This window comes from Bufo bufo, chromosome 2 (genome assembly GCF_905171765.1).
Source record: "Bufo bufo chromosome 2, aBufBuf1.1, whole genome shotgun sequence".
NCBI classification, from domain to species: Eukaryota; Metazoa; Chordata; class Amphibia; order Anura; family Bufonidae; genus Bufo; species Bufo bufo.
In genome coordinates, this window is record NC_053390.1 from 533,118,353 (window position 1) to 533,190,441 (window position 72,089).

Below are 72,089 nucleotides of genomic sequence, written 5' to 3' on the forward strand. Positions count from 1 at the left end.
ATTAACTGTCAATGGGGACAAAGGGGACAAAAAGTAACTGAACAGGACGGAATGCTCCAAAACGCATTCCGTTCCATTCTCATACCGGGGAGCAAACCGCAGCATGCTGCGGTTTGCTTTCCGTCCTGAGATGTGGAGCAAGACGGAACAGTCATGACCCACAATGCAAGTCAATGGGGACGGATCCGTTTTCTCTGACACAATCTGACACAATAGAAAACGGATCCGTCCTCCATTGACATTTAATGGTGTTTATGACGGATCAGTCTTGGGTATGTTAAAGATAATCCAACCGGATCCGTTGTATTATCAGTAATGGAAGTGTTTTTGCTGAACCCTGCTGGATCCAGCAAAATCACTGGTGTGAAAGTAGCCTAAATTATATTTAAATAAGGCATCTTTATTATAAGCTGCTTTTGAAGCTTGGAATCGGTCAATAGCATTAGTGCTCTGAGATTTATAATCTCCTATCCATTTTTTCATGTGTTTTATAAAGGGGTTTAGAATTGTGGTTGATGCTCATGGTGGAGATGGCAATGTGTAAGAGGGTTGAAAATGGCTGTGCAAGGGTTGAAAACGATGAAGTGCAAAAAAAGTATTAATTGCACTTAAAGGGGTTGTGTCGCAAAATATATTCTTCTTTTTTCAAACCAGCACCTGGATCGGAATATTTTTGTAATTGCAAGTAATTAAAAATGTAATATAGCCACAAAGCTATAAAATGTATCTGTATAGCGCCAGCCGCTGTTTATTCTTTTCATTGTTTTTTGTCCATCTTACTGAGCTGGTAGAACCTACTTAGTGTAAACCTTCAACTGCCACCACCCATATGTTCTGGTAGAAGCTTTTGCAGTTACAGGAGGAGAGCTGTAGCAGAAAGAACATGCTCCCTGAGCTGCTAGGCTGAATATAATCTAGCAGAGCAATTGAACCAGTGAATGTGGAGATCTCTCGACCCATGTGCAGTACAGGGCTGGTTCTAGCTTTGTTAGAAAAATATTGTCATGTACTATATAATGTCTGATTTTAATTTTTTACATCAATTATGGCATAACCAATTTAAGTTGGCCATATACAGTATGATAGGCCATATTGATGTACCTTTAAGCCCCTGTGAGATGCCAGTGAGGTATTGAGTAGTGCCCTGGGTATGGTGGCCATGTAAAAGATGTATACTGATAGTGGCAATGCCACAGGTAGCTGGTGATATTTAAGTCACATTCTATCAAGCAGGATGCGGATAGGTGCTGGATATATTTATAAATCACTGCGAAAGGTGCACCACAATGATATGCAACTGACAATACTTGCTAATCCCTCAGGTTGATGTTAAGAACTGAGACTTTAGCCAATGTATTCTTGTCAGGAAAATATCAGAGCCCTTTTGCACCACTGTCAAGGTATCTCAGTGTGGCATGGGTTCCTACCACTAGACTACCTACGGTGTGTAAACACGGTCTGAGAGGTGCTAAGATACAACTTACAGCCAAGCTCCCACATACCTCCATAGTGAAATCACTCAGGTAGTGGGAGAGATGATAAGGCTGTAAGCCCCACCTGAAGGCCTCGATGGTAAGAAGTGTCTTTTTGCTGATGACACAAAGATTTGTAACAGGGTTGATGTTCCTGAAGGGATACACCAAATGGAAAAGGATTTAGGAAAACTAGAGGAATGGTAAAAAATCTGGCAACTAAAATTGAATGTTGATAAGTGCAAGATAATGCACCTGGGGCGTAAAAACCCAAGACCAGAATATAAAATCAGTGATACAGTCCTAACCTCAGTATCTGAGGAAAGGGATTTAGGGGTCATTATTTCAGAAGACTTAAAGGTAGGCAGACAATGTCATAGAGCAGCAGGAAATGCTAGCAGAATGCTTGGGTGTATAGGGAGAGGCATTACCAGTAGAAAGAGGGAGGTGCTCTTGCCGCTCTACAGAGCACTAGTGAGACCTCATTTGGAGTATTGTGCGCAGTACTGGAGACCATATCTCCAGAAGTATATTGATACTTTGGAGTATAGGATATGCCCTCATTGTCCCATCGCTAGAATATGCCCCCATTGTCTGATAGGTGCGGGTCCCACCTCTGGGACCCGCACCTACAAGGAGAACGGAGTCGGGAAGAGTTGTGGCTGGCGCAGCTCCCCGCCTCTCCCAGGTGCAGCTCCCCGCCTCTCCCATTGAAGTGAATGGGAGCGCACCGTGCATTCGCAGCCACCTCTCCTATTTATTTCTATGGGGCCGATGGTAATAGCCGAGCCAGCGATCGGCTATTTTCGGCGGCTACATAGAAATTAATGGAGGGCGGCTGCGCATGCGCAGTGCGCCCTCCTCAAGTTTCTCCGCTCCGTTCTCCTTGTAGGTGCGGGTCCCAGAGGTAGGACCCGCACCTATCAGACAATGGGGGCATATCCTAGCGATATGCCCCCATTGTCTAAGATGGGACAACCCCTTTAACATGTATAGCTTGGAAGAAAGACGAGACAGAGGGGATATGATAGAAACTTTTAAATACATAAAGGGAATCAACAAGGTAAAAGAGGAGAGAATATTTAAAAGAAGAAAAACTGCTACAAGAGGACATAGTTTTAAATTAGAGGGGCAAAGGTTTAAAAGTAATATCAGGAAGTATTACTTTACTGAGAGAGTAGTGGATGCATGGATTAGCCTTCCTGCAGAAGTGGTAGCTGCAAATACAGTGAAGGAGTTTAAGCATGCATGGGATAGGCATAAGGCCATCCTTCATATAAGATAGGGCCAGGGGCTATCCATAGTATTCAGTATATTGGGCAGACTAGATGGGCCAAATAGTTCTTATCTGCCGACACATTCTATGTTTCTATGTTTCTATAACAGGTCATGTGACACAGGCTACCTGGTGCAACAGAATGCTACCAGCAGTACGCAATGGCACATTCTAAACATATCAAGAAAAATAACTTAAATAAAGTGGCCTAAATGGGAGGAAATGCTCAAAAACCCCAAACACTGTGGTGTGTTTATAACCGGGGGAGCAATTTCTCCGCATGTGATCTGCTGCATATATTTAGTAGGCAAACATCACTGTGAAAGTTGTAAAATGCACTGGATAACGTGAGATATTGTACTGTACATTTGTGACAGTAGTGGACGGCACAGGGTTCATGCATAGAGGGACTTCATGTTACTGAGCACATTCCTAGGGGTTAAAAATAGGGGTGCCTCTATTGACCATGAGGTCAGTAGCACACAGACAGTGTTCAGAGTGAGATAGCAAAAAGAAGCTGTGCTAATAGACATCACAGCTGCTGGGACCTAGAGAGTGCCAGCCACATACTGCATGGTAGTTTGTTAAGTAGTGGAAGTGAGTAGTGTTTGTCAACTGCCACACTACTGACACAGTGTGGTTCACTGTGACATGGGTTGCTGTTATTGCTCACTTTGGTTGCTCTGACGTACTGGCTACGGTGGATGCTGTGTAGGCTGCTTGCCATGAGCAATGTGTAGTTGAGGCAGCCTGTGTATGAACAGTTTTTTGTGCATGCATGCTGCCCTCTCTGTTGTCTTGGTTCTTGTGGGGTTAATGTCTTGGTCTAGGTGTGATTACTATGTGCTATATATTCCTGTTAGCTGTGGCTTGGAGGTCAGTCTGTCTCCAGTCTTGCTGGGTGCAGGTGCTATGCACCTGACCTGGGGATATTCCATCTGCCCTGTCTGTGTGGTCACCTAGTGAGACATCAAGGTCACTTTGTCTTGGTCTCTGCTTGTCCGGATCTGTGTCTGCCTGTCTTTGCAGCTCTGTCTGTGTCGTTCAGCATGGGGTCCAGCCATCTGCTTGTCTGCCTGTGTGGGCAGCTCTGTCTGTGACCGCCATGTGTCAATCCACATGGGGTCCAGACATCTGCTTGTCTGCCTGTGACTGCCATGCATCCATTTTGCATGGGGTCCAGACATCTGCTTGTCTGCCTAGTGCAGTTCTATGTTTGTGTGCAGCTCTGTCTGTTCGCCCATGGACTAACTCTGCATGGGCATCTGCTAGCCCTAGTCTATGCCTTTGGTGAGAGGGTTCCTGGGATTTCTGGAGGGAGGACATCTAGTCTATGTTTGCAGCCCTGTCTATGACCACCATGTGTCATTCCGCATGGGGTCCAGACATCTGCCTGTCTGTGCAGCTCTGCCTGTGACCTCCATGAATCCGTTCCGCATGGGGTCCAGGCATCTGCTTGTCTGCCTGTCGGTGCAACTCTGTCTGTGACCGCCATATGTCATTCTGCATGGGGTCCAGGCATCTGCTTCTCTGCCTGTCTATGCAGCTCTGTCTGTGACTGCCATGCAACCATTCCACATGGGGTCCAGGCATCTGCTTATCTGCCTATATGTGCAGCTCTGCCTTTGACTGCCATGCATCCATTCTGAATGGGGTCCAGGCATCTACTTGTGTTCTAGTTTTTCGTTTGTCTTGTCTGAACTGTGTCCTGTGTGGTTGTTTGGGTTCCAGTTTGTGTGCCTGGGTTCCAGTTCGTCCCGTGTCTGTCTGGACCGCTGGTGCTTGCACCAATGTCTGTCTCTGCAGGCAAGTGGCCAAGTGCACCGGGATCATCCTGGAGGTGTGACCAGTGAGCCCTCGGCTAAGTTCATCCCCACCATCAGGGGCTCTGTGAAGGACAGGGCTCATTGAGTCTCTGCCCTCTGGGTTTGGTCCCATGTCAAACTGGTGCACTTGGTCCAGTGGTATTACCTGCCACTAGTCCCCTACCTGCTGGTCCGATTTTATGCCATGTCTGTATCTCTGTGAATAAAGAATTCATGTTTATCTTTGCCTTGTCTGAATGCTTGCCTTGTGTTTGTTTGCCTGATACATGACCTAGGGGTCAGTAGGACCCTCGCTAGAACAAGACAACTACCTCATGGGCTAGATAGGGTTGAAGCTGCAGTAGCACCCGCAGCAGAGAAGGGTAGCCTGGAGCAGGGGAAGCTGAGTTGCACTCCGAGCACCCCCCTTCCCCCCTTAAGAATCATTCAACTTGTAGATAGCCAGGACATGAGGAACAAACCAGCCAGCATGCTGCAGAAAGAGAAACCTATGTATGGAGAATGGTATACAAGAGAGAGTGTGGGGGAGATTTATTAAAACTAGTGTAAAGGAAAACTGGCTCTGAAAAATGAAAGGTGAAATCTGATTGGTTGCTATGGGCAACTAAGCCAGTTTTACTTTACACCAGTTTTAATAAATCTCCCATTTTGTGTTTACCAAACCTGTTGCCTCTAACCAATCATGTGTCCTTAACCTCTTCAGGACACATGACGTACCGGTACGGCATGTTGTCCTGGTACTTAAGGACACATGACGTACTGGTACGTCATGTATAGTTCCGATCACCGCCGCCCGGCGGGCAGTGATCGGAACCCGGTGCCTGCTCAAATCATTGAGCAGGCACCTTGGCTAGATGCGCCGGGGGGTCCTGACCCACCCCCCCCCCCCCCCCCATGTCGGCGATCGCAGAAAACCGCAGGTCATTTCAGACCTGCAGTTTTCTGCGTTTCCGGGTTATTCGGGTCTCTGAGGACCTGATAACCCGGAACAGGATGGTGATCGGTGGTGTGAGTTTACCCCACCAATCACCATCCTGTGATCCTGAGAGGTGACGGTGACATCACCTCTCAGGATCGCCTCTGATTGGTAGGTGGGCGGGCCGGCGGGAGATTCAAATCATAGCAGCGCTCCTCTCCTCCTCCTTTTGTGTCCGGAGCCCGAGGAGAGAGGAGCACTGCCTGCAGGTGTAGATCTGAGCCAGCATCACCCCATCTGTGCTCCAGCACCCATCCTTGCCCCCAGGACCCGATCTGTGCCCCAGCACCCCCCATCTGATCAGCAGGTAATTAGGGAAAGTATAGGGAAAGGTTGGGCTAGGCAGGGATAATAAAGGGAAAGTTAGTGTGAAAAAAAGTTTTATTGCATCAGCACAGCTGTGTGACCCTAGACCCCCCAGGGGTGCTGCTGCTTGCCCCCCCCCCCAACTTTTTTGGGGCGCAGGCAGTTTTTTTTTTTTTTTGTGCGTACCCTGACTGTGGCCGGCACTCTTAGCGTCCGGCCACTGTTAGCGCATCACACACCCCACCGCTGATCAACTTCGGACGGTTGAATTTTTTTTTTACTTTTTTTAAACATTTTTTGCCCTTTTTTTATTTATTTTTTAGTTTTAGGGATATGTCCGCGAACACCCGTGCCCCCACACACACGCACACCAAATAAAGATTTACACGCACGCACATACACACGCAGACACACACTCTCGGCCGAGGAGGCATATGCCCAGCTTGCCTCCGAGTCCGAGAGTCCCAGTGAGAACGAGGATGACCCCACCTTCCTGTTGTCATCCGCGTCCTCCTCATCATCTAGCGATGATGATGAGCCCCCAAGGTGGCGGAGACGCCGCCAGGCGGAGCAAGGGGACCGCCATGTTAGGAACCCTGTGGCCAACCCTAGTACAAGCAGCTCCGGGGATCGTACTAGTTTTCCGGCCCGACAGTTAAATGCACCGGAGTCCCCTGCCGGTGAACTCGATTTGAGCCCGTGATTCCTGATTTTGTAGGCCAACCAGGAATCCAGATTTCCACAGTGGGCTTCACTGAATATGACTTTTTTAGTCATTTTTTCAGTGACCAACTGGTAAATCTAATGGTGGAGCAGACGAACCTGTACGCCCAACAGTTCGTTGCTCAACACCCGGGCTCCTTTTTGGCTAGGCCCGGTGGCTGGACGCCGGTCAGTGCAGCCGAGATGAGGACATTTTGGGGCCTCGTGCTGCATATGGGCCTAGTCAAGAAACCTAGTGTCAGGCATTACTGGAGTGGGGACGTCCTCTACCAGACCCCACATTACAGTACGGCCATGACACACTCCCGGTTTGAGGCCATCTGGAAATGCCTGCATTATTCAGATAATGCAGCATGTCCTTCCCCCCCCCCGGCCGGTCATCGATCACTTTGGGGCCAAATTTGTACAGGCCTAATTACCTGGAAGGGAGGTCGCGGTTGATGAGTCTCTCATTGCATTCAAGGGGAGACTCATTTTCCGCCAGTATGTTCCCTCAAAGCGGGCGAGGTATGGCGTGAAGCTGTACAAACTTTGTGAGAGTACCTCAGGGTACACTTATAAGTTTCGTGTGTACGAGGGGTGAGATTCCCGTATTCAACCCCCAGAATGTCCCCCCACTCTGGGTGTTAGCGGGAAACTTGTGTGGGACCTTATGCACCCACTGCTAGATAAGGGTTACGACCTTTACGTGGATAACTTTTATACTAGTATCCCCTTGTTCCAGTCCCTCGCCGCCAGATCCACGTCTGCTTGTGGGACCGTGCGGAAAAATCAACGCGGCCTCCCTGCCCACCCCCTCCAGGTACCTATCCCCAGGGGTAAGACCCGTGCCCTTACCACTGGAAACCTGTTGCTGGTCAGATATAAGGACAAGAGGGATTTCCTTGTACTGTCCACAATTAATGGTAACGGCATCACCCCTGTCCCTGTGCGAGGTACCGCGGCAACGGTCCTCAAGCACGATTGTATCGTCGACTACAATTGGTATATGGGAGGAGTTGATCTCTCTGATCAAGTCCTTAAGCCATATAACGCCATGCGCAAAACCCGGGCATGGTACAAAAAAGTTGCGGTCTACTTGGTGCAAGTTGCCATGTACAACTCTTTTGTGCTGTCCCGGAGCGCTGGCAACACAGGGATATTCCTTCAGTTCTATGAGGCAGTCCTCAAGGCCCTGATCTTTTCGGACCGGGAAAGAGCAGGCCGGAGTACCTCGGGAACTGGAGGCGCCCGTATCGTCCCTGGCCAACACTTTCCAGGTGTGGTCCCCAATACTGGAAAGAAGGGACGAACCCAAAAAAGGTGCAGAGTGTGTCACAGGAGGGGGATACGGACGGACACCACTACTCAATGTGACACGTGCCCCGATCATCCGGGCCTCTGCATTATTGGTTGCTTCAGGGAGTACCACACTTCCATGGAGTACAAAATTTATATCCCAATGTAGCCACTGACAATCGGATAAAAAAAAACTCACCGAATGAAGAGCCGTGTGCTAAGAAAAGACCAGGGTGGCGCTACCCCAACGCGCATTTCGGCGTACCCTGACGAAGGTACGCCGAAACGCGCTTTGGGGTAGCGCCACCCTGGTCTTTTCTTAGCACACGGCTCTTCATTCGGTGAGTCCCTGTCTCCGCTTGTTCCCCTCTGTTTTATTGTTATCACCATTACTCTTATTTTCCATTGCTCATTGGTCTACAGCATTACTTTTTGTTCTACTGTCTGCCTGCATACCAATGATTTATTTACAGAGGTGTTCATGCGGTTGACATGTGTCTCACCTGGTACTTTATTCTAGCAATATTCAGTACATGGTTTAGAGCATTGTCTCTGCATTGTTTTCCATGTCTCTTCATTATACATTGTACCATGCTTTGTTGATCCGTGTGCTTGTTCTTCCGGGGTGGCGTCTCTTTTTCTGTCCTCCGCTCCGACTTTTCATCATGTCCATGGCACCATTTATTTATTGGCTTTACTTATGTCATTTTTAATCATGCCTTAATAAACAATATATTTTTTGGTAACATGAGCTCCTTTTCCTTTTTTTCTGCCAGTTTACTCGGGAGCTTCTTACCGAGTCTTATTTCTATGTGTCCCACTCCCGGGGTTTACTATTTCAGTAAAAGGGTGGATATCATTCCCCTGCCCCTTCTTTTGGGACATTTTGGGTTATTTTTTGTTTCGTTATGTATTATAAAAGTAGAGAAATTGAAACTTGGAAATTTGCAATTTTTTACAAATTTTTGCTAAATTTGGTATTTTTTTATAAAAAAAAAAGTTGTTTTTTTTATTTCCTTTTACCAGCGTCATGAAGTACAATATGTGACGAAAAAACAATCTCAGAATGACTTGGATAAGTCAAAGCGTTTTAAAGTTATCACCACTTAAAGTGACACTGGTCAGATTTGCAAAAAATGGCCTGGTCCTTAAGGTGAAATAAGGCTGTGTCCCAAAGGGGTTAAAGAGAAACTGATATAACCATTAAAGTGGTTGTTTCACTTCAGCAAATGGCATTTATTATGTAGACCAAGTTAATGCAAGGCACTTACTATTTGTCACGGCGGACGGGGAACTCAGACACACAGATAAACCAACAACCAGGTTCTAGGCGAGAAGCAGGGGAAGGGTCACCTCCTAGCTAAACCCTGACCTCTCTCCCTGCACTGCACAGCCCACATTCAGACCTTGAAGGTAGGAATGATGTGTCCTCGTGCCTGGGCTAAAACACCCTAGATTCCCTGAGATGGTGAAAAGGGGAAAAGGAGCAGCCTGCTCGCACAGAACCTGGATGGGAAAGATGACACAAACACAACCTAGACAGCAATCAACAAAAACTGAAACCACACTTATCTTTTCTGAGCTGGAACAGACAATCTTCCTTCCTTGCTTCCAAGGCCAGAGTGATTTCTATAACCCGCTCAGAACACTGGACTAGAGTGATATTTAAACCAATGACCCCACCCAGTGCACGTGATGGGAGGCGGATCCAGCACGACTCCAAAACAAAACAAAAACTAAACACGTGCTGCTATTCAGGCCGACCTCCCCACATAGTCAGAGCAGGGCATGACAGTACCCCCCCTTCTACGGGTGACCTCCGGACACCCCGATTCCCAGAGGAACCAGTCCCAGAAAAGGTACCAAACTGAGGATGAAACCGTATGCACCAAAAAATGGCGACTTACCCGTGGACTCCTGCCTACGGTTATTCAAAGCAAATTCTGCTAGGGACAAGAATGAGGACCAGTCCTCCTGATTCTCAGCCACAAAGCACCTCAAGTAGGTCTCCAGGTTTTGATTAGTACGCTCTGTCTGTCCATTCGACTGCGGATGAAAAGCCGAAGAGAACGAAAGTTGAATGCCCAGCTGAGAACAGAACGCCCTCCAAAACCTGGAGACAAACTGCGTGCCCCTATCAGAGACCAAATCCGAAGGAATACCATGCAATTTCACAATATTATCCACAAAAATCTGCGCAAGAGTCTTGGCGTTAGGCAGACTAGTTAATGATATAAAGTGAGCCATTTTACTGAAACGGTCAACTACCACCAAAATTACTGTTCTCCCGGAGGAACTCGGCAGATCCGTAATAAAGTCCATAGACAAGTGCGTCCAAGGACGAGACGGAATTGACAATGGAAGAAGTGAACCAGCCGGTCGAGTATGAGCAACCTTTGACCGAGCACAGGTCTCACAAGCTGCCACGTAATCTTCAATGCTCTTTTGTAACCCTGGCCACCAGAACCTCTGAGACACCAGATCACAGGTGGACTTACCACCAGGATGTCCAGCAAGGACAGTATCGTGATGTTCCTTGAATACCTTGTATCGCAGGCCTTCAGGAACAAACAACCTTCCTGGGGGACAAGAACCAGGAGCCCCCTCCTGAGCTCCCAACACCTCCATCTCCAATTCGGGGTACAGAGCGGAGACCACCCAACCCATCAGCCAAAATCGGAGCAGGATCCTCTGAATCACATCCCCCAGGAAAGCTGTGAGACAAGGCATCCGCCTTGACGTTCTTAACCCCTGGGCGAAAGGTAACCACAAAATTGAACCTGGTAAAAAACAGTGACCATCTGGCCTGTCTAGGGTTCAGACGCTTGGCAGATTGCAAGTAAGCCAAATTCTTATGGGTGAGACGCCCCCTCCAACCAGCGACGCCATTCCTCAAAGGCCAACTTGATAGCCAGCAACTCTCTATCTGTAACGCACCTACTAGTTGATCAGTTAGGATCTCAACTGCGGAAGCAATGGACATGCACTATTATCCCACTGCCCTTGTTCTTGGCTGTGGGATTCGCGGTTACTCAGTATGTACCCCAGGCGTCTCTCTCAGTCTTGGGCGGAGAGTTTGGGTAACAAAATAATTTACCGCTATCCATCTATTTAGTATTACCGCTGGAGAGGAAGGTCTCCCAGTATTACAGGAGTCACAAGTTAGTATGAGCTTGTGCACAGTTCAGAGTTAGTATCTAGTATGCAATAGGTTCAGGGTTAGTATATAGCATGTCCTCAGTTTAGTATATTGTATGCCATAGGTTCAGGGTTAGTATATAGCATGTCCTCAGTTTAGTATATAGTATGCAGTAGGTTCAGAGCATGTCCACAGTTTAGTGTATAGTATGCAGTAGGTTCAGAACATGTCCACAGTTTAGTATATAGTATGCAGTAGGTTCAGAGTTAGTATAGCATGTCCACAGTTTAGTATATAGTATGCAGTAGGTTCAGAGCATGTCCACAGTTTAGTATATAGTATGCAGTAGGTTCAGAGTTAGTATAGCATGTCCACAGTTTAGTATATAGTATGCAGTAGGTTCAGAGCATGTCCACAGTTTAGTATATAGTATGCAGTAGGTTCAGAGTTGGTTTGGGAGTATCGTCTCACACCAGTCAGGAACCACCCCACTCAGAGTTCCAGGACGTTAATCAGAGCAGGTAACAGGCATATACTTGCGGTTAGTTGGTCCTGGCTAGGAAGCCAGCAGTGGGGAAGCCAGTGGCAAGAAGGTAGACAGTCCTTCACGCTGTTGTTAGGGATCCAGGTCTGGATATGTGGACAGAGTCCTCAGATGCAGTGGAGCTAGCAGGGTGCGCACTCCATTAGTGGAACACCCTGCTTAGCACCTGTCTTCTATTTAAGGACCGGACGGTAAGTGGGCGGAGTCACAGGATGGCCCAGCAGCCACTGCGTTCCACGCTGGAGCGCAAGCCAGCGTAACAACACAGGCGGTCGCTGCGTTCCACGCTGGAACGCAAGCCAGCGTATCATCGCAGACGGCCGGTGCGTTCCACGCTGGAGCGCAAGTCAGCGTATCGTCACAGGGAGCCGCTGTGATCCAGGCTGTACTGTTACAGTACCCCCCCCTTAAGGGACCCCTCCGGGGTACCCTACTAGGAGAGGGTCGGTTGGGAAATCTTCTATATTTAACCTGCTATGATATATACATATAGAAAATGCTTGGAATGTTTTTCAGACTTGCTGCAGATTTCACCAATTGTGCTTGACGTGTCTGCAACACCTTGAAAAAAAACTGCAACACAACTCAACTATTCCAGAACCGCACATGGTTGGTTTATAATTGCGGCAACTTGTCAACGGGTGTGTCAAACTTGAAGTCTGCAGGGAACAAGTCTGGAGCCCGTGGGTAGATGAGTCTGTAGGACTGTCGGATGGTGACATCAGCTACACCGGCTATGTCACCGATTTCTTTCTGTGTTCTCTTTTCAGCAGATGCTTATGAAGCCATGTAAATGGCAGCAGCTGCCACGGATATGGGACTTCTTCCAGGAAGTCCAGCTCCACAGCTTTGCGTGCAATGTAAGTAGCTGCCATCTGCACTTGTTTGGTGAGACCCAAGTTTGAACAGAACCTGGACATGAAGTCTCCCGTCGTAATCAAATCCACATTTGTTTCCAGCGCTTTCAAGATCAGCTTAAAACATCTGCCAATTTCTTTCTTGGAGATTCTTGAGACAGCGCAGATTTCTTTAAATGTCCGGGGTACACCTTCTTGTCTACAGGCAATATACAGACATGCAGAAGCTATGGCGTCGTTACTTCTACCCTTCAAGCTTTTCTGTTCATATACTTGTTTAAATAAATTATTTGTCCGATCAATAATATTACGGGGGAGGTTTATTCTGTCTGCCATAGTGGAAATTTCCTTAAACGCATTCATCATGGCTCTGTCCGAGCTGCTCATTGTCCTACGGTTCTGGTATTTATTATTCCCAAACTCATCAAAACTTGCTGCACCTGTTCCCTTTCCAATCATTGTACTCAGGTCTCCACCGCTTAGAAGAGGATTCTGGGTGTCTCCCACTCGAGATGGATCTTTGGTAGCTTTGTCATTGCTGAAAGTTCTCCATTCAGAGCCAACATCAATAACTCGATCACCGACAACTAATCCACATTCGGAGCAGATCATGTGCCCCGCTCTGTAATCTTCCACCAGAACAGCCTCCGGATGATTTGGACAGGTCACTCTCGGTTCCACTAATATGTAACGCACCTAGTTGATCAGTTAGGATCTCAACTGCGGAAGCAATGGACATGCACTATTATCCCACTGCCCTTGTTCTTGGCTGTGGGATTCGCGGTTACTCAGTATGTACCCCAGGCGTCTCTCTCAGTCTTGGGCGGAGAGTTTGGGGTAACAAAATCATTTACCGCTATCCATCTATTTAGTATTACCGCTGGAGAGGAAGGTCTCCCAGTATTACAGGAGTCACAAGTTAGTATGAGCTTGTGCACAGTTCAGAGTTAGTATCTAGTATGCAATAGGTTCAGGGTTAGTATATAGCATGTCCTCAGTTTAGTATATTGTATGCCATAGGTTCAGGGTTAGTATATAGCATGTCCTCAGTTTAGTATATAGTATGCAGTAGGTTCAGAGCATGTCCACAGTTTAGTATATAGTATGCAGTAGGTTCAGAACATGTCCACAGTTTAGTATATAGTATGCAGTAGGTTCAGAGTTAGTATAGCATGTCCACAGTTTAGTATATAGTATGCAGTAGGTTCAGAGCATGTCCACAGTTTAGTATATAGTATGCAGTAGGTTCAGAGTTAGTATAGCATGTCCACAGTTTAGTATATAGTATGCAGTAGTTTCAGAGCATGTCCACAGTTTAGTATATAGTATGCAGTAGGTTCAGAGTTGGTTTGGGAGTATCGTCTCACACCAGTCAGGAACCACCCCACTCAGAGTTCCAGGACATTAATCAGAGCAGGTAACAGGCATATACTTGCGGTTAGTTGGTCCTGGCTAGGAAGCCAGCAGTGGGGAAGCCAGTGGCAAGAAGGTAGACAGTCCTTCACGCTGTTGTTAGGGATCCAGGTCTGGATATGTGGACAGAGTCCTCAGATGCAGTGGAGCTAGCAGGGTGCGCACTCCATTAGTGGAACACCCTGCTTAGCACCTGTCTTCTATTTAAGGGCCGGACGGTAAGTGGGCGGAGTCACAGGACGGCCCAGCAGCCACTGCGTTCCACGCTGGAGCGCAAGCCAGCGTAACAACATAGGCGGTCGCTGCGTTCCACGCTGGAACGCAAGCCAGCGTATCATCGCAGACGGCCGGTGCGTTCCACGCTGGAGCGCAAGTCAGCGTATCGTCACAGGGAGCCGCTGTGATCCAGGCTGTACTGTTACACTATCTCCAACATCATAATTCCTCTCGGCGACCGAGAGCTTCTTGGAGAAAAAAGCACACGGGACCCATTTGCCAGGAGATGGACCCTGCGACAGCACCGCTCCAACCCCCACTTCAGATGCATCAACCTCCACTACGAATGGCTGAGACACATCAGGCTGCACCAGAATGGGAGCAGACGCAAAACGCTCCTTAATAGCCGAAAAGGCCTGCAATGCCTCATCCGACCAGACAGAGACGTCGGCACCCTTCTTAGTCATATCAGTGAGAGGTCTTACAATGGTAGAATAGTTCGAAATAAATTTTCTATAATAATTAGTAAACCCCAGGAACCTCATCAAAGCTTTTTGATTCTCTGGTCGGTCCCACTCCAGAACCGCCCGTCCCTTTTCGGGGTCCATACGAAAACCAGATTTAGAAAGCAGATATCCCAAGAACGGAAGCTCCTACACCGAAAACAAACATTTCTCCAATTTAGCATATAATTTATTCCCCCGAAGGATCGTCAAGACCTGTCTCACATGATCCTGATGGGTCTTCAGATCAGGAGAGTAAATTAAAAAGTCATCCAAATAAACCACCACGAATCTCCCCACCAAATGATGAAAAATGTCATTGACGAAACGCTGAAATACTGCTGGCGCGTTTGTCAACCCAAAAGGCATAACCAGATTCTCAAAATGACCCTCGTGCGTATTGAAGGCCGTTTTCCACTCATCCCCCTCCTTGATTCTGATCAGATTGTAGGCCCCTCTCAAATCCAACTTGGAGAACACCTTGGCTCCAACAATCTGATCAAAAAGGTCAGAGATCAAAGGCAGGGGATATGGATCCCGGACCGTAATACTGTAAAAATTCACAGAAATCCAAACACGGTCTCAGCGATCCATCCTTTTTTTTTACAAAGAACAAGCCTACTGCCACCAGAGACTTAGATGGCCTAATATGACCTTTTGCCAAACTCTCGGTGATATACCTTCGCATGACCTCTCTTTCGGGTTGAGAAAGGTTGTAAAGCCGAGACTTTGGCAACTTAGCCCCTGGGATGAGATTAACTGGACAATCATAGTCACGATGAGGGGGCAATTCCTGAGCCCCACCCTCCGAAAAGAAATCCGCAAAATCTGAGAGATACTGAGGTAAAGCCGTAGTGGACACACCAGCGATAGATGTGCCAAGACAATTATCCGAACAAAACTCACTGCAACAAATGATTTGTCTCGCTTGCCAATCTATACTTGGGTTATGTTTAGTCAACCATGGTAACCCCAAAACTATAGGAGCTGGCAAATCCTTCATGACAAAACAAGACATAATCTCAACATGTGAATCACCCAACCTTAAGTGAATACCATGGACAATGTGAGTAAGACTCCTTTGAGAAAGAGGGGAAGAATCAATTGCAAAAACCCGAATCTCTTTTTCTAAAGTGCAAGTACTTAGACCCAGATTTTGAAGAAAAAGAGAGTCAATTAGGTTTACCCCAGCACCACAGTCAAGGAATACTTCAACAAAAATCTTTCTTGACTCTAGCGCCACCACAGCTGGAAGGAGAAAACGGGAACTGCAGGGAGCTTGCATACCTGCCTGCTCAACAACACCATTCACGCCAAGAGTCAGGAAAGTTTTTTTTTTCTTTTTTTTTCTTTTTCTCTTTCACCTGCGGTTTAACAAAAGGACAAGCAAAAATAAAATGACCACTTTTCCCACAGTAGTAACACAATTTGTGCAATTTCCTAAAGTCTCTACTATCAGAACGGCAAGAAACCTGACCCAGCTGCATGCGTTCCTCCGCTACCCCAGAGATACCTATCACCCTGGGAAGCAGTAGAGACGAAACCACTCACAGAAGGGATCCCTTGCGCAGAGGGAGCCCTACACCTTTCTCTTATACGTCTATCTAACCATACTGCTAAAGACATTGCATTCTCCAAAGAATCTGGGTACTCATGAAAAGCAAGGACATCTTTCAATCTCTCAGATAACCCCTGACAAAACTGACTACGTAACGCGGGATCATTCTACTCTGATTCGGTAGCCCATCTCCTAAACTCAACACAGTAAGCCTCTGCAGTATGTTCACCCTTAAATAAATTACGTAATCTCGATTCCGCCATCGAGACCCGATCTGGGTCATCGTAGATTAATCCCAAGGCCTTAAAAAATTTCTCCACCGACCGGAGGGCCCGAGAACCGGGAGGCAGAGAAAAGGCCCAGGATTGCGCGTCCCCTTTAAGCAGAGAAATGATTATACCTATCCTCTGACTCTCATCACCTGACAACGATGGACGCAGCCGAAAATACAATTTGCAAGACTCTCTAAAACAGATAAAGTCATCCGTACCCCTTGCAAATCGATCAGGAAGAGCCATTTTTGGCTCCACACAAATTTGAACTGCACCTGATGCCAGAGCATTCTGACACCGTGTGACCGAACTACGCAGATCCGCAACCTCTATGGATAATTCCTTCATGCGGTCAACCAGTGCATCAATTGACGCCATCACAAAACCGCTGAGTAATGGCAGTCACAGTATGGCGGGTTATAATGCCACGGCGGACGGGGAACTCAGACACACAGATAAACCAACAACCAGGCTCTAGGCGAGAAGCAGGGGAAGGGTCACCTCCTAGCTAAACCCTGACCTCTCTCCCTGCACTGCTCAGCCCACATTCAGACCTTGAAGGTAGGAATGATGTGTCCTCGTGCCTGGACTAAAACATCCTAGATTCCCTGAGATGGTGAAAAGGGGAAAAGGAGCAGCCTGCTCGCACAGAACCTGGATGGGAAAGATGACACAAACACAACCTAGACAGCAATCAACAAAAACTGAAACCACACTTATCTTTTCTGAGCTGGAACAGACAACCTTCCTTCCTTGCTTCCAAGGCCAGACTGATTTCTATAACCCGCTCAGAACACTGGACTAGAGTGATATTTAAACCAATGACCCCACCCAGTGCACCTGATGGGAGGCGGATCCAGCACGACTCCAAATGAAAACAAAAACTAAACACGTGCTGCTATTCTGGCCGACCTCCGCACATAGTCAGAGCAAGGCATGACACTATTGTATTGTGTTTGTCAATATTGTCTAATTTCCTGGCTTCATTTGTTTTTCCATCACATTAGACACAGCTTATATCCAGGGGTTATGACTACCCTGCAATCCAGCAGTGGTGGCCGTGTTTACACACTATAGGAAATGCCGTCAGCCTCTCTGGGGGCCGGGACTGCGGGAGTGTGCTTAGGCTGGTGCTTTTTCCTATAGTGTGCAAGGCCACAGCTGCTGGATTGCAGGGTGGTCGTAACCTTGGAAATGAGCAGTGTATAATGTGATGGAAAAATGAATCTAGCCAGCAAAGGAAGCAAAATGGACAATCACAATACAATAATAAGTGCCTTGTGTTAACTTTCTCTACATGATAAATGCCATTTGCTAAAGTGGGACAACCCCTTTAACCACCTCAGCCCCCCTAGCTTAAACACCCTTAATGACCAGGCCACTTTTTACACTTCTGCACTACACTACTTTCACCGTTTATTGCTCGGTCATGCAACGTACCACCCAAATGAATTTTACCTCCTTTTCTTCTCACTAATAGAGCTTTAATTTGGTGGTATTTTATTGCTGCTGACATTTTTACTTTTTTTTGTTATTAATCAAAATTTAACAAAATTTTTGCAAAAAAATAACATTTTTCACTTTCAGTTGTAATTTTTTTTTAAAAAAACGACATCCATATATAAATTTTTCTCTAAATTTATTGTTCTACGTGTCTTTGATAAAAAAAAAAATGTTTGGGTAAAAAAAAAAATGGTTTGGGTAAAAATTATAGCGTTTACAAACTATGGTACAAAAATGGGAATTTCCGCTTTTGAAGCAGCTCTGACTTTCTGAGCACCTGTCATGTTTCCTGAGGTTCTACAATGCCCAGACAGTACAAAACATCCCACAAATGACACCATTTCGGAAAGTAGAGACCCTAAGGTATTCGCTGATGGGCATAGTGAGTTCATAGAACTTTTTATTTTTTGTCACAAGTTAGCGGAAAATGATGATTTTTTATTTTATTTTTTTTCCTTACAAAGTCTCATATTCCACTAACTTGTGACAAAAAATTAAAAATTCTAGGAACTCGCCATGCCCCTCACGGAATACCTTGGGGTGTCTTCTTTCCAATATGGGGTCACTTGTGGGGTAGTTATACTGCCCTGGCAATTTAGGGGCCCTAATGTGTGGGAAGTATTTTGGTGAGAGAAATATCTCGGCAAAAGACAACTTTTCCCATTTTTTTATACAAAGTTGGCATTTGACCGAGATATTTCTCTCACCCAGCATGGGTATATGTAAAATGACACCCCAAAACACATTGCCCAACTTCTCCTGAGTACGGCGATACCAGATGTGTGACACTTTTTTGCAGCCTAGGTGGGCAAAGGGGCCCACATTCCAAAGAGCACCTTTAGGATTTCACATGTCATTTTTTACTCATTTTGATTTCAAACTACTTACCACACATTAAGGCCCCTAGAATGCCAGGGCAGTATAACTACCCCACAAGTGACCCCATTTTGGAAAGAAGACACCCCAAGGTATTTCGTGATGGGCATAGTGAGTTCATGGAAGTTTTTATTTTTTGTCACAAGTTAGTGGAATATGAGACTTTGTAAGAAAAAAATAAAATAAAAAAAATCATCATTTTCCGCTAACTTGTGACAAAAAATAAAAAATTCTAGGAACTCGCCATGCCCCTCACGGAATACCTTGGGGTGTCTTCTTTCCAATATGGGGTCACTTGTGGGGTAGTTATACTGCCCTGGTAATTTAGGGGCCCTAATGTGTGGGAAGTATTTTGGTGAGAGAAATATCTCGGCAAAAGACAACTTTTCCCATTTTTTTATACAAAGTTGGCATTTGACCGAGATATTTCTCTCACCCAGCATGGGTATATGTAAAATGACACCCCAAAACACATTGCCCAACTTCTCCTGAGTACGGCGATACCAGATGTGTGACACTTTTTTGCAGCCTAGGTGGGCAAAGGGGCCCACATTCCAAAGAGCACCTTTAGGATTTCACATGTCATTTTTTACTCATTTTGATTTCAAACTACTTACCACACATTAAGGCCCCTAGAATGCCAGGGCAGTATAACTACCCCACAAGTGACCCCATTTTGGAAAGAAGACACCCCAAGGTATTTCGTGATGGGCATAGTGAGTTCATGGAAGTTTTTATTTTTTGTCACAAGTTAGTGGAATATGAGACTTTGTAAGAAAAAAATTAAATAAAAAAAATCATCATTTTCCGCTAACTTGTGACAAAAAATAAAAAATTCTAGGAACTCGCCATGCCCCTCACGGAATACCGTGGGGTGTCTTATTTCCAAAATGGGGTCTCTTGTGGTGTAGTTATACTGCCCTGGCAATTTAGGGGCCCTAATGTGTGGGAAGTATCTTGAAATCAAAATGTGTAAAAAATGACCTATGAAATCCTAAAGGTGCTCTTTGGAATGTGGGCCCCTTTGCCCACCTAGGCTGCAAAAAAGTGTCACACATCTGGTATCGCCATACTCAGGAGAAGTTGGGCAATGAGTTTTGGGGTGTCATTTTACATATACCCATGCTGGGTGAGATAAATATCTCGGCAAAAGACAACTTTTCCCATTTTTTTATACAAAGTTGGCATTTGACCGAGATATTTCTCTCACCTATCATGGGTATATGTAAAATGACACCCCAAAACACATTTCCCAACTTCTCCTGAGTACGGCGATACCACATGTGTGACACTTTTTTGCAGCCTAGGTGGGCAAAGGGGCCCACATTCCAAAGAGCACCTTTAGGATTTCACATGTCATTTTTTACACATTTTGATTTCAAACTACTTACCACACATTAGGGCCCCTAGAATGCCAGGGCAGTATAACTACCCCACAAGTGACCCCATTTTTGAAAGAAAACACCCCAAGGTATTTTGTGATGGGCATAGTGAGTTCATGGAAGTTTTTCTTTTTTGTCACAAGTTAGTGGAATATGAGACTTTGTAAGAAAAAAATAAAATAAAAAAAATTATCATTTTCCGCTAACTTGTGACAAAAAATAAAAAATTCTAGGAACTTGCCATGCCCCTCACGGAATACCTTGGGGTGTCTTCTTTCCAAAATAGGGTCACTTGTGGGGTAGTTATACTGCCCTGGAAATTTAGGGGCCCTAATGTGTGGGAAGTATTTTGAAATCAAAATGTGTAAAAAATGACCTGTGAAATCCTAAAAGTGCTCTTTGGAATGTGGGCCCCTTTGCCCACCTAGGCTGCAAAAAAGTGTCACACATCTTGTATCGCCGTACTCAGGAGAAGTTGGGCAATGTGTTTTGGGGTGTCATTTTACATATACCCATGCTGGGTGAGAGAAATATCTCGGCAAAAGACAACTTTTCCCATTTTTTTATACAAAGTTGGCATTTGACCAAGATATTTATCTCACCCAGCATGGGTATATGTAAAATGACACCCCAAAACACATTGCCCAACTTCTCCTGAGTACGGCAATACCACATGTGTGACACTTTTTTGCAGCCTAGATGCCCAAAGGGGCACAAATTCCTTTTATGAGGGCATTTTTAGACATTTGGATCCCAGACTTCTTCTCACGCTTTAGGGCCCCTAAAATTCCAGGGCAGTATAAATACCCCACATTGTGACCCCATTTTGGAAAGAAGACACCCCAAGGTATTCAATGAGGGGCATGGCGAGTTCATCGAAAAAAAAATTTTTGGCACAAGTTAGCGGAAATTAATTTTTTTTTTTTCTCAAAGTCTCCCTTTCCGCTAACTTGGGACAAAAATTTCAATCTTTCATGGACTCAATATGCCCCTCACGGAATACCTTGGGGTGTCTTCTTTCTGAAATGGGGTCACATGTGGGGTATTTATACTGCCCTGGCATTTTAGGGGCCCTAAAGCGTGAGAAGAAGTCTGGAATATAAATGTCTAAAAAATTTTGGATTCCGTGAGGGGTATGGTGAGTTCATGTGAGATTTTATTTTTTTACACAAGTTAGTGGAATATGAGACTTTGTAAGAAAAAAATAAATAAAAATTTCCGCTAACTTGGGCCAGAAAAATGTCTGAATGGAGCCTTACAGGGGGTGATCAATGACAGGGGGGTGATCAATGACAGGGGGGTGATCAGGGAGTCTATATGGGGTGATCACCCCCCTGTAAGGCTCCATTCAGATGTCCGTATGTGTTTTGCGGATCCGATCCATGTATCCGTGAATCCGTAAAAAACATACGGACGTCTGAATGGAGCCTTACAGGGGGGTGATCAATGACAGGGGGGTGATCAATGACAGGGGGGTGATCAGGGAGTCTATATGGGGTGATCACCCCCCTGTAAGGCTCCATTCAGATGTCCGTATGTGTTTTGCGGATCCGATCCATGTATCCGTGAATCCGTAAAAAACATACGGACGTCTGAATGGAGCCTTACAGGGGGGTGATCAATGACAGGGGGGTGATCAATGACAGGGGGGTGATCAGGGAGTATATATTGGGTGATCAACCCCCTGTAAGGCTCCATTCAGATGTCCGTATGTGTTTTGCGGATCCGATCCATGTATCCGTGGATCTGCAAAAAACATACGGACGTCTGAATGGAGCCTTACAGGGGGGTGATCAATGACAGGGGGGTGATCAGGGAGTCTATATGGGGTGATCACCCCCCTGTCATTGATCACCACCCGCCTGTAAGGCTCCATTCAGATGTCCGTATGTGTTTTGCGGATCCGATCCATGTATCCGTGGATCTGTAAAAAACATACGGACGTCTGAATGGAGCCTTACAGGGGGGTGATCAATGACAGGGGGGTGATCAATGACAGGGGGGTGATCAGGGAGTCTATATGGGGTGATCACCCCCCTGTCATTGATCACCCCCCTGTAAGGCTCCATTCAGACGTCCGTATGTGTTTTGCGGATCCTATCCATGTATCCGTGGATCTGTAAAAAACATACGGACGTCTGAATGGAGCCTTACAGGGGGGTGATCAATGACAGGGGGGTGATCAGGGAGTCTATATGGGGTGATCACCCCCCTGTCATTGATCACCCCCCTGTAAGGCTCCATTCAGATGTCCGTATGTGTTTCGCGGATCCGATCCATGTATCCGTGGATCCGTAAAAAACATACGGACGTCTGAATGGAGCCTTACAGGGGGGTGATCAATGACAGGGGGGTGATCAATGACAGGGGGTGATCAGGGAGTCTATATGGGGTGATCACCCCCCTGTCATTGATCACCCCCCTGTAAGGCTCCATTCAGATGTCCGTATGTGTTTCGCGGATCCGATCCATGTATCCGTGGATCCGTGAAAAACATACGGACGTCTGAATGGAGCCTTACAGGGGGTGATCAATGACAGGGGGGTGATCAATGACAGGGGGGTGATCAGGGAGTCTATATGGGGTGATCACCCCCCTGTCATTGATCACCCCCCTGTAAGGCTCCATTCAGACGTCCGTATGTGTTTTGAGGATCCGATCCATGTATCCGTGGATCCGTAAAAAACATACGGACGTCTGAATGGAGCCTTACAAGGGGGTGATCAATAACAGGGGGGTGATCAGGGAGTCTATATGGGGTGATCAGGGGTTAATAAGGGGTTAATAAGTGACAGGGGGGGTGTAGTGTAGTAGTGTTTGGTGCTACTTATTACTGAGCTGCCTGTGTCCTCTGGTGGTCGATCCAAGCAAAAGGGACCACCAGAGGACCAGGTAGCAGGTATATTAGACGCTGTTATCAAAACAGCGTCTAATATACCTGTTAGGGGTTAAAAAAATCACATCTCCAGCCGGCCAGCGAAAGATCGCTGCTGGCAGGCTGGAGATCCACTCGCTTACCTTCCGATCCTGTAAAGGCGCGCACCTGTGTGCGCGCGTTCACAGCAAATCTCGCGTCTCGCGAGATGACGCGTATATGTGTGACTGTGCCTGGAGCTGCCGCCTCCGGAACGCGATCCTGCGCTAGGCGGTCCGGAGGCGGTTAAGATTGTCTACTTGAGTTTGGCATTACACCCAACTTCCTTTGCCATCCTCATTCTGTCGAGTGTGCTTGATAGCAATGAAAATGATTATTGGTGTTTGTTTGTTTGTTGACCATGACAAGTGTTCTTCTTGCATACTGTACACACTTCAGTACAGGCATTACTACAGGCCACAGCATGTCTCCTTGTGGCTCCCAGATGCACACTTTGCACAAGTGTCTACAAAGAGTGAAGCATGTGCAATGAGCAGGACCATGGTACGGTTACACTGACGCCAAATTATGCAGTGGGTCAGGATATGAGTATATTAGTCCATAGTTTTGTTTGGGACGCCAATTGCAGCGTGTGCAGGGTACTGTTACAAGGCCCTCCAAGGTGTTATAACTCACGCCCCAGGTTAGGAATGCCAGAGTGGTGTAATTTCTCTTTATGGCAGTGGTAATTGTGTCAACGGTGTCTCCTACCTGGGTACGGCTGGACTCCTGGATCCTGGCTTACTTGCAATAAATTGAGTGTAGTGCTAGTAGGAGTAATAGAGGGATATTGCAGCAGAAATTGAGATTTAGACCTTTGGTAAAGTTCAAACTTGTCTTTAATGATTGTAAATTTCATCCAAGCAAGGTACAGCTTGCAGTCTTTGGTTCCAGCAGGTATTGGCAATGGTTGGCAGGAATTTATCTTCTGCTCTATCATCCTGGAGCTTGCAGGAAAGGACGTATGCTTTGTAGCTCTATACTGTGGCAGGAATTTGGCTTCTCCTGGGTCTCTGGACTTTACTCACAGTTATCTTCTCAGGGTATGCTTTCTTCCTGGAACTGAAGTTTGTCTGCTTGCTTTATCCAGCTGAGGCTGCAAGGCTCAGGCTGGGGATGATGATCAATGTCTCAGCCGAGACAAGATCCTGGTTTTCTTCTCTATCTCAGGGAGCTCCTAACATGCACACCCTACCCCTAGCAGGGGGTGGGCTACCCTCACACTTATTTCCTTCTCTCCCCATGCTGCAGGATGTGGGCACCTGAACCTAGCTCCTTACCAACGCATTGCTGCCACCTGCTGGTGAACATAGAAATTGCAACAATAAACATTTAACATGGTTTATAATGCACAGTTGTGAAGACATAATGTAAAATCATATCAGATGACAAGGTTAAGGCTCTTAACAGATTGTAGAGGGGTAGAAGAGTTTCGTAACACAACTCTGGGTTGTTACACATGCCTCACCTGGTGACACACTCTAGGTTGTCAATATAGTATGGCTCTTTTCAGGCTACCCTTTTCTGTTTCTGCTGCTGTTGTTCAGCTGCTGTGACCCATTTAGGCCCAGAGGTAGTTCTCCAATTTGCAAGTGCCACTCACCTCTACTTGCCAGCTATCTGCCATAGGCTGGCCCTTTCTCAACCAGCATCTGAACCATCTCGCAGCAGTCTTATTGCATCTAATAATAATGACCACTATTTATAATCAGGGCTGGACTGGCCTGCCGGGATACCGGGAAATTTCCTGGTAGGCAGGCAGGCCTGAGTGCCGCAAGGCCACGGCCCTGGTGAGAAGTGGGGCGGCCGCGGCCGGCGGCAGGGCAGAGCAGGAGATGAGCGCTTCCATTGTGGAAGCGCTCATCTCCATAGTCATCTGTATCAGAGGCCGGTGCAGGCGGCGCGATGATGTCATTGCGCTGCCTGAGCCGTATAGCGAGGGACACAGGCCGGAACACGCCTGCATCGTATCGCATCGCTGGAGGTAAGTATAAGTGTTTTCTTTTTTTTATATAGGTACAATACTGGGCTGGCACATGATAAGGGGGGACTACTGGGCTGGCACATGATAAGGGGGGACTACTGGGCTGGCACATGATAAGGGGCTACTAGCACATAAGGGGGGCTACTGGCACATAAGGGGGACTACTGGGCTGGCACATGATAAGGGGGCTACTGGCACATAAGGTGGACTACTGGCACATAAGGGGGGCTACTGGCACATTATAAGGGGGGCTACTGGCACATAAGGGGGCTATTGGCACATAAGGGGGGCTACTGGCACATGATAAGGGGGGCTACTGGCACATGATAAGGGGGACTACTGGCACATGATAAGGGGGACTACTGGCACATGATAAGGGGGACTACTGGCACATGATAAGGGGGACTACTGGCACATAAGGGGGGCTACTAGCACATAAGGGGGGCTACTGGCACATAAGGGGCGGCTACTGGCACATAGGGGGCGGCTACTGGCACATGAGGGGGGCTACTGGCACATAATAAGGGGGGCTACTGGCACATAATAAGGGGGGCTACTGGCACATGATAGGGGGGCACTCTGGCTACTGGCACATGATATGGGGGGGCTCTGGCTACTGGTACATGATATGGGGGGTCTCTGGCTACTGGCACATGATGGTGGGGGGCTCTTATTACTGGCACATGATTGGGGGCATCTATGGGGGCACATCTTACTGGCAGATTATTGGGGGGCACTATAGGGGCATCTACTGAGGCTAAAAAGAAGGGGTATTTTATATGGGGGCTCTGTATAGGGGCATTTTATACTGGGACACATTATGGTGGGTATTATGGGGAAGGGGGGGAGCACTATGGGGGTCATCTACGGGGGCACTGAGAAGGGGTATTTTATATTGGCACATTATGGGAACATTAGCTCTACTGGGGGCATTACAAATGGGTATGTTTTGCACATTATAAGGAGAATTATTACTACTGGGGGGGCACTATGGTGGGCTTTATTACTCCCCCATGGTATGACCCCCTAGTAGCAGCACCAGCCTCTCCCTGCTCTGCTATCCCTCTACACCTTCTCCAAATCCTTATTATGAAATCTTTCTCATTAGGATAAAACACAACATCAGCTCCGCCGAGGCCCCGGCCAAGTGTTGAAGTGGTGTCCGAGATCCCCAAGGGTCAAGCCAAGTAATTGTACGTTTTTATGGGGGTTCTACAAAAGAGCTATCGTGGGGCAAAGTTCATATTCGTATTTACACATGTGTTTTAAAATGAATGCTTTCTCCTATTATAAACAAGTAAATAATGACGCAATGCTGTGGGGTTGGTATGCAACTTTTTCCAGGGCTGGTTTTTATCCCCAGTCCGGCCCTGTTTATAATCTAGGAGGAATGTGCTCTCTAGCATAAGGACACCTCAGGGGTGACCTGTTTTGTGTACCTCTGGCTCTCTGGCATTAAACCCTTTATATCCACACGCACGCAGTGCATTTACATGATAACTAGTAGTGTTGAGCATGAATATTCGCATTGCGAATTTTAATCGCGAATATGGGCACTTCGAGTATTCGCAAATATTTAGAATATAGCGCTATATATTCGTAAATTCGAATATTCGTTTTTAATTTTTCACAGTACACATGATCCCTGCCTGCTTCTAGCTTGTGGGCCAATGAGAAGGCTGCAAGAGCTGAGCAACTTCCCTAGCAACCAATAGGAAAGTTGCCTACCACTTACTATATAAGAGAACCTCCCCACAGCCATTTTGTGCTGTTTCATGCAGTTGTGAGAGAGAGAGGAGTGTGATCTTTATGCTGTGCTGAATTCCTGTGACTTCTGATACCTCATATATATAATCCAGATAGTGTAGGTTAGTGAGTGAATAGTGTAGCTGATAGGGTCCAGTGCACGGTGTAGTGTAGGTTAGATAGAGATATAGTATAGTGTAAGCTTTTGCTGTCTGTTTTGTCTGTGAAAAAAAAATAAGTTTGTTTCTGTGTTTTAGGGTTTTGTGTGGGTAGTGATTAGTGTCAGCGTATTTTGTCTGTGAAAAAAAACCATAAATGTTTTAGAGTTAGTGTTTTACGGTTTCGTGTGGGTAGTGATTAGTGTCAGCATCCTTTGTCTGTGAAAAAAAAAAAGAAGTTTTTTTCTGTGTTTTGGGGTTAGTGTTTTAGGGTTTCGTGTGGATAGTGATTAGTGTCATCGTCTTTTGTCTGCGAAAAAAAAGTCTTTTTCTGTGTTTTAGGGTTAGTGTTTTAGGGTTTCGTGTGGGTAGTGATTAGTGTCAGCGTCTTTTTTCTGTGAAAAAAAAAAAGTATTTTTCTGTGTTTTAAGGGTTTGTGTATATTTTATTTTTCCTTTTTTGCCCAATAAAATTTACCAAAATTCCCTTATTATTTTCCTTATATATATTTTTTGTATATAAAAACAGACCATGAGTGCACGTGGGCGTGCCGGCAGCCATGGTCGTGGTAGGGGAGTTGGTTCCAGGGCTGGACTGCTGCCAGCACGGGGCCGCTCCTCTACCCATGGAATGGGCGGTGAAGGTGGCAGGGGCATCCGCCTCATCCATGATTTTTGGGGGCGTGGCAGCCGCCCCATTTCATCTCAAGACGCTGAGACAGTGGTGTAATTCATGACACAAGCCAGTGGCATGGAGTCCATGGTGCCCTGGCTCTGAGCAGCAGCAGCTCTCCGCCTCCTGCAGGACCAGGCGCTAGCCCACAAGCCTTATCCCTGCTGCTGTTTGACAGCAACAGTGAGAAAGACATCTTGGGGGTGATAATGCAGGAGAATGAGCTAGAGCTTGGTCCGGATGGTCAGGACCTTTTGGAAGGGATGGAGGAGGAGGAGGGGGTACCACCCGTCAGTACCTCAGTGACATCCTTTCCAACAGGTGTGGGTGGTTTCAGCCACAGAATCCCCGCACCTAGTCAGACCCAGGTATCAGTGAGAAGACAGCGGAGCCAGGTCAGGGGCTCCACGTCTGCTGTTCCCCTCAGTCAACCACTGGTGGACCTTGGGTCTGACATTATAGGCAGTGAATAGGAGAGTGACTTAGAATGGGTGACACTTCCCTTGTCAGGTGACAGCAGCACTGACAAGGCTCACCTGGTAATGGCAGCAGGAGGCGGTGGCAGCAACAGGTTCCACCTCCACCTGTGCACACCGAGCCCGAACAAGCGCAAGCCAGCACCACCCCATCTGACAGGAGGTCGGTGAGTAAGTCGCCTGTTTGGGCTTACTTCACCCTGGCAGCAGACAATGTGAGAATTGCCATCTGTCAGCTATGCCATGCCAGGGAGAGGAGAGGGAGGTCAGTTGCTCGGCTGGGTACCACTGCCCTTACCCAGCACCTAAGAGTCAACCAATGTCGGGAATGGGAACAGATGCAGGGTGGTCGCAGCAGCGCCAGCAGCAGTGCGCAGGGGACAGCAGCTCCTGCCATTGTAATGGTAATGGTACCAGCAGCCAGACCTCTGCCTCCTCTGCACCCTTCTCTATCGCCTCCACTGCCGTCCGGTGCCAACAGTCGGTTGCCGATGCATTTGAAGGCACTGTGCCCTATGCCCCCGGGGACCAATGCGTGTGTTCACTCAATGGGCTCCTTTCAAGCTTTATCGCCCAACATTTGCTGCCCTTCAATATTGTGGACTGCAATCCATTCCGGCAGATTTTGGAGCAGGTCCAACCCAGATGGCGTGTCCCCAGCCACCATTTCTTTGCCAGGACCGGTGTCCCTGCCCTACACCAGCACATTGTGCAGAATGTATCCCTGTCACTGGATCATGCTGTCAGTGACAGGGTGCATCTGACAATGGATGCATGGACCAGCAGACATAGGCAGGGATGATACCTCAGTTTTGCAGCTCATTGGGTGTTCCTCCGAGGCACCGGGGAGGGATCATCAGATGTGGCGGAAATTAAATTTGTGGTGCCGCCCCGGGGTGTCCAGGAGAGAACTGCTGCTCTCCCTCAAGCCACTGTTTCCACCACTGCTAAGCCCCCCCCAGCAAGCATCCCCATAGCTATGGAAGTGTGAGGCACGTCCGCTGCCAGGCCCTGCTACAGCTTGTGAGGAGAATGGAGACACGCTGGACCTGATGTTCTGGCCGCCCTCCAGGCTCAGGTCCACAAGTGGCTGACACCCTGAAGGCTCCAGGCAGGTATGGTTGTCTGTGACAACGGCAACAACCTCCTCGCTGCCCTTCATGCTAGCAGTCTAACACACATGCCCTGCATGGCACATGTCCTCAACCTTGTGGTACAGAAGTTCCTATGCACATACCCAAGGTTGAGCGACATTGTGCAACATGTACGTAGGATTGCCAGCCACTTCCGATGCTCCCCGACCGCCACCGTGTCCCTGTCCAAACTGCAGCAGGACAACAGCTTGCCACCTCACAGGCTGATTGTGGACAGCGAGACCCGGTGGAACTCCACCCTTCACATGCTGGAGAGGTTGTGGGAGCAGCGACGGGCAGTGAATAAATACCTGCTGGACCAAGGCACTTCCGGGCCATCACACCCACTCCCCTAAATCACCAATGCGAAGTGGGGGCAGATACACCAGGTCGGCCACGTGTTGGTCCCATTCGAGCAGGGAACCAAGATGGTCAGCGGGGAGCAAGTTGGCCTCATAGACGTGGTCCCCATAGTGTTCATGCTTGACAGGACACTAGATCGACTGCTCGATGCTGAGGATAGTGCCTTGGTGGAGCAAGAAGAGGCAACAATGCTCCACCAAGACCAGGCCCAGGACCAGGAGGAATAATTTGTTGAGGAGTTTGCCGATGTCTAGGAGTCTGGGTCTGGTCAGTAGGGAGAGACCGTGCTGGAGGCACCGTTAGTCCGGGGGTGGGGCGGCTCCCACAGCAGCAGCAGCAAGAGGACCAAGATGTCATGATCCCGGGCAGCCAAGAAGAGTCACAGCGGGCTGTCCTCTTCCCAATGGCTGCCCACATGCTGCAATGCTTTAGGAGGGCCCCCTGGATCAAGAAAACTAAGGAGAGGGATGATTTTTGGTTTGCCACCCTTTTAGACCCTCGCTGCAAGGGGAAACTGGAGTAGTTTATCCCAGCCAGTCGGAAGGATGCCCATATGGATAACCTGCGGGTCTGTCTGATCCTCCGGCTGGAGCAGGCAAACCGTCAGCCTCACGCTCCAGTTCTCCCGCCAATCTCACCCAGCAGGTAGCTGGCCCAAGCAACTCCAGCCAAGTAGGTGATCTTATGGGTGAGATGAGGTTGCTCTACCAGTCTGCGTGATCCAGTAGCAGCAGCAGCAGAAGTCACCACCAGTGGCTGGCCCACATAGTGGCAAACTACATGGGTTCCGTCTGTGCTTCCGACAGCATGAGCACCGACGACCCCATGGAGTACTGGGTTGCCAGGCTGGACACCTGACATTAGCTAGCTCAGTATGCGCTGGAAGTACTGTCTTGCCCCCCCTCCAGCGTACTGTCTGAGCAGGCATGGGGTGGTCACCGATAAGCGGACCCGTCTGTACACTGACTCCGTGGACAGACTGACATTTATAAAAATGATCGAGTCCAGGATCGGCAGAGACTTCTTGGCCCCCGCTATCGGTTCCGGGCGCTGAAGGGTCCCTTGTCAATCCCTCTCCTTGGCTCCCTCTCCCAAACTTCAATATTTTTTAACTTCTGTTCTTCTGTGTTAGAATAACGGGCACTAGAACAGTAGTGCATAAGCATTAGTAGGAACAGTAGTTCTTAAATGTCAAGGGAACTTGACCACATTGGCTTTTTGTGTCGAATTACTCGATTCAATTGATTAATCGTTTCAGCCCTAGTATAGTGTAACCCTTGGTCCTCTGTGTGATTCCTGGACACTGCCCTCCATACATAAACCATGCTGGAAAATATACCTCTCAGATACCAATTGGCACACAGCACTCCACGCACTTCCCACACCGGTCTGCTCTCAGTTTTCATATCGGGCACATCGAGTCTGGAGAAGAACACTGCGGTAATGAAGCTTGCCGCGCCGTGTGCTGATTCTTCCAAGCCAGAGGGCAGCAGGACTGGCATGGTTTAGCAGCGGCTCTCTCATCCTCCATTTGTCTGTGAAGAGTCATGGTTACCGACACTCGCACGACCAATACATGATCAGTGCCACACACACGCCGGGTTCCAGCTATCAGCAGCAACCAGCCATCCTCTGCCCGTCAGAGCACAGAAGCCAGTGAGGAACCAGCTTGCCATGGCCTGGGTGTGGAAGTGTCCCCGGCTCTGCCACCGGGATCAGTTCCCCTACCCTCGGTGATGACTCGGTCCCCAGCTGCTGGTGGGGTCGGTGGCGGCTGTCTCCAGTGCGCAGCCCGGATCATCGATCGCAGGTCATGCTGCAGAATAAGCCTTTAGCTGCGAGGCTTGGCTACACACGGGGGGTAGTGTCACACAGCCCGGGGCAGACTTTACCAGGAAGGGGCTGACAGGCACCTACACTGTCATACAGCAGAGTGGAGTTTGTAGTCTGTTTTGAAAGCAACATGTGTTCTGGAGTTGCATAGAACTGCCGGTAAACTTACCCCACAAAACAAATGTAGCTGTGTTTCAAAACTAATGTAGCTGTGGGGGAGAACATTTCAGGACTTCCAGGGAGAGATGGGGTAGATAGATAGATAGATAGATAGATAGATAGATAGATAGATAGATAGATAGATAGATAGATAGATAGATATTAGAATTACGGACAGCATGTATATATCTATCTACCCCATCTATCCCTGAAAGCCCTGCATTATTCTCCCCCTCCAGACATCTGCATTGTATAGGACCAGATTACTGTACGTTTTTCATGAGCTTGAGCGAATATGAATTTCTATGTCAAGTCCAGAAAGATAAAGCAAAGCTACATTCGTTTTGTAGGGTAAGTTTACTGGCTGTTCGATGCAACTCGAGATCATATGGTGCCTTCAAAGCAGACTCCAAACTCTGCTCTGCTGAATGACAGAGTAGGTGCTCCCCTGTGCCTGTCAACCCCTTCCTGGTGAAGTCTGCCCTGGGCTGTGTGACACTACCCCCTGTGTGTAGCCAAGCCTCGCAGATAAAGGCTTATTAAGCAGCATGACCTGCAATCGATGATCCGGGCTGTGCACTGGAGGCCGCCGCCGAGGACCCCGCCGGCAGCCAGGGCCTGTGACAGAGTCATCACCGAGGGGAGGGGAACTGATCCTGGTGGCAGAGCTGGGGACACTTCCACACAGACCGAGGCAAGCTGGTTACTCGCTGGCTTCTGTGCTCATGCGCGACGCATACAGACTTCTGCATCCATTTGATGATATCATTAAACTGGTCAGTCGCAGCCAGGGCGCCATCAGTGACATCGTACCTTACGCCTTCTTTCTGGAGCGTGCATTGCATCGTGTCATTTATCAAGCCGTCGAGGAGCAGGAGCAGGAAGATGAGGAAGTCGCAATACTGAATGAATTCCCAGGGGGGGTTACTCCATCTGAGACAAGTCAGCAGGAGTCTTAAGAGGAGTCAGAGGAGGATGGTGCCTGGGGTGAGGAGGAGGAGGAGGAGGAACAAGAAGAGCGGGCTTTAAACTTTTCTGGGATCCCTGGTGTTGTCCGTGGATGGGGAGAGGAGACCGAGGACGACATTCTCCTGGGCGATGAGCAGGAGCCAGGGCGATCCACCGCTTCCAATTTAGTGCAAATGGGGGCCTTCATGCTCCAGTGTTTGAAGAGGGACCCTCGTATAAAAAGCATAAGCAAGGACTAGTACTGGGTGGCAACGTACTTAGACCCCCGGTACAAACACAAAATGGCGGACATGTTACCAGCATCACAGAGGGCTGTCAGAATGCAGCATTTCCAGGCCTTGCTGTGAGAGATGCTGCATTCTGCTGTTGTAGGCACTGGCAGAGGAATTTCCACCCACAGCGAAACAGGTGCGGGTACCAGTCTTACAGCGCATGCAAAAAGAGGGCGGTTTGAAGATGTGTTGGTCACTTCAGATATGAGATCATTCTTGCAGCCAACCCATCTACAGCCGCCCTCCGGATCCAGCCTCAGGGAACCCCTACACCAACAGGTGTCCCACTACATCGGGTTAACGAACGATGTCGACGCTCTGAGAAGTGCGGATCCCCTTGACTACTGGGTGTGCAGGTTTGGCCTGTGGCCAGACCTGGCACAATTTGCCATGGAACTCTTGGCATGCCCCTCGTCCAGTGTCCTATCCGAAAGGAAGTTCAGCGCAGCAGGGGGGATCGTGACCGATAAGCGCACTCGCCTGAGTCACGACAGTGTGGACTACCTCACATTTCTAAAAATGAATGAGGCATGGATCTCAGAGGAATACAACATCTGTGACGACCACGTTTAATTGAATTTCACCTATTACAATTGGGGGTTATTTCAAAAGGGGGGATTTCGTTAGCCATGTTTTTAATCCAATTTAATATTTTTAGTTCTTTTAAACATATGTATTTGACATGTATTTTTACTGGCCTGCAGTAAAATTGATATCCAATGACCGTCTAATATACCTTCAGTCGCATAATTACTTGATGTTTTCTGTCCGGTGAATGCCTAATGTTTGGGGCATGTACTCCACTGGTCTGCAGTAAAATTGATATCCAATGACCCTCTAATATACCTCCAGCCACATAATGACTTGATCTTTTCTGTACGGTGAATGCATATTTTTGGGCCCTGTAATGTAACTGGCCAATAGTAAAATTGTTATACGATAACAATTTTACTGTTGGCCAGTTACATTAAAGGCCCCAAAAATGATGCATTCAATGTACAGAAAAGATCAAGTGATTATGTGGCTGGAGGTACAGTAAATTTGTTATCCACTGACCGTCTAATATACATCCAGCCACATAATCACTTGATGTTTTCTGTCCGGTGAATGCCTAATGTTTGGGGCCTGTACCCCTGTGGCCTAAATAACATTTTTCAAGGCTCTAGCAAGGCACATTTTTGAGAGTTTCCCTTTAAGACGCATAAAAATGGCCCCTGATTAAAAAAAAAAAAACTTTTTGGGGGAATTTTTGCCATTGATCCCCCTCTGGTATGTCACTGTCCATGTTGTGGGACAATTTGTGCACTTCTAGTAAGTATTTGGTTGCTGCAAATATGACCTGAAGGTTTTTCAGGTTCACCTGATTTAAAGTGAATGTGGCCCGCTGCGAACTTGCGGTTCGCGAACATTTGATCGCGTTCCCGAATCATCCCGGCCAATGTTCATCCATCACTATTGATTAGTTAATGATAGTTCAGTATAGTATAATGTTATTTAGTTGGTTAGTTAGTGCTAGTTCAGTAGAGTATAATTGTATTTAGTTGGTTAGTTTGTGATAGTTATGTAGAGTATAATGTTATTTAGTTGGTTAGTTAATGTTTTTTTTGTAGATTACAGAGTTAGTGTCCAGTGTTTTTGTTTTCTATTACTGTAGTGTGTGTTGTCCCTTCAATGTTGGCCCTTTGTTTCTCTACAGGTTATGGATACAGAATTATATTTCTGTGTGCACATATTTACCTTCCTGACAGGGGCTAGTGACAACCTCCTCCTCCTCCTCTTATTCCTCATCCGGACCTGGGTGGGGGTGATGCGGCTGCTGAGAGGGGCCAGCATCTTTGGCCTCCACCTCCACCATTTAGCCCACATCAGGTGGTGGTGGTGCATCTGCATGCTGGGAGGGTCCAGCTTGATCTCCCTCCTCCTCCTCTGCCAAGACTACAACCACCTCCATATCCTCTCTAGAAGGCCTGCGCCGTACAGAGGGAACTGGAACCACTGTAAATCCCACAATGTTCAGAATTTAGACAAACAACTCAGAACTCATAACAAATGCAAATTCACCCTTTAATGACTGGGCCATTTTTCACCTTTCTGCCCAGGCCATTTTTAGCAAATTTGACATGTGTCACTTTATGTGGTAGTAACTTTAAAACGCTTTTACTTATCCAAGCCATAACGAGATTTTTTTCTCGTCACATATTGTATTTTATGACGGAAAAATTCAGTCACAAAATTTAATTTTTATTTTTAAAAAATACTAAATTTAAAAAAAAATTGATAACTTGGTATTACGCTTTTTGTGATGTAAGGTGACAAAGAAATTGCTTTTTTGACACAGTTTTATTTTTTTTACGGTCGATAAGGATGCGGCGATGCATATTATGTCTACTTTTTTTCACTATTTTTTTCGATTTTTATTTAACTTTATTTTGGGAAAAGGATGCTTTTTTTTTCTTGAAAATGTAATATTTTTTTAAACCTACATTTTTTTCAGTTAATTTTTTGTCCCCCTCAGGGACTTCAGCTTTTGAGGGTCTGATCCCCTTTCCAATGCATTACAATACTTCTATATTGTAATGCATTGGCTGTAAGTGTATTACCAGTGTAAGACAGGAGGTTGAATCTCACAGGCCCTCCCAGAAGGCATCGGGCTACCTTCCCTGCCATCGGGTCTCCGTCACAGCAGTGCGGGGATCGGATGGACACCCCGCGCATATCTGAAGCTTGCACGTGCCGCGGTCACAGTTATCAGTGACTGCCAGACCCCTGCCTCCAATCAGGCGGGCGCAGCTCCTGAACCCGCCCGATCACCATGCAGTACATTTACGTCACTTGGCTTTAAGTCACGTCCAGATTTGACGTACATGTACGTCATCGGGCGTTAAGAAGTTAAGTGGGGGATGTATCTAATGTAATGATGTATGGGGCCTTTTACTGGAATACAGAATTATGATATAGACACACGCATTTATATATATTTCTGTGTGTGTAAAATGCACAAAATCAGCTGGTTACATCATACATTTGTACCTTGCTGTGTGTATAAATATATATATATATATACTCATGGCGAGGTAGAGATGTATAATGTAACCTGCTGGTTTGCTACATGTCACACCAGTTAATAAGTAATCATTTGTAAAGGGATGAAATACTTATTTTCATAACTGTATATATACATTACAGAGTGTTGGTGAGAGATACAAAAGCAATGTAAGCATTGTACCTGGGCATATTCTGTTGTGGATCTCTCTGATCCGCTGAGAGTTCCTCCTCTTCAAATAGGACCACTATTTTAATATGGCCATCCTCGGGTGCCTGCCATTGAACTTTCTCCAAAGCTCATAACGGATCTCCAGAATGATACGCTGCTTCTCGGCGTGGACCCGGATGCGGTCGTAGACCCGCTCCAACATGCGCTGCAGGATAAAGATGCAAGCATATTGTAACGGAACGCCTAGCACCCCGACCGGGTACCTCCGTCGATAGATGCTTCTAGTGCTTCCAGAGGACTCCAAGCACTCCACTTGACACAGTCAGCGCTGCAGACCCCACGAACCGCCGAAGCTTGGTTGAGGTCTCGCCGTCTCCTACCCACCCTGGACCTACGACAAGGCTCCAGTGGGTGAACCTCTCCTAAATCCAGAGACAGGAACCAGGAGCAAAGCTCTTACAAGAGCTTATACTCAGGGGAGTATTGTGATATAGCAATCCCCAAGAGTGTAATTATCCCATGAGCCAAACATGAGCCAAAACTTCATGAAGGTAAAAAAACAGGAACTCTCTTTATTCACCACCCCCAGGGTTTTGTAAAAACAGCCAATCACATGTATTTACAGTATTCAACCTTCCCAGCAATTGTACACAAAATCCCCTTCCCTCTGTCTGTAACGCAATAAACAAAATACAATGAGCATTGTCTGAGATGCAATTAACTAACACAATGAGCCTTGTCTGAGACGCAATCCACAAAATACAATTACCAAACGTAATGGACTAACTTGAACCCTGGTCTAATTCGTGGGGGTGAGAGTTCAAGTTAGTCCAAGTCCTTTGTGAAAAAATGAGGCCTGGTTGATGAGAGGGCCCATATTCCTGGGGCAAGAGGCTAGTAGCCAGGCCCCTCCAAAACCCAGTGTCGAGGTTGGTTTCGCCACACATCTCCCCCTCCCAGGGAAGACTAACCAGATACCTGACCTCACGGTCAGTACCTGAGTTAGTCTGGCAGTCCAACCACAACCCAATACTGGACCTGTTGAATTTTGTATGTGCCCAGCTGTTGAGTGGGCATCTGCGACTCCTTGCTTCCTTGTGGTTTTCTAGCTTGGAGCTGTAGGTACTTGGTGGGCAGAGGCCGACTGCGCTCTGCCCAGATGCCAGCTCTTCCGCTGGGGTAGCCTGTGGGAAGTCCGGCTCTGGAGAAGAGGATAGGGGAGGGCAGAGGCCGACTGCGCTCTGCCCAGATGCCAGCTCTTCCGCTGGGGTAGACTGTGAAAAGTCCGGCTCTGGAGAAGAGGATAGGGGAGGGCAGAGGCCAGCGGCGCTCTGCCCTGATGCCAGCGCTTCAGCTGGGGTGCATGTCACGGAACCATGAACCAGACGTACAACAAGGGATAAGTGAAAATAAGAAGGCTTTATTGAAAATAAAGCTGTAAAGCAAAAGTCCAAACGGATGGCGAAACCGAAGCAGAGTCTTTGCGAAGCCAGAGGTCAGGAACCAGAAGGGTAGTCAGACGAAGCCAGGATCAGGAACCAGCAGGGTAGTCAGACGAAGCCAGGATCAGGAACCAGCAGGGTAGTCGGACGAAACCAGGATCAGGAACCAGCAGGGTAGTCGGACGAAACCAGGATCAGGAACCAGAAGCAGCAGCAGTCTAGAAGCATGTGAACACAGGAGGACCAAGCAAGGAACTGAAGCCACAGACCTCCTATATATATGAGCTGGGCATCCAGCTCCTCCCAGTGGGAAGGAGGAGCCGCAGGGTGGGAGGCTACAAGAAACCCAGAAACCAAGATGGCCGCCAGCACATGTCAAACGAAGGAGAACAGCAAGAAGGTAAGACCATGACAGTACCTCCCCCTCAAGGGCCCCTCCTCCGCGGAGTAAAGAACGGTTTCTGAGGGAAGCGTGCGTGGAAGGCTCGGAGCAAGGCACGAGCATGGACATCTGCGGAGGGAACCCAGGAACGCTCCTCTGGACCATAACCACGCCAATGGACCAAAAACTGCACCCGACCGCGGACCAGGCGTGAGTCCAGGATATTGCTCACCTCATACTCCTCACGATTACCCACTTGGACCGGACGAGGCCGAGGAACCGAGGAAGTGAAACGATTACACACCAGTGGCTTCAACAGGGAGACATGAAACACGTTGGAGATCCGCATGCCAGGAGGAAGCGCAAGGGCATAGGCTACCGGGTTTACCCTGCGAAGCACTCGGAAGGGACCAACAAAGCGAGGCGCCAGCTTGGGAGTGGGCACTCGAAGGTTGAGGTTGCGGGTGGACAACCATACACGGTCTCCGACCTGGTAGGAAGGAGCAGGCGCTCGTCTGCGATCAGCCTGGAGTCTCTGGCGCTGCGCAGAGACCTCAAGGGACTTCTGGATCAGTACCCAAGAAGCACGTAGGACGGAAAGGTGATCCTCCACAGCCGGAATATCCTGGGGAGAGAATACCTCCGGTAACACGGCAGGTTGGAACCCATAATTGGCCATGAAGGGAGACGTCCCAGAGGAAGAGTTCACCGCCGTGTTCCTGGCAAACTCAGCCCAAGGCAGGAGGTCAACCCAATTGTATTGGTGATCGGAGACATAGCAACGAAGGAATTGCTCCAAGGCCTGATTGGATCGTTCTGCGGCCCCATTGGACTGAGGGTGGTAGGCCGAGGAGAAGGAGAGATGAATCCCCAACTGGGAGCAAAAGGCGCGCCAGAACCTGGACACAAACTGACTCCCCCGATCCGACACAATCTCCTTGGGCAAACCGTGCAACCGGAAGACCTCCCTGGCAAAAATCGTGGCCAACTCTTGTGCAGAGGGTAACTTCTTGAGAGGAACACAGTGGCACATTTTGGAAAACCGATCCACAATCATGAGAATGACCGTATGGCCTCGGGATGCAGGGAGGTCCACAATGAAATCCATCCCCAGGTGTGACCATGGGCGCTCCCCGGTGGCTATGGGTTGCAGAAGGCCCAACGGAAGGTGCCGAGGGGACTTACTCTGGGCACAAACGGAGCATGCCGCTACATATGCGGCGATGTCGGAACGTAGGGAAGGCCACCAGAACAGACGTGAAACAGCCCAGGACAGCTGATTCTTTCCAGGATGCCCCGCGGTCTTGGAGTTATGGTAGGTTCGCAACAACCGAGTGCGCAACTCCTCAGGCACAAAACATCTGCCGTTGGGTCTCCCAGAGGGAGCACCAGATTGAGCCGCCAAAATCTGCTCACCCAGGGGAGAGGTCAGGCTGGTGCGAATGGCGGCCAAGATCTGATTCGGAGGTATGACCGAAGTCGGAATCGACTCCTCCCTGGACAGCTCGGAGTACTGCCGTGATAAGGCATCCGCCCTGATGTTCTTGGAACCGGGTAGGTAGGAGACAACGTAATTAAAACGTGACAAGAACAGAGCCCATCTGGCCTGACGTGGTGTCAATCTCTTGGCCTCAGAAAGGTAGGTCAGATTCTTGTGGTCCGTCAGGATGAGGACCGGAACCACCGAACCCTCGAGCAAGTGCCTCCATTCTTTAAGGGCCTGCACGATGGCCAATAACTCCCTGTCACCAATCTGATAGTTGCACTCCGCGGAAGACAGTTTCCGGGAGTAAAACCCACAAGGAAGCAGAGGACCCTCTGGTGTTCTACGCTGAGACAGAAGGGCGCCTACTCCCGTCTCAGACGCGTCCACCTCGAGGACAAAGGGCAACCCAGGGTTGGGATGCGACAGAATCGGAGCCGACACAAAGGCGGACTTTAGAGCCTCAAAAGCTCGGATGGCCTCGAGCGGCCAGACCTGGGAATTACTGCCCCTCCTGGTCAGATCCGTGAGAGGCTTGGCTAGCATGGAAAAGTCCCTGATGAACTTCCGATAATAATTGGCGAAGCCCAAAAAGCGCTGCAGGGAACGAAGACCACTGGGCTGGGGCCACTGTAAGACAGCCGAAACCTTCTCAGGATCCATGGAGAACCCCTCAGCGGAAATGATGTAACCTAAGAAGGTTACCTGGGATCGGTGAAATTCGCATTTCTCAAGCTTACCGAACAGCTTGTTCTCTCGTAACCGTTGCAACACTCGTCTGACATCCAGAATGTGGGCCTCCATGGATTCAGAATATACCAAGATGTCATCCAAATAGACCACCACACACTGCTGCAACAGGTCACGGAAAACATTGTTGATGAATTCCTGAAAGACTGCGGGCGCATTGCACAACCCAAAGGGCATAACCAAGGATTCATAATGACCGGTCCTGGTGTTAAACGCGGTCTTCCACTCATCGCCCGCCTTGATCCTTACCAGGTTATATGCCGCCCTCAGGTCGAGTTTGGTAAAGACCGTGGCCCCTTTAAGGCGATCGAACAGCTCGGAAATCAAGGGTATCGGGTAAGCGTTCTTGATCGTGATGCGATTGAGACACCTGTAATCGATGCAAGGCCTCAACTCACCGCCCTTCTTTTTCACAAAGAAAAATCCAGCCCCTGCCGGGGACGAGGATTTGCGAATGTGTCCGCGTGAAAGCACCTCCCTCACGTACTCCTCCATGGCCTCATTCTCCGCTACCGACAGTGGATAGACTTTGCCACGAGGAGGAACGGCACCAGATTGTAACTCTATGGCACAATCGTATGGGCGGTGCGGAGGTAGGGCAACCGCGCGCACCTTATCGAATACATCCCGGTACTCCTCGTATTCAGGAGGCAACAGAGAGTCCGAGGAAGTACACAGCAACTTGACAGACCCATGGATGCAACTAGCCCCACACTGCGGTGACCACGAGAGGATCTCGGCCGATCTCCAATCGAAAGTCGGATTATGCTTCCGGAGCCAGGGGTACCCCAAGACCACCGAGTAGTGTGGAGACGAAATAACCTGGAGGCAGACCGACTCTCTGTGAACGGCACCAATGGCTATCCCCACTGGAAGGGTCTCATGAGTCACGTGTGGCGGCAGAAGGGGTCTGCCGTCTATCGCCTCAAGAGCCAGTGGGGAACCTCGAGCCTGCAGAGGAATGGAATTGGCGGCAGCGAACACATTATCAATGAACAAACCACCAGCACCAGAGTCCACCAACGCCTGGGTCGTCACCGAGCCCCCGACCCAGGAGAGGACAACAGTGATCAGTGGTTTGTCAACACGGGAAACCAGGGACGAGGAGACTCCACCCAAGATCTGCCCCCGACAGGATCTCAGGTGCGAGCGTTTCCCGGACGGTTCGGACATGCCAACCGAAAATGCCCACCGAGACCACAGTACATGCATCGGCCCTCGGGTCTCCGGAGTACCCTCTCCCCCTCGGACAGGCGAGCAAACCCCAGCTGCATGGGTTCACCCCCAGACAAGTCATCCCCAGGAGGCGTGGGAGGAGAGGGAGGCACGGGTGGGACTGCAAACGTAGGCGCCAATCTGTTAGAAAACCTCCGCAGGCTGTCCTTAAAGGAAGGTCTCTCCCTGAGTCTGGTGTCAATCAAAATCAGGAAAGAAATAAGAGACTCGAGCTCCACTGGTAGGTCCTTAGCTGCAACCTCATCCTTCAAGGCATCCGAGAGACCATGAGAGAAAGCAGCGACCAGAGCCTCATTATTCCAGCCCACCTCTGCTGCCAGGGTACGAAACTCAATGGCGTATTCAGCTACGGATCGTGAACCCTGTCTGATGGACATAAGGAGCTTCGCAGCAGAGGCAGCACGAGCCGGCACATCGAATACCTTCCGAAGAGAAGCAACAAAACCGGAAAACTCGGCAACCACCGGATTGTTGTTCTCCCATAAAGGGCTGGCCCAGGCCAAGGCCTTGTCCGAGAGCAGCGAGATCAAGAAGCCCACCTTTGATCTCTCAGTGGGAAAGGCATGTGGCAGCAACTCGAAATAAATGCCCACCTGGTTAAGGAAACCTCGGCACTGAGTTGGCTCTCCCCCAAAGCGCTGTGGAAGAGGGGCAGAACCGGTCATACCCCGAAACACTGCAGGTGCAACAACAGGTGTCGGGGTAGACTCTGGCGCAACAACCGGAGCGGCAGTAGGAGCGGGCCCAGGAGCGACAACCGACCCATCTGCAACGGGAGCGAAATGAGCCGTGCGTTCAAGCAGGGTTTGCAACGCCACAGCGAACCGACCCAACAGGTGATCCTGCTGATCAAGTCTGGCAACCAGCGTGGGTAGCGAGGATGGCCCTGTACCGTCAGAATTCATGGCTTGGTCCTAATGTCACGGAACCATGAACCAGACGTACAACAAGGGATAAGTGAAAATAAGAAGGCTTTATTGAAAATAAAGCTGTAAAGCAAAAGTCCAAACGGATGGCGAAACCGAAGCAGAGTCTTTGCGAAGCCAGAGGTCAGGAACCAGAAGGGTAGTCAGACGAAGCCAGGATCAGGAACCAGCAGGGTAGTCAGACGAAGCCAGGATCAGGAACCAGCAGGGTAGTCGGACGAAACCAGGATCAGGAACCAGCAGGGTAGTCGGACGAAACCAGGATCAGGAACCAGAAGCAGCAGCAGTCTAGAAGCATGTGAACACAGGAGGACCAAGCAAGGAACTGAAGCCACAGACCTCCTATATATATGAGCTGGGCATCCAGCTCCTCCCAGTGGGAAGGAGGAGCCGCAGGGTGGGAGGCTACAAGAAACCCAGAAACCAAGATGGCCGCCAGCACATGTCAAACGAAGGAGAACAGCAAGAAGGTAAGACCATGACAGTGCATGAATGGGGTTTAAAGCCTTACCCACTTCCCTCAGTATTGGGCTGGGAGAGAGCTGTGGAGGGGGGCTATCACTTACCCCCTCCTCTGGATGCCCCATCTGCCGCTGGGGAGAGAGACCAACTGTCTCCTCTCCCTGTAGAGTATACTGCCGCTGGGTAGTGAGACCGACTGTCTCCACTACCAGTGATTCTGGTTGTTGCAGAGATGAGGGACCGACCATCTCCTCTCCCTGTACTCCCAGTGGCAGTTGGAGATCTGGGCCGCCTGCCCAGCCACCCTGTTGGGACGGTGGAGTGACTACGGTCCCATCTCCACCTGCCGACTGGGGTTCCTCCCAGTACCAGTCTATGAAGTCCCCTACCTCCACAGTTGGTGAGGAAGTAGGGGATACCTCAGCTGTGACTTGCCAGGGGAAGGGCTGCAGGTCTGGGCCTGGTATCCAACTGTCTTGTATCTTGCGCTGGGCTTGAATGGAGCGAAACAACTGTTGATAATCTTGCTCCAGTTCCCACTCCCTTTGGACCAGAAAGGTCAGATCTTCCCTCACCCCACTAGTTGTAGGCCAATTGTGCAAGTCCCACCTGTAGTCAGTAATGTCCCAAAATCTAGACTCTTGTCTAGACTGTGCTCCCAAAGTCAATGTCTTCAAAAGACTCCCACAATAAACCAGGGCAATTATATTCCTCACCTTTGGGCTTGGCGTACTCCTCCATCCATGGAGACTGTCCTACTGTGTCCCACCATAGTGCTTGGTAAGCGTCATCCAGCCAGGTTTCCTGCCATACCAGTGTCTCAAGCTCTGACACCCACTCCATCAATGGTTGCTCTCCCAGTAGAGGTAGTCGCAGCGCCAATCGCATTCGCAATCTCTGCTCCTCACTGGGAAGACTCTCACTCCTCCGACGCTGCACGTCCTCCAGGGCCTGGTGCCATACGCCTGTCCGCTCGGCATCCCTGTAATCCAGGTGATCTTCCTCATGGAATGCTGTGCAGGAACCAACGGCATCCATATTGCTGTAGCCAGGGGCGCTGTACGGATACTAGCGTTGCCCTCAATATACTCCACGAACGGTGTCTCCGAGCTGCTTCTCCTCACACTAGGACGCCATCCCACTGCTTGCCACCAATGTAACGGAACGCCTAGCACCCTGACCGGGTACCTCCGTCGATAGATGCTCCTAGTGCTTCCAGAGGACTCCAAGCACTCCACTTGACACCGTCAGCGCTGCAGACCCCACGAACCGCCGAAGCTTGGTTGAGGTCTCGCCGTCTCCTACCCACCCTGGACCTACGACAAGGCTCCAGGCTCCAGTGGGTGAACCTCTCCTAAATCCAGAGACAGGAACCAGGAGCGAAGCTCTTACAAGAGCTTATACTCAGGGGAGTATTGTGATATAGCAATCCCCAAGAGTGTAGTTATCCCATGAGCCAAACATGAGCCAAAACTTCATGAAGGTAAAAAAACAGGAACTCTCTTTATTTTAAACACAAGCATTGATTTATACACATCTTCCAACAAGGCCACCACCCCCAGGGTTTTGTAAAAACAGCCAATCACATGTATTTACAGTATTCAACCTTCCCAGCAATTGTACACAAAATCCCCTTCCCTCTGTGTGTAACGCAATAAACAAAATACAATGAGCATTGTCTGAGACGCAATTAACTAACACAATGAGCATTGTCTGAGACGCAATTAACTAACACAATGAGCATTGTCTGAGACGCAATCCACAAAATACAATTACCAAACGTAATGGACTAACTTGAACCCTGGTCTAATTCGTGGGGGTGAGAGTTCAAGTTAGTCCAAGTCCTTTGTGAACAAATGAGGCCTGGCTGATGAGAGGGCCCATAATCCTGGGGCAAGAGGCTAGTAGCCAGGCCCCTCCAAAACCCAGTGTCGAGGTTGGTTTCGCCACACATATAATCCCAATTTTTTTTAATACAAGTATTGAAAATAATGTCCTCAGCAAAACAGCAAAAAGTAACATATTAGATTTAATGTTACCGTTATAAGATCGGATTGTATTGCGATTGTATGTGTGTGGGGTGTGAGCAATCAGATATTGGCCAATTGAGCAGAGATATGCCTGTCTAGTGAAGTGACGGTACGGTATGGGGTGTAAAGCTGGTTCGCCTCCCCGTGGTGCATCCTGGGTAACTCTAAATGAACCAGCAAATACTTGCGGTAAGACAAAGAAAGCTTCTCCTGAGTCATGACCAACAGGACACAAACTCTAATCTATAGACTGTGTTTGTGTGGGGTATATAGTGTGCGACAGGAAAATGGATGTGCAATGTGCATGTGAGAGATATTTCTGTATATAGGTACATGCTACAGACATAGTGCTGTGATGTCACAACAATACTTAGTGCACCAATCAGTTATAGCTACTTACACCTGATAAAAAGTGAAGTAATATGTATTGCAAAAAAAACATTCGCATTATAAGTGCCGATTTTCACAATCGCAAATATTTTATAACACTCTATCTGCATATAATGCGATTGGTCTGACATGCATGTGAAATGTAATCAAATACACTGGTGTAATGTGAAATTACTTACAGTGATCAGGAGTTCTTTCTCACTGTCGCGAAAATTGCTTCCGACCATCTTTTCAAATCGCCTCAAACTTCGGGTAGTTCGAAAACAGTTGCTAGGGCACGCCCCTTTTTGCGCATGCGCATTAAGAAATTTGACATCGCGATTTTCGCAATTAAAAAAAAAAGTCTACGAAGATATTGAATTTGCGAATATATGACGAATATTCGCCCATATATTCGTGAAATATTGCGAAATCGAATATTGCCCCTGCCGCTCATCACTAATAACCAGTGCAGTTTGCATCCCTCCTATAGGCAATATCCATCAAATCCTGTCTGAAGGTATATGATTTGAAGGGGCATCACTCTCAAACCATGCTACCTACCACTTCCCATAACAAATCCAGCTCCCACTGTCCAGCACCCAAATGAACATTTCGCCCAAGCCTTGTGCTTCACCCGTTCGCTATCAGCGCCTTACATGTATGGCAGTATGGCGCTGGACCGAAGTGCAAACATGGCGTCTGTTCGCATGTGAAGCGGGCGTCATGGCCAGCAGGTCTCTGCTGTTTCAAACTGCAGAGACCCACGACTAATAACCACGACCAACAGTAATGCCGATCGCGGTCATTAAAGCCTTTAGATACCGTGATCAAGTAAGATCACAGCTTCAAAAGGGTGAAAAACCCAGAAATTTGGGCTTCCAGGCTTGTTACCGGCATCCCCTTTGGCCAAGGAGGATGCAGGTAATTGGTTTCAATAGGCTGGCTCTCTCTGAAGACACCCAGGGTATTGAAGCTGCAATTCTTACTTTGTCCAGCAGGTGGCAGGCCAACATAAGAAATTAGCAATTCTGTACAAATCATGGGTCTAAAAGACCCATGAGGGTTCAGAAATAAAATAAAAAATGGGTTTTGTAGGCTCAAATACAAGCTTCAAAATCATAAAAAAAAGGATTTGAGATCTGAATGGGGTCTTTTTCACATTGGGGGTCTAAGCTGAGGTCTGATTGTAGTCTTATTAACATTGGGGGTCTGAGCTCAGTTCTGATTAGGGGCCTGAGCTCAGGTCTGATTGGGCGTCTTATTAACATTGGGGGTCTGATGGGGGCTTTGATCTGAAGTCTAATGAAAAATATTTTGTTTCATATTTTCCTCCTCTAAAACCTAGGTGCATCTTATGGGCAAAAAATACAGTATATATAAACTATTTAAGAAAATCCAGAACAGTTCTAACAAACACAGTCTAACAGCCAGAAGTAGATGCATTTTTACATCTGATATATTAGATGTCTATATTTAGAGACTGTGGGGGATAGTTAGGAGAAAGGCTTTTAAACAGGGAAACATTTGATTGTAGTAAAACAGTAAACAGCGCTAATCTGCTTACTAATGCTTTCTCCAATGGCCATGTAGAACTGAATATAATAATGTATTTGGGAGTGAATTAAACACACACAAAGGCTCATGTGGGGTGCTCTTTATGAGCGCACTAATTGCCTTCTTTTTTTGGTTTTAAGGAACAAAATAGGAATAAATGAATGATCTGCAACCTGTCACATTAAGATGACTCATGGACTAACTGATGTTTAAAGATTGTCCCTTCAGCCATGAGCAGCGTCTTTCTCTTCAATACCAATGAAGATGCAACACTTGTAACCCATACTGTTCTTGATACAAATTAGCTTTTACAAATAAGGTCAAGCAAATGCTTTAAAACATAATTCCTTACAATTTTGTAAATTAAGTAGTCCGTTGTATGCTCTTCATAACTACTTTGTAGCTTTTTCGGAACTTTGCATGACAACTGAAAAAAAAACATTGAGTTAGGCTAGATTCACATATGTGGTACTGTATTGCAGTAGTCTGTTCCGGCAGAGTAATAGTTTCTTTTCCATGTCTAATACCCTAGAATTGGGGTATTACTATTTTGTACTCTGTTTACTGTATTGTACTTACCTGCATTGATGTAATCTTGTTGTAATGACATGTTATGTTTCACCACTAGATGGAGTATGGTTGTCAATGTTTAGTAATAAGAATGGAACTTAACATTCCATACCTCCCCCTTTTTGGTAGAAGTAGGCTTGGCTGACTTCCTACCAAGGGTGGGGCTGAGCTAGGGAGAGTCAGTCTAAAGATGGAGAGTTAGGAGTGAGGGGGATGTGATCCATCTCTCGTTCCTCCAGAACATGAGGCTCCCAAGGGCAGCTCTTCTATGAGGACCACTACTAGAACCTGCAGGGTCCTAGGCAACAGAAGATTATCAAGCTACGGAATATTAGGCAGCAGAGTGATCAAGCATCCAGGCTATCAAGACTCTGCTGCAAAAGGGGTGGGAAACATGTTATGACACCATCATAAGACTCAGGACAGGCATAGCTAGAGGCCTGCATCATACAGTGGACACCTGCAGTCACAGATGCCAGATAAAAGCCGTAGGGGAGGGAATCCAGACAGAGACAGCGTCAGTTAGCAAGTTTCTGAGTGTCATCCTTGCCACATTGCCAGCCACCATACCCCATCATCTTGAAGGAGAAATTGCACTTTGTACCAACTTCTGCTTAAAATGCTGTTATCCATTTTTGCACTCAATAAAATAAAACGTTATTTGTTCAGCCATCTCCGCCTGGTTCCTTATATCATCATCTCTTTCACTGCATTGAACTCCAGGGAGCGACGGCCTGAGGTAGGACACTGTGGCACAACTACACTACATCAGGGCCACTACCACTCCAATCCTCTACACTGGCTCCCACAGGGGCAAGCTGCACATGCTGTTGTAAATATCATTCTGATGTTCATTGACCAATAGTTTAATAGTCACATACAGTTGCAAGAAAAAGTATGTGAACCCTTTGGAATGATATGGATTTCTGCACAAATTGGTCATAAAATGTGATCTGATCTTCATCTAAGTCACAACAATAAACAATCACAGTCTGCTTAAACTAATAACACACAAATAATTAAATGTTACCATATTTTTATTGAACACACCATGTAAACATTCACAGTGCAGGTGGAAAAAGTATGCGAACCCCTAGACTAATGACATCTCCAAGAGCTAATTGGAGTGAGGTGTCAGCCAACTGGAGTCCAATGAATGAGATGAGATTGGAGGTGTTGGTTACAGCTGCCCTGCCCTATAAAAAAGACCTACGATTAAGAATTGTTGACTTGCATAAAGCTGGAAAGGGTTATAAAAGTATCTCCAAAAGCCTTGCTCTTCATCAGTCCACAGTAAGACAGATTGTCTATAAATAGAGAAAGTTCAGCACTGCTGCTACTCTCCCTAGGAGTGGCCATCCTGTAAAGATGACTGCAAGAGCACAACACAGACTGCTCAATGAGGTGAAGAAGAATCCTAGAGTGTGAGCTAAAGACTTACAAAAGTCTCTGGCATATGCTAACATCCCTGTTAGCGAATCTACGATACGTAAAACACTAAACAAGAATGGATTTCATGGGAGGATACCACAGATGAAGCCACTGCTGTCCAAAAAAAACATTGCTGCACGTTTACAGTTTGCACAAGAGCACCTGGATGTTCCACAGCAGTACTGGCAAAATATTCTGTAGACAGATGAAACCAAAGTTGAGTTGTTTGGAAGAAACATACAACACTATGTATGGAGAAAAAGAGGCACAGCACTCCAACATCAAAACCTCATCCCAACTGTGAAGTATGGTGGTGGGGGCATCATGGTTTGGGGCTGCTTTGCTGCGTCAGGGCCTGGACGGATTGCTATCATCGAAGGAAAAACAAATTCCCAAGTTTATCAAGACATTTTGCAGGAGAACTTAAGGTCATCTGTCCACCAGCTGAAGCTCAACAGAAGATGGGTGTTGCAACAGGACAACGACCCAAAGCATAGAAGTAAATCAACAACAGAATGGCCTAAACAGAAGAAAATACGCCTTCTTGAGTGGCCCAGTCAGAGTCCTGACCTCAACCCGATTGATATGCTGTGGCATGACCTCAAGAAAGCGATTCACACCAGACATCCCAAGAATATTGCTGAACTGAAACAGTTCTGTAAAGAGGAATGATCAAGAATTACTCCTGACCGTTGTGCACATCTGATCTGCAACTACAGGAAACGTTTGGTTGAAGTTATTGCTGCCAAAGGAGGTTCAACCAGTTATTAAATCCAAGGGTTCACATACTTTTTCCACCTGCACTGTGAATGTTTACATGGTGTGTTCAATAAAAACATGGTAACATTTAATTATTTGTGTGTTATTAGTTTAAGCAGACTGTGATTGTCTATCGTTGTGACTTAGATGAAGATCAGATCACATTTTATGAACAATTTGTGCAGAAATCCATATCATTCCAAAGGGTTCACATACTTTTTCTTGCAACTGTAATCTGCTTTTTTATTGATTTAGTATAAGCTCCCATTTTTCACACCCAGTACATAGTATACCAGTTGGGGAGTTCTTATTCTGACATTATGGACTATCAGAAAAAATGTAACACTATAAACACTAGGTTATTAAGTCAAAGTGTACAAACCTTGGGTGATGAACAGAGACGGTCATATTATGCAAAATAAGGACAGACAGACATTAACTTCTATCCATAAAAAGCCTGATAAGAGCAGCATTAGAACAAGTCATAATGAGCTCAGTGCTCCTAGGAATATTCGGAAATAACCAATATAATCTAAAAGTATTTGACCATACTAAATCAAGATTCAAATATCAAGAAGTTATTACACAAGGATTGTCGCTTTGTATCAAAAACAGATGTTAACCTAAGTAAAATATTGTTACCCACCTTGTATACCATCAACATAATTGGTTAGAAGTGAATAGTTGTATAAATGTGGTAAAAATTAATGCAAGTTATGCCCCTTTTAACAGATAGAGAAAAGCATTACTGTAACCAGCAATTCTTACAATGGTGAGCTTGAAAGCTTGTGAACCCTTCAAAATTTTCTACATAAATTTGACCTAAAACTACATCTGATATTCACACTTCTACAAGTATCTAAAGATGACCAATTTAAACAAATGAGTCAAAAATATTAGACTTAGTCAATTATTTATTAAGGAAAATGATCCAATATCACATCTCTGAGAGTGGCGAAAGTATGTGAACCTTTAGGATTAACAGATAAATTGAAGGTGAAATAAGAGTCAGGTCAGGGATGGGCTGTCAATCTGGCAATCCTAGCAAATGCCAGATGGGCAAGTCCCACCAAATCAATGGTATGAGAATCAGATGTAATCATCATAGCTAGTGTAGCTATATTCGAATTTGCGATTTTTCGTAGTAAGTTCACGAATTCGAGAATTTGCGATCTCCATTGATTATTTTATTCATTGCAAAAATCGGCAATGTAATATTTGTGTATGCGCATGCGCAAAACGGGCATGGCCAAGTTTAGCAACTGTTTTCAACCTACCCAAAGTTTGATCATTAGAAAACATGGTTGGCAGCAATTTTGGCGACAGTGAGGAAGAACTGATCACTGTAAGTATTTTGACATTAAAGCAGTGTATTTGATTATTTTTCACATGCATGTGAGAACAATCGCTTTATATGCAGATAGAGTGTTATAAAATATTTGCGATTGAAAAAAAATTTGTCCCTAATGATGCGAATGTTTTTTTTCGCAATACATACAACTTCATATTTTCTAAGGTCTCAGTAGATATTACTGATTGGTGCACTAAGTATTGTTGTGACATCACAGCACTATGTCTGTAGCATGTATGTATTGACAGCATAGAAATATTTTTCACATGCAAATTGCACATCCATTTTCCTGCCGCACACTATATACCACACACACACACGCACACAGTCTATAGATTAGAGTTTGTGTCCTGTTGGTCAGGACTCAGGTGAAGCTTTATTTGTCTGACCGCCAGTATTTAAGGGTTTATTTAGAGTTACCCAGGGTGCACTACTGGGAGGCGAACCAGCTTTACACCCCATACGGTACCGTCACTTCACTAGACAGGTACATCTCAGCTCAACTGCCCAATATCCGATTGCTCAGACCCCACACACATATAATGATAACAGTAAATCCAATATTTCCCCTTCAAATACTTTTTGCTGTTTTCTTGAGGACATTAATTTCAATAATTGCATTAAAAAAATTGGGATTATATGCTTGCATCTTTATACTGCAGCACATGTTGGAGTGGGGCTATGACACAACCTGTGTCCTGTCTGAGAAGCAGAGGATCGTGAGGGAGATCCGTTTTGAGCTATGGAGGAAGTACAATTGCAGGCACAGTAAGATGACCTTACTAAAGAAATGGTCGGATGTAAGCAGGAGGAACTCAGAGCAGATCAGAGAGATCCGTGACAAAATATGCCCAGGTACAATGCTTACATTACTTTTGTATCTCTCGCCAACACTCTGTAATGTATATATGCAGTTATGCAAATAAGAATTTCATCCCTTTACAAATGATAACTTAGTACCTGGTGTGACACGTAGCAAATTAGACATTTATATCATACATTTCTACCTCGCTGTGAATGTATATACAGTGGAGGAAATAATTATTTGACCCCTCACTGATTTTGTAAGTTTGTCCAATGACAAAGAAATGAAAAGTCTCAGAACAGTATCATTTCAATGGTAGGTTTATTGTAACAGTGGCAGATAGCACATCAAAAGGAAAATCGAAAAAATAACTTTAAATAAAAGATAGCAACTGATTTGCATTTCATTGAGTGAAATAAGTATTTGAACCCCTACCAACCATTAAGAGTTCTGGCTCCCACAGAGTGGTTAGACACTTCTACTCAATTAGTCACCCTCATTAAGGACACCTGTCTTAACTAGTCACCTGTATAAAAGACACCTGTCCACAGAATCAATCAATCAAGCAGACTCCAAACTCTCCAACATGGGAAAGACCAAAGAGCTGTCCAAGGATGTCAGAGACAAAATTGTAGACCTGCACAAGGCTGGAATGGGCTCCAAAACCATTAGCAAGAAGCTGGGAGAGAAGGTGACAACTGTTGGTGCGATTGTTCGAAAATGGAAGGAGCACAAAATGACCATCAATCGACCTCGCTCTGGGGCTCCACGCAAGATCTCACCTCGTGGGGTGTCAATGGTTCTGAGAAAGGTGAAAAAACATCCTAGAACTACACGGGAGGAGTTAGTTAATGACCTCAAATTAGCAGGGACCACAGTCACCAAGAAAACCATTGGAAACACATTACACCGCAATGGATTAAAATCCTGCAGGGCTCGCAAGGTCCCCCTGCTCAGGAAGGCACATGTGCAGGCCCGTCTGAAGTTTGCCAATGAACACCTGAATGATTCAGAGAGTGACTGGGAGAAGGTGCTGTGGTCTGATGAGACCAAAATAGAGCTCTTTGGCATTAACTCAACTCGCTGTGTTTGGAGGAAGAAAAAAGCTGCCTATGACCCCCAAAACACCGTCCCCACCGTCAAGCATGGGGGTGGAAACATTTTGCTTTGGGGGTGTTTTTCTGCTAAGGGCACAGGACAACTTATTCGCATAAACGGGAAAATGGACGGAGCCATGTATCGTGAAATCCTGAGCGACAACCTCCTTCCCTCTGCAAGGAAACTGAAAATGGGTCGTGGATGGGTGTTCCAGCACGACAATGACCCAAAAAATACAGCAAAGGCAACAAAGGAGTGGCTCAAGAAGAAGCACATTAAGGTCATGGAGTGGCCTAGTCAGTCTCCGGACCTTAATCCAATCGAAAACCTATGGAGGGAGCTCAAGCTCAGAGTTGCACAGAGACAGCCTCGAAACCTTAGGGATTTAGAGATGATCTGCAAAGAGGAGTGGACCAACATTCCTCCTAAAATGTGCGCAAACTTGGTCATCAATTACAAGAAACGTTTGACCTCTGTGCTTGCAAACAAGGGTTTTTCCACCAAGTATTAAGTCTTTTTTTGTTAGAGGGTTCAAATACTTATTTCACTCAATGAAATGCAAATCAGTTGCTATCTTTTATTTAAAGTTATTTTTTCGATTTTCCTTTTGATGTGCTATCTGCCACTGTTACAATAAACCTACCATTGAAATGATACTGTTCTGAGACTTTTCATTTCTTTGTCACTGGACAAACTTACAAAATCAGTGAGGGGTCAAATAATTATTTCCTCCACTGTATATATATTTATACAAACAGTGACGTAGAGATTTATGATGTAACCGGCTGATTTTGTACGTTTCACACACACGAAAATATATATACGTGTGTGTGTGTGTGTGTGTGTGTATATATACATAAACTGCAATCATCATTCTGCATTCCAGTAAAAGGCCCCGTCCATCATTACATTAGATACATCCCCCACTTAATTTGAATAGGATTATAGATTATATATATATATATACAAACCCCAGTAACTTAACCTCATAAACCAATAAGAAAATAAGAAACATGGACACATAATATATATGGATAAATTAGGCCACGGCCAACGTTATTAAAGAATAGTTTAACATATCAATAAATTCCATAAGACATATTAACCACTGAATTGACCAGCCATAAGCTTTGAAAACATACCATAAAAACATCTAGTCCGCTCGCCACCTATCAGCAAGCGACTTTACCCCTCCTTCTAAAAAAATGACCGCTGGCAGCCACTGCAATTATATACCCACCATAAAACCGCCCAATAACCCCTTATCCAATGTCCTAATTATTGCTGGGGTCCCCTAAACTTCAATAACCAAGCAACAGTACACTATAGGACACCTTCCTAACCAATCCCCTGCTACCTCATCCTACCTAGTAACTTAGGCTAGCTTTAGCCATCTTTACCACTGGTTTTGGTGGGTAATTTACCGCCAAAACGAGCCAAAGCCCCGAGTGGGATAATCCTAATCCCATGCCGATCCCTCCATATTGGAATTTCTGGATATTTAAGTTTGTTATGACTAGGGTTGAGGGAACCCGAACTGTAAAGTTCGGGTTGGTACCGAACTTTAGGATTTTTGGACCCCGGATCCGAACCCGAACATTTCAGTAAATGTTTGGGTTCGGTGTTCGGCAATTTCTTGGCGCTTTTTGAAAGGCTGCACAGCAGCCAATCAACTAGCGTTTAACTCTGTGCCCTTAGAAGCCATCACAGCCATGCCTACTAATGGCATGGCTGTGATTGGCCAATGCAGCATGTGACCCAGCCTCTATATAGGCTGGAGTCACGTAGCGCTGCACGTCACTCTGCTGTTACTAGTGTAGGGAGAGGATGCTGCTGCTGCTGTGAGGGAGAGAATAGGAAAGAAACTTTAATCAGGAAAGCAATTGAACTCAGCGATCTACATAGATTTAGTTGTGTGGGTGCAGTGCACAATCTTTTTCGCCGGCCCTGAGCCCAGTGACAGAGAAAAATTACTTTTATCCGTCTGTTAGTTAAGCGGGCGGCGGCGGCCATTTTATGCAAGCTCAGTGCACCAGCACTGCATATGTGCTTTTGTGACATTGAAATCCAAGCTTGAAATACTGCAATAATAATCTGGGTTTAAAAAAAACACCCATTTTTGGCAATATCCTACATCTGGTGCCTTTGCAGCATTAGTCAGTGTGCAATTTAGGCTAGAAATACAGCTATAATTTTCTGGGTTTTAAAAAACACCCTTTTTGGGCAAAATACTCAATTTTACAGCCCTTGCTGCATCTGTACGTGTGAAATTCAAGCGTTATATACCACTGTCATATTCTGTTAGTAAAACAAAATTACCAATTTTGGGCAAAATACTTAATAATTCAGCCTTTGCTGCATCTGTGATTGTTAAAAACAAGCTTGAAATACTTCAATAATTTTCTGACTTTTAAAAAACACAAATTTTTGGCAATAACCTCCATCTTGGGCCTCTGCCGCATTAGTCAGTGTGCAATTTAAGCTAGAAATACAGTTTTATTTTTCTTATTTTTTTTTTTTTTAATTGTTTATTTTATTGATTTTTTTGTCAATGAAAAAATAGTACAGATACATTGTCTCATTTCACATTCGTAAGAAGCAATACAGGTACAATGTTATGCTGCATAACGTCAATATCAAAAATGTACATTAGTATACAAAACATACATTTTGCATCTGAAGCCAATAGACGCATCGAGAGCTGAAACAACAAAAGGACATAGGACAATTACAACGACACGACACATGAGGGAAAATAAAGGAAGGGGAAAAAAATAAAAAAAAATAAAAGTTAACTGATATTCACAGGTCTTTTATTGTAAGTGATCAAAAGCGTCATCCCATGCTTGCCAGATCTTTGTAAATCTATCGACTGAGTAATACATGCAGTTAAATATTCCATTTTCCTAACTTCCCTTACACTATGTATGAGGTCCATTCGGGTAGGCGCGTCTGCCCTCAACCAAAACCTCGCAATTAGGCGCCTGGCCGCCATTAACACCTGAAGGACTAAAAGGAGGAATTGTTTCTTTAATGACATTTTTGGCATATTCAATAAGTAGAAAAAAGGTGTAAAAGGAAAATGAATTGCGAGGAGCTGAAAAAAGACAGACTCCACCATTCTCCAAAAGGGCACAATCACAGGACATTCCCAGAAAATGTGAAGGTGAGTCCCCTCACCTGTCATACACCTCCAACATCTATCAGAGATATCTTGGCTAAAGTGTTTTAATAACTGTGGGGTATGATACCAAAACATAAGCACTTTATATGTGTTTTCCCTATATGTGACACATGAAGACGACTTCGCTGCTTGTTCCCATATCTGTTTCCATTCTGCATGTGCTATAGGATGGCCTAGAATTACTTCCCATTTAGTCATGTAGGAGTGAGTGACAGAGGAGGATGATAGGATAAGGTAAATGTCTGAAATGAGACCCTTCGTTGTAACCGTCAATTTACATAGTTTCTCAAATGGTGTAGGGGTTGACACCTTCATTGAGTGAAAGAGGTCCGAAAAAAAATGGCAAATCTGCATATATTGATATCTAGAAGACTCCGGCAATTGATGCAAGGAACGTACCTCATCAAATGAAAAAAAGCCCAGAGACCTATAGTTTACAACATCTGCAAATCTGAACAGTTTCCTGGGAAACCATGTTTTAAGAAAAGCTGTGTGCATTCCCAACTTAAATAGTGGATTATACAGAAAGGAGATCATAGAAGATTTTTCCGATGCAAGTGAAAACAGTCTGTTACATCTCAACCATATGTTACATGTAAAAGACATGGGGCCTAATAACTCAGGTCTAAGTGAAGGTTGCAGGGAATACCAAATGAGTGAATTCGGATGTACAGGGGCTATCCACAACTTCTCTATTTCCATCCATCTGGAGTACGCATACATATTGGACCAGGCTGGCAGTCTTCTAAGGTGTGTAGCCCAGTAATATTTTTTAATATTTGGAACTGCCAATCCACCTTGAGTTTTGGGTGACATTAAAATTGAGCAAGCTATGCGATGCCTCTTTCCATTCCAGATGAACCTGAATATACATGACTGAAAATCACGCAGCTCCTTCTCAGGAACAGGAATTGGGAGAGTTTCAAACAAATACAGCAATTTAGGCAAGATATTCATCTTAACTGATGCTATACGGCCCAATAAGGAAATGGGAAAAGGCATCCATTTAATCAGTAAGGTTTTGAGTTCTCGGAACATAGATGGAAAATTTTGAGCATATAACGAGGAATAAGTAGGGGTTAAGTTGACCCCCAAATACCTCAGGGACGTTTCCTTCCATTGAAAATTAAAGCCGGATTTTAAGGTGGTCAAATTATCAGGGGATAGGTTAAGGGGGAGAGCCTCCGTTTTTGTGGTATTAATTTTATAGCCGGACAATCTACCATAAGTCTCTAGTAATTTAAAGAGGTTGGGGAGCGAAATATATAAGTCAGTTAATGTTAGCAGGATATCATCAGCGAATAGTGAAAGTTTGAATTCAACTGCATTCACTTTAATCCCATGAATATCAGGATGAGAACGTATGGCCGCCGCTAGGGGTTCTATGCATAGAACGAAGAGCAAAGGGGATAGCGGACATCCCTGTCGCGTACCATTTTTTATAGGAAAAGGCAAAGAATGAGCATGCTTCATTTTCACTATCGCTGTAGGTTGGGCATATAAAACATGGAGGGCTGTAAGGAAGGGGCCTTTCAAACCGAAAGCCTCCATGGCAGAGAACATAAAAGGCCACCCTAAGCGATCAAACGCTTTCTCTGCGTCAAGACTTAGCAACAATGCCGAGTCTCTGCGCTTATTAGTGATGTCAATTAAATCAATGGTCCGCCTTGTATTATCTCCGCCCTGTCCGTCTCGAACAAAGCCCACTTGATCCTTATGGATCAGTTGGGGTAACCAGTCTGAAAGTCGGTTAGCCAAAGTTTTCGTGAAAATTTTTAAATCCGAATTAAGAAGTGCAATGGGCCTATAATTTCCACAATCTAGGGGATCTTTACCCGGTTTAGGTATTAAAGTTATATAGGAATGTGACATTGAAGTGGGTATTGGGGACCCTTGTAAGAAAGAGTTGAACAATAGTGTCATATGTGGCAGAAGAATATCGGAAAATGTTGCTTAATAAATGTATGGTAGACCATCTGGCCCAGGGGCTTTATTATTGGGCAATTGTTTCAGTACTTCCTGTAATTCCTCTACAGTAATGGGAGCGTTTAATGAGGCAAGAGCTTCTCCCGACAACTGAGCAGGATTACATTTAGAAAGAAAGGAATCTAGGAGGAGTCTACTTCGCCCCGGGTCAGATGGGAGTTGTTGAGGGATAGAGTAAAGTGCCTTGTAATAATCCTGAAATAAGTTGGAGATGACCTCTGGGTCATACACTATTGCCCCATCCCCTCGCCTCATTGCAGTCGGAGTGTTTATAGTGCCAGAATCCCGAAGCTGTCGAGCCAAGAGGGTATGCGGTTTGTTCCCCCACATATAAAATCTTTGTCGCGAGTATAATAATTTTTTCTCAGTTTTATAAAACATTAGTTCCTTCAATCTAGCACGTAGGGTTATAATGCACCTAAGCAAAGGTCGCGAGCATCGGGATTCTAGCATTTTCTCTAAGTCCTTCAGCTGTGAGGTGATAATGTGTTGTTGCATAGTACGATCTTTTTTCAATAGAGACCCCATAGCTATACATGTGCCTCTAAAGACTGCCTTGTGGGCTTCCCATATCATAGATATAGGGGGTCCTGAGGACTGATTTAAGGTGAAATATTCTGTAAGGCCCTCACGTAACTCCTGCCTAAGCGGCAGCTGGTGTAGAAAGGATTCATTAAACCGCCAATGGCATACTCTAGAGTGGTAACCTGAAGTTTTAATCCTAATTGAAACTGGTGCATGATCCGACCAAGAAATAGGTCCTATGTCGGCATCTGCAAGCATCCTTAAAATTGGGATATTACCAAAAAAGTAATCTATACGGGAATGTGTATTATGTGGATGTGAGAAGAAAGAAAATGTTTTTGCAGTGGGATAGTTAATTCTCCAGAGGTCATATAATTCGAATTTTCTAATAAGACGCCTAAAAAGACGTGAATTTCGGCACTGATCTCTAGTAGGCGGTCTATTCTGAAGGGTTAATCTATCTAAATGCTCGGAAAAGGAGAGATTAAAGTCTCCTCCTACTAGCAATGCAGCTGGGAGCAACTTCGATAATTTCAAGAACACCTTATTAAGAAAAGGGATTTGAGCAGTATTCGGAGCGTATAGATTGCACAGTACATGTGGGCTACCATTGAGTGTGGCTTTTAGTATAATATACCTGCCAGCTGGATCAATAATAGCGTCTTCCACCTGTAAGGGGCAGTCAGCAGACATGAGAATGGCAACACCTGCTCTCTTCCTCCCAGAGGAAGCAGAATATATACGAGGGAATAAATATTGCGCAAACTTGAAAGAGCCCTGGTGATCAAAGTGGGTCTCCTGAAGAAAAACTATGTCAGCTTTTTGAGACTTGCACTCAGTAAGTGCCAGGCGTCTCTTCACATTAGAGTTAAGACCTTTTACATTAAGCGAGACATATTTAATCATTTTCAAAGCATGGAATAAATGTACTTGCTATGTGGCTGCCATGGGTCCTTCTCAAGGACACTGTCATAGATGAAAACACCTTAAAGCATTCAGTCGCTTGTGAATTGGGTTCTGAAGACCTGAGTATAGAAAACAATAAGAAAAGACACAAAAGGGAAGGGGGGGAGACACATTTTTCTGGGTTTTAACCACCTCAGCCCCTATGGCTTAAACACCCTGAAAGACCAGGCCACTTTTTACACTTCTGCACTACACTACTTTCACCGTTTATTGCTTGGTCATGCAACTTACCACCCAAATGAATTTTACCTCCTTTTCTTCTCACTAATAGAGCTTTCATTTGGTGGTATTTCATTGCTGCTGACATTTTTACTTTTTTTGTTATTAATCGAAATTTAACGATTTTTTTGAAAAAAAATGACATTTTTCACTTTCAGTTGTAAAATTTTGCAAAAAAAAACGACATCCATATATAAATTTTGCTCTAAATTTATTGTTATACATGTCTTTGATTAAAAAAAAAGGTTTGGGTAAAAAAAAATGGTTTGGGTAAAAGTTATAGCGTTTACAAACTATGGTACAAAAATGTGAATTTCCGCTTTTTGAAGCAGCTCTGACTTTCTGAGCACCTGTCATGTTTCCTGAGGTTCTACAATGGCCAGACAGTACAAACACCCCACAAATGACCCCATTTAGGAAAGTAGACACCCTAAGGTATTCGCTGATGGGTATAGTGAGTTCATAGAACTTTTTATTTTTTGTCACAAGTTAGCGGAAAATGATGATTTTTATTTTATTTTTATTTTTTTCTTACAAAGTCTCATATTCCACTAACTTGTGACAAAAAATAAAAACTTCCATGAACTCACTATGCCCATCAGAGAATACCTTGGGGTGTCTTCTTTCCAAAATGGGGTCACTTGTGGGGTAGTTATACTGCCCTGGCATTCTAGGGGCCCAAATGTGTGGTAAGGAGTTTGAAATCAAATTCTGTAATAAACGGCTGGTGAAATCCGAAAGGTGCTCTTTGGAATGTGGGCCCCTTTGCCCACCTAGGCTGCAAAAAAGTGTCACACATGTGGTATCTCCGTATTCAGGAGAAGTTGGGGAATGTGTTTTGGGGTGTCATTTTAAATATACCCATGCTGGGTGAGATAAATATCTTGGTCAAATGCCAACTTTGTATAAAAAAATGGGAAAAGTTGTCTTTTGCCAAGATATTTCTCTCACCCAGCATGAGTATATGTAAAAAGACACCCCAAAACACATTGCCCAACTTCTCCTGAATACGGCGATACCACATGTGTGACACTTTTTTGCAGCCTAGGTGGGCAAAGGGGCCCACATTCCAACGAGCACCTTTCGGATTTCTCTGGCCATTTTTTACAGAATTTGATTTCAAACTCCTTACCACACATTTGGGCCCCTAGAATGCCAGGGCAGTATAACTAGCCCATAAGTGACCCCATTTTGGAAAGAAGACACCCCAAGGTATTCGCTGATGGGCATAGTGAGTTCATGGAAGTTTTTATTTTTTGTCACAAGTTAGTGGAATATGAGACTTTGTAAGAAAAAAAAAAAATCACCATTTTCCACTAACTTGTGACAAAAAATAAAAAATTCTAGGAACTCGCCATGCCCCTCACGGAATACCTTGGGGTGTCTTCTTTCCAAAATGGGGTCACTTGTGGGGTAGTTATGCTGCCCTGGCATTCTAGGGGCCCAAATGTGTGGTAAGGAGTTTGAAATCAAATTCTGTAAAAAATGGCCAGTGAAATCCGAAAGTTGCTCGTTGGAATGTGGGCCCCTTTGCCCACCTAGGCTGCAAAAAAGTGTCACACATGTGGTATCGCCGTATTCAGGAGAAGTTGGGCAATGTGTTTTGGGGTGTCTTTTTACATATACTCATGCTGGGTGAGAGAAATATCTTGGCAAAAGACAACTTTTCCCATTTTTTTATACAAAGTTGGCATTTGACCAAGATATGTATCTCACCCAGCATGGGTATATGTAAAATGACACCCCAAAACACATTCCCCAACTTCTCCTGAATACGGAGATACCACATGTGTGGCACTTTTTTGCAGCCTAGGTGGGCAAAGGGGCCCACATTCCTTTTATGAGGGCATTTTTAGACATTTGGATCCCAGACTTCTTCTCACGCTTTGGGGCCCCTAAAATGCCAGGGCAGTATAAATACCCCACATGTGACCCCATTTTGGAAAGAAGACACCCCAAGGTATTCAATGAGGGGCATGGCGAGTTCATAGAAATTTATTTTTTTTGGCACAAGTTAGCGGAAATTGATTTTATTTATTTTTTTCTCACAAAGTCTCCCTTTCCGCTAACTTGGGACAAAAATTTCAATCTTTCATGGACTCAATATGCCCCTCACGGAATACCTGGGGGTGTCTTCTTTCCGAAATGGGGTCACATGTGGGGTATTTATACTGCCCTGGCATTCTAGGGGCCCTAAAGCGTGAGAAGAAGTCTGAAATATAAATGTCTAAAAAAAATTACGCATTTGGATTCCGTGAAGGGTATGGTGAGTTCATGTGAGATTTTATTTTTTGACAAAAGTTAGTGGAATATGAGACTTTGTAAGAAAAAAATAATAATTTCCGCTAACTTAGGCCAAAAAAATGTCTGAATGGAGCCTTACAGACGGGTGATCAATGACAGGGGGGTGATCAATGACAGGGGGGTGATCAATGACAGGGGGGTGATCAGGGAGTCTATATGGGGTGATCACCCCCCTGTCATTGATCACCCCCCTATAAGGCTCCATTCAGATGTCCGTATGTGTTTTGCGGATCCGATCCATGTATCCGTGGATCCGTAAAAATCATACGGACATCTGAATGCAGCCTGACAGGGGGGGTTCTAACACACATGGTGATGGGGACGCTTCTAGTTAGAATATACTACAAACTGTGTACATGACTGCCCCCTGCTGCCTAGCAGCATCCGATCTCTTACAGGGGGCCGTGATCAGCACAATTAACCCCTCAGGTGCCGCACCTGAAGGGGTTAATTGTACTATCATATCCCCCTGTAAGAGATCAGGGCTGCCAGGCAGCAGGGGGCAGACCCCCCCCCTCCCCAGTTTGAATATCATTGGTGGCCAGTGCGGCCCCCCCCTTCCTCCCTCTATTGTATAATTCGTTGGTGGCACAGTGTGCGCCCCCCCCTTCCTCCCTCTATTGTAATAATTCGTTGGTGGCACAGTGTGCGCCCCCCCTTCCTCCCTCTATTGTAATAAATCGTTGGTGGCACAGTGTGCGCCCCCCCCTTCCTCCCTCTATTGTAATAAATCGTTGGTGGCACAGTGTGCGCCCCCCCCCCTTCCTCCCTCTATTGTAATAAATCATTGGTGGCACAGTGTGCGCCCCCCCCCCTTCCTCCCTCTATTGTAATAAATCGTTGGTGGCACAGTGTGCGCCCCCCATCGGCCCCCCCTCCCTCTATAGCATTAACAACATTGGTGGCCAGTGTGCGGCCTCCCATCTCCCCCCCCCATCCCCCCCGATCATTGGTGGCAGCGGGTTACTAGCAATAGTACAATAGTAAAAGATTCATACTTACCTGGGAGCTGCGATGTCTGTGTCCGGCCGGGAGCTCCTCCTACTGGTAAGTGACAGTTCATTTAGCAATGCGCCGCACAGACCTGTCACTTACCAGTAGGTGGAGCTCCCGGCCGGACACGAACATCGCAGCAGCCAGCAGCAGGTAAGTATGAATCTTCTACTATTGTACTATTGCTAAGTAACCATGGCAACCAGGATTGTAGTAGCGTCCTGGTTGCCATGGTTACCGATCGGAGCCCCAGCGATTAAACTGGGACTCCGATCGGAACTCCGCTGCCACCAATGATGGGGGGGGGAGATGGGAGGCCGCACACTGGCCACCAATGTTGTTAATGCTATAGAGGGAGGGGGGGCCGATGGGGGGCGCACACTGTGCCACCAACAAATTATTACAATAGAGGGAGGGGGGGCGCACTGGCCACCAACCTATTATTACAATAGAGGGGGGGGGGCCCGCACTGGCCACCAATGATATTCAAACTGGGGAGGGGGGGGGTCTGCCCCCTGCTGCCTGGCAGCCCTGATCTCTTACAGGGGGATATGATAGTACAATTAACCCCTTCAGGTGCCGCACCTGAAGGGGTTAATTGTGCTGATCACGGCCCCCTGTAAGAGATCGGGTGCTGCCAGGCAGCAGGGGGCAGTCTTGTACACAGTTTGTAGTGTATTCTAACTAGAAGCGTCCCCATCACCATGGGAACGCTTCTGTGTTAGAATATACTGTCGGATCTGAGTTTTCACGAAGTGAAAACTTAGATCTGAAAAAGCTTTTATGCAGACGGATCTTTGGATCCGTCTTTATAAAAGTAACCTACGGCCACTGATCACGGACACGGATGCCAATCTTGTGTGCATCCGTGTTCTTTCACGGACCCATTGACTTGAATGGGTCCGTGAACCGTTATCCGTCAAAAAAATAGGACAGGTCATATTTTTTTGACGGACAGGATACACGGATCACGGTCTCGGCTGCAAAACGGTGCATTTTCCGATTTTTCCACTGACCCATTGAAAGTCTATGGGTCCGCGAAAAAAAACGGAAAACGGCACAACGGCCACGGATGCACACAACGGTCGTGTGCATGAGGCCTTAGAGGTTAAAAAAAATCACATCTCCAGCCTGCCAGCGAACGATCGCCGCTGGCAGGCTGGAGATCCACTCTCTTACCTTCCGTTCCTGTGAGCGCGCGCGCCTGTGTGCGCGTGTTCAAAGAAAATCTCGCGTCTCGTGAGATGACGCATATATGCGTGACTGTGCGCAGGGCTGCCACCTCCGGAACGCGATCCTGCGTTAGGCGGTCCGGAGGTGGTTAAAGAACACCCTTTTTGGGCAAAATGCTCAATTTTGCAGCCCTTGCTGCATCTGTACGTGTGAAATTCAAGCGTTATATACTGCTGTCATATTCTGTTATTAAAAAAACACCCATTTTGGGCAAAATACTTAATATTGCAGCCTTTGCTGCATCTGTTAATGTTAAAACAAGCTTGAAATACTTCCAAATTTTTCTGGCTTTGAAAAAACACCCATTTTTGGCAATAATCTCCATCTTGGCCCTCTGCCGCATTAGTCGAGTCAGTGTGCAATATAAGCTAGAAATACAGCTATATTTTTCTGGGTTTTAAAAAAACACCCTTTTTGGGCAAAATACTCAATTTTACAGCCCTTGTTGCATCTGTACGTGTGAAATTCAAGCGTTATATACTGCTGTCATATTCTGTTAGGAAAAAAACACCCATTTTGGGCAAAATACTTAATTTGCTGCCTTGTCTGCATCTGTCAGTGGGAAATTCAAGCGTTATATACTGCTGTCATATTCTGTTATTTAAAAAAACACCCATTTTGGGCAAAGTACTTAATATTGCAGCCTTTGCTGCATCTGTTATTGTTAAAACAAGCTTTAAATACTTCAATAATTTTCTGGGTTTTAAAAAAACACCAATTTTTTGCAATACCCTCCATCTGGGGCCTCAGCCGCATTAGTCAGTGTGCAATTTAAGCTAGAAATACAGCTATAATTTTCTGGGTTTAAAAAAAAACAACATTTAGGGCAAAATACTTAATTTACGGCCTTATATGCATTTGGCAGTGTGATATATACGCTTTAGATACTGCTGTGCTATTCTGGTATCAAATAAACACTCATTTTTGGCAAAATATTTAATTTACGGCCTTGTCTGCATCTGTACGTCTAAAATTAAAGCGTTATATACTGCTGTCATATTCTGCTATTAAAAAACACCCATTTAGGGCAAAAAAATAAATTTTGCAGCCTTTGCTGAATCTGTCATTGTGAGATACACCCTTTACATACTGCTGTGCTATTCTGGAATTAAATAAACACCCATTTTGGGCAAAAAACTTAATTTGCAGCCTTTGCTTCATCTGTCATTGTGAGATACACCCTTTACATACTGTGGTGCTATTCTGGTATTAAATAAACACCCATTTTGGGCAAACATCTTAATTTGCGGCCTTGTCTGCATCTGTATGTGTGAGATACACGCTTAAGATACTGCTATGCTATTGTGGTATCAAATAAACACCTATTTTGGTCAAAATACTGCCTTGTCTGCATCTGTAAGTGTGAAATTCAAGCATTATATACTGCTATCATACTCTGATATTAAAAAAACACCAATTTAGGGGGAAATAAATATTTTGCAGCCTTTGCTGCATATGTCATTGTGAGATACACCCTTTACAAACTGCTGTGCTATTCTGGTATTAAATAAACACCCATTTTGGCAAAAAAACTACATTTTGCAGCCTTTGCTGCATATGTCATTGTGAGATACACCCTTTAGATACAGTTGTTCTATTCTGCTATTTAAAAAACACCCATTTGGCATACTTCGCTGCATCTGTCATTGTGAGATACACTCTTTACATACTGTTGTGCTATTCTGGAATTAAATAAACACCCATTTTAAGCAAAATACTTAATTTGCTGCCTTTGCTGCATCTGTAATTGTTAGATACACCCTTTACATACTGCTGTGCTATTTTGGTATTAAATAAACACCCATTTTGGGCAAAAAACTAAATTTTGCAGCCTTTGCTGCATATGTCATTAAGAGATACACCCTTTAGATACAGTTGTTCTATTCTGCTTTTAAAAAAACACACATTTAGAGCAAAAATCTTAATTTGCGGCCTTGTCTGCATCTGTATGTGTGAGATACACGCTTTAGAGACTGATTTGCTATTGTGGTATTAAAAAAACACCATTTAAGCAAAAATCTTAATTTTGCAGCCTTTGCTGCATATGTAATTGTGAGATACACCCTTTACATACTGCTGTGCTATTCTGGTATTAAATAAACACCCATTTTGAGCAAAATACCTAATTTGCGGCCTTGTCTGCATCTGTATGTGTGAGATACACGCTTTAGATACTGCTGTGCTATTGTGGTATTAAAAAGACACCCATTTAGGGCAAAGAAATTTATTTTTCAGCGTTTGCTGCATCTGTCATTGTGAGATATACACTTTACATATTGCTGTGCTATTCTGGTATTAAATAAACACCCATTTTGGGCAAAATACTTAATTTGCGGCCTTGTCTGCATCTGTACGTGTGAAATTCAAGCACTATATACTGCTGTCATATTCTAGTAATAAAAAAACACCCATTTAAGGCAAAAAACTTAATTTTGCATCCTTTGCTGCATCTGTCATTGTGAGATACACCCTTTACATACTGCTGTGCTATTCTGGTATTAAATAAACACCCATTTTGGGCAAAATACTTAATTTGCGGCCTTGTCTGCATCTGTACGTGTGAAATTCAAGCGCTATATACTGCTGTCATATTCTGGTAATAAAAAAACACCCATTTTGGCAAAAACACTAAATTTTGCAGCCTTTGCTGCATATGTCATTGTGAGATACACCCTTTAGATACTGTTGTTCTATTCTGCTATTTAAAAAAACACCCAAATAGGGCAAAAAAATATATTTTACATACTTCGCTGCATCTGTCAATGTGAGATACACTCTTTACATATTGCTATGCTATTCTGGAATTAAATAAACACCCATTTTGGGCAAAATACTTAATTTGCAGCCGTTGCTGCATCTGCCATTGTGAGATACACCCTTTACATACTGCTGTGCTATTCTGGTATTAAATAAACACCCATTTTGGCAAAAAAAAACTAAATTTTGCAGCCTTTGCTGCATATCTCATTGTGAGATACACCCTTTAGATACTGTTGTACTATTCTGCTATTAAAAAAACACCCATTTAGGGCAAACATCTTAATTTGCGGCCTTCTCTGCATCTTTATGTGTGAGATACACGCTTTAGATACTGCTGTGCTATTGTGGTATTTTATAAAAAAAAAAACATTTTGGGCAAAATACTTAATTTGCGGCCTTGTCTGTATCTGTAAGTGTGAAATTCAAGCATTATATACTGCTGTCATATTCTGGTATTAAAAAAAAAACATTTAGGGCTAAAATAATAATTTTGCAGCCTTTGCTACATCTGTTATTGTGAGATACACCCTTTACATACTGCTGTGCTATTCTGGTATTAAATAAACACCCATTTTGGCAAAAAACTAAATTTTGCAGCCTTTGCTGCATATGTCATTGTGAGATACACCCTTTAGATACTGTTGTTCTATTCTGCTATTAAAAAAAAACACCCATTTAGGGCAAGAATCTTAATTTTTGGCCTTGTCTGCATCTGTATGTGTGAGATACACGCTTTAGATACAGCTGTGCTATTGTGGTATTTAAAAAAAAAAAACATTTTAGGCAAAATACTTAATTTGCGGCCTTTTCTGCATCTGTCATTGAGAAATACACCCTTTACATACTGCTGTGCTATTCTGGTATTAAATAAACACCCATTTTGCCAAAAACCTTAATTTTGCAGCCTTTGCTGCATATGTTATTGTAAGATACACCCTTTAGATACAGTTGTTCTATTCTGCTATTAAAAAAACACACATTAAGGGCAAAAATCTTAATTTGCGGCCTTGTCTGCATCTGTATGTGTGAGATACACGCTTTAGATACTGCTATGCTATTGTGGTATTAAAAAAACACCCATTTAAGCAAAAATCTTAATTTTGCAGCGTTTGCTGCATATGTCATTGTGAGATACACCCTTTACATACTGCTGTGCTATTCTGGTATTAAATAAACACCCATTTTGAGCAAAATACCTAATTTGCGGCCCTGTCTGCATCTGTATGTGTGAGATACACGCTTTAGATACTGCTGTGCTATTGTAGTATTAAAAAGACACCCATTTAGGGCAAAGAAATTTATTTTTCAGCGTTTGCTGCATCTGTCATTGTGAGATATACACTTTACATACTGCTGTGCTATTCTGGTATTAAATAAACACCCATTTTGGGCAAAATACTTAATTTGCGGCCTTGTCTGCATCTGTACGTGTGAAATTCAAGCACTATATACTGCTGTCATATTCTGGTAATAAAAAAACACCCATTTTGGGCAAAATACTTAATTTGCGGCCTTGTCTGCATCTGTAAGTGTGAAATTCAAGCGCTATATACTGCTGTCATATTCTGGTAATAAAAAAACACCCATTTTGGCAAAAACACTAAATTTTGCAGCTTTTGCTGCATATGTCATTGTGAGATACACCCTTTAGATACTGTTGTTCTATTCTACTATTAAAAAAACACCCATTTAGGGCAAACATCTTAATTTGCGGCCTTGTCTGCATCTGTAAGTGTGAAATTCAAGCATTATATGCTGCTGTCATATTGTGGTATTAAAAAAACACCCATTTAGGGCAAAAAAAAAATTTGCAGCCTTCGCTGCATCTGTCATTGTGAGATACACCCTTTACATACTGCTGTGCTATTCTGGTATTAAATAAACACACATTTTGGCAAAAAACACTTAATTTTACAGCTTTTGCTGAATATATCATTGTGAGATACACCCTTTACATACTGCTGTGCTATTCTGTATTAAATAAACACCCATTTTGGCAAAAAACTAAATTTTGCAGCCTTTGCTGCATATGTCATTGTGAGATACACCCTTTAGATACAGTTGTTCTATTCTGCTATTAAAAAAACACCCATTTAGGGCAAAAATCTTAATTTTGCATACTTCGCTGCATCTGTCATTGTGAGATACACTCTTTACATACTGCTGTAGTATTCTGGTATTAAATAAACACTCATTTTGGGCAAAATACTTAATTTGCGGCCTTATCTGCATCTGTATGTGTAAAATTCAAGCGTTATATACTGCTGTCATATTCTGGTATTAAAAAAAACACCCATTTAGGGCAAAAATAATAATTTTGCAGCCTTTGCTGCATATGTCATTGTGAGATACACCCTTTAGATATTGTTGTTCTATTCTTCTATTTAAAAAACACTGATTTAGGGCAAAAATCTTAATTTTGCATCCTTCGCTGCATCTGTCATTGTGAGATACACTCTTTACATACTGCTGTGCTATTCTGGAATTAAATAAACACCCATTTTGGGCAAAAAACGTAATTTTGCAGCCTTTGCTGCATATGTCAATGTGAGATACACCCTTTAGATACAGTTGTTCTATTCTGCAATAAAAAAAACACCCATTTAGGGTAAAAATCTTAATTTGCGGCCTTGTCTGCATCTGTTTGTGTGAGATACACGCTTTAGATACTGCTGTGCTATTGTGGTTTTAAAAAAACACCCATTTTGAGCAAAAATCGTATTTTTGCAGCCTTTGCTGCATATGTCATTGTGAGATACACCCTTTACATACTGCTGTGCTATTTTGATATTAAATGAACACCCATTTAGGACAAAAAACTTAATTTTGCAGCTTTCGTTGCATCTGTCATTGTGAGATACACCCTTTACATACTGCTATGCTATTCTGGTAATAAATAAACACCCATTTTGGCAAAAAACACTTAATTTTACAGCTTTTGCTAAATATATCATTGTGAAATACACCCTTTACATACTGCTGTGCTATTCTGTATTAAATTAACGCCCATTTTGGCAAAATACAAAATTTTGCAGCCTTTGCTGCATATGTCATTGTGAGATACACCCTTTAGATACATTTGTTCTATTCTGCTATTAAAAAAACACCTATTTTAAGCAAAAATCGTAATTTTGCATACTTCGCTGCATCTGTCATTGTGAGATACACTCTTTACATACTGCTGTGCTATTCTGGTATTAAATAAACACTCATTTTGGGCAAAATACTTAATTTGCAGCCTTGTCTGCATCTGTATGTGTGAAATTCAAGCGTTATATACTGCTGCGATATTCTGGTATTAAAAAAACACCTATTAAGGGCAAAAATTATAATTTTACAGCCTTTGCTGCATCTGTCAATGTGAGATACACCCTTTACATACTGCTGTGCTATTTGGGTATTAAATAAACACCCATTTTGGGCAAAATACTTAATTTGCGGCCTTGTCTGCATCTGTATGTGTAAAATTCAAGCGTTATATACTGCTGTCATATTCTGGAATTAAAAAACACCAATTTACAGCAAAAAAAAAATTTTTGCAGCCTTTGCTGCATCTGTCATTGTGAGATACACCCTTTAGATAGACTGTTGTTCTATTCTGCTATTTAAAAAACACCCAAAAATGGCAAAAAAATTGTGAGAAACTCGCTATAGCTACTGCTGTGCTATTCTGGTATTAAAAAAAAAAACATTTGGGGATAAAATCTTAATTTTACTGCTTTTGCTGCATATGTCATTGCGAGATACACCCTTTACATACTGCTGTGCTATTCTGTATTAAATAAGCACCCATTTTGGCAAAAAACAAAATTTTGCAGCCTTTGCTGCATATGTCATTGTAAGATACACCCTTTATATACTGTTGTTCTATTCTGCTATTAAAAAAACACCCATTTAGGGCAAAAATCTTAATTTTGCATCCTTCGCTGCATCTGTCATTGTGAGATACACCCTTTACATACTGCTGTATCCTTCTGGTATTAAATAAACACCCATTTTAGGAAAAATACTTAATTTGCGGCCTTGTCTGCAAAAATCTTAATTTTACTGCTTTTGCTGCATATGTCATTGCGAGGTACACCCTTTACATACTGCTGTGCTATTCTGTATTAAATAAGCACCCATTTTGGCAAAAATCTTAATTTTACTGCTTTTGCTGCATATGTCATTGCGAGATACACCCTTTACATACTGCTGTGCTATTCTGTATTAAATAAGCACCCATTTTGGCAAAAATCTTAATTTTGCATCCTTCGCTGCATCTGTCATTGTGAGATACACCCTTTACATACTGCTGTTTCCTTCTGGTATTAAATAAACACCCATTTTAGGCAAAATACTTAATTTGCGGCCTTGTCTGCATTTGGATGTGTGAAATTTAAGCGTTATACTGCTGTGATATTCTGGTATTAAAAAAACACCCATTTAGGGCAAAAATAATAATTTTGCAGCCTTTGCTGCATCTGTCATTGTGAGATACACCCTTTAGATACTGTTGTTCTATTCTGCTATTTAAAAAACACCCCAAAAGGGCAAAAAAATTGTGAGATACACGCTATAGCTACTGCTATGCTTTTCTGGTATTAAAAAAAAAAAAACATTTGGGGCAAAAATCTTAAATTTACAGCTTTTGCTGCATATGTCATTGCGAGGTACACCCTTTACATACTGCTGTGCTATTCTGTATTAAATAAGCACCCATTTTGGCAAAAAACTTAATTTTGCATACTTCGCTGCATCTGTCATTGTGAAATACACCCTTTACATACTGCTGTATCCTTCTGGTATTAAATAAACACCCATTTTATGCAAAATATTTAATTTGCAGCCTTGTCTGCATTTGTTGTGTGAAATTCAAGCGTTATACTGCTGTGATATTCTGGTATTAAAAAAACACCCATTTAGGGCAAAAAAAAATATTTGCAGCCTTTGCTGCATCTGTCATTGTGAGATACACCCTTTACATATTGCTGTGCTATTCTGGTATTAAATAAACACCAATTTTGGCAAAAAACTTAATTTTGCAGCCTTTGCTGCATATGTTATTGTGAGATACACCCTTTAGATACAGTTGTTCTATTCTGTTATTAAAAAAAACACCTATTTAGGGAAAAAAAATCTTAATTTGCGGCCTTGTCTGCATCTGTATGTGTGATATACACACTTTAGAAACTGCTGTACTATTCTGGTATTAAAAAAAACACCCATTTGGGGCAAAAATCTTAATTTTGCAGCCTTTGCTGCATATGTCATTG

At 45.1% G+C, this 72,089-nt stretch overlaps 1 protein-coding gene across 1 annotated transcript; it reads right to left on the reverse strand.

Annotated features, from left to right (window-relative positions):
* Positions 1-11,999: 11,999 nt before the first annotated feature.
* LOC120990960 (transcription initiation factor IIB-like) lies at positions 12,000-47,260 on the reverse strand. Its single transcript, XM_040419851.1, is given in 3 exon segments — positions 12,000-12,373; positions 12,376-13,077; positions 47,230-47,260. Coding segments are annotated over 3 exon segments (951 nt in total). The 3' UTR covers positions 12,000-12,155.
* Between the last annotated feature and the right edge of the window lie 24,829 nt (positions 47,261-72,089).